Below are 72,089 nucleotides of genomic sequence, written 5' to 3' on the forward strand. Positions count from 1 at the left end.
CTTACACCATTATTTAATGCTCCCAATGACTTAAACCACTAAAACTTCTAATTTTCCCTCTTTAAAATGCCAGGAACTAGGAATCATGGGAAGATACCTAGAATAAAATCAAACATTTTCATAACATTGTTACAACATCTTATTCTAAAGTTTTATTTATTTAAATAAAGTGACCTAACTAATACTCCAAGTTTCCAACTGTTCCACCTTTTATTTCTTTTAAGTCATTCTGGCGACATCCTATATTCTATTTCCTCCTTTTAATCTATTTTTAAGGGCTGCAAAATTACACTAAAGTTTCATTTCATCTAAGACAATATATATAATTTCTGGGTTATTACATTGCAACAAGAAATGGGATCGTTATCTACCATAGATGCACCATTGAAGTATCCCAAAGCACGACGCGATGAGTCTCTTGTAGATTGCTACCATGGTACTCCTGTTTCAGATCCTTATAGATGGTACGTAATACTTTTATTCAATACGTATATGTAGCCCTTAACCTAAAGACTAGTTTTCGCTTTGTCGCGTGACATAAAATAAGTACTTAGTACTAGCCGTCTAGCCCTAGCTACTAGGTAATACACCACTTCAATCCGATTTTTTTTTTTTATAATAGTATATATTAATTCTTAATTTTGAAAGTTTATATATATTTAAAAATTCAATACATACATGTTTATATTTCTTGAATATTCATTTGTTGGTTTATTTTTTGCTTTAGTTGAATGGTATACGTTCGTTTAATTAATTGTTCGTTAGATTTTGATGTCGTGGCCAACCAACTAGGGTGTGGACTTGTGGTTCCGTAGTTGAAAAATGAAGTTATTATTAAGGTGATCAAGAATACTTAGCAAACTTTAATTTATCAAGACTCGATTGCTAGTTTGATGAGGGTCATTTTCAATTAGTCTATTGTACTTCGCATAAGATATGGTAGGGCCCTTCTCCTTAATGTATAAGATGGATAAATACGCTATACAAATTGAATAAAATATAAAACCAATTTTAAAGCTTCAATTATCAACTTGTAGGATTTTAATTGAGTTACTGGCGGATACAAACAATTAACTTTTCTTAGCCTAATACTCCCTCCGTTCTTAAATACTTCTCCATTTTTCATTTGCGGTATACTTGCTTCATTTCATTATTTGGAAAACTTTTACAATATTTAACTAATTTTTCTCACCTAGGTGGACCCAACATATATTCTCTCTCCTCCAATTCTTTCCACTACTTTTGTCTTTTACATTTTTTTATTCTTCCACCAACCCCATTATCTCCATATTTTATTACTTTCTCCAACTTCCCCTAAAACTTCGCACATGGAGAAATGAAGCAAGCATTTAAAAACGGAGGAAGTATATATCTAGGAGAATAATTGACTAATCATATACTCAACCAAAGTTAGTTGTGTATACCTTTAAGATAGTGAGAAAATAACTTCAATGTGGATACTTATTTGATTTATTATTTTTGTATGTCTTCGACAACTTTGTTTTTCACATAGTTAAAAACACAGTGATTTCTTTTGTGTGGTAAAAAGACCAAAAGTACAAAGTTGTGAATGAAAAAGCAGATATTAGTGTTTTGCAAACATATAATCTAGCTTTTCATTCGTTAACTATGAGTCTATGACTAATGTGCCTGGTTTTACAACTATAATAATCAAGGTTGGAAGATCCAGATTCAGAAGAAACTAAAGAATTTGTGAAGAGTCAAGTGGAACTCACAGAATCTCTGCTTAAAACATGTGAAACAAGGGAGAAGATTAAGGAAAGATTAAAGGAGGTTTTCGAGTTTGAGAGGTTTCAAGTGCCTTTCAAACGCGGTAACAAGTACTTTTACTTCCATAACAAAGGTCTTCAGCCCCAAGATGTGCTCTATGTTCAGGTTCAAGGACCAACATATTTTGATCCCGTTCAAAATTAATAGTCACGTATACTATTACTAATGATATATAAGCTTTCGTCTTTTCATGTGTACTAATTCTTAACTAATTGATAGGATAGTTTGGACGGTGAGCCAAGAGTGCTGCTTGATCCAAACGAGCTTAGTAAGGATGGAACCGTGTCTCTACATATTTGTGCAGTAAGCGAGAATGCTCAGTACTTGGCATATGGCCTAAGCACTAGTGGAAGTGATTGGATTACCATAAAGGTTATGATTGTCGCGGATCAAGCTACCCTGCCTGATACTATAAGATGGGTTAGTATTTATCTAGCTACATGTAACATGTTCAAGAATTATAAAATTTCATATATACGAATTAATTTCAAGTTACATTACTAAATCACAGAATTTTCTTACAAAAAATCTTATTACTATGTTTTTTATAATGTTATACTTGGCAGGTTAAGTTCAGTGGTCTTGCTTGGACTCATGATAATAAAGGATTTTTCTACAGTCGATATCCTGCCCCTAAGTAAGACATTTAGTTCAACATAAACAAGCATCAAATTCTGATGATGTTAAACTTGAATTGTCAATAATTTGCTCCAATAACCAATAGTCATTATTATGTACTTTTTCTGCAGAGGAGAGAGCACAGGTTGTGGCACTGAAACAAATATAAATCTGAATCACGAACTATATTATCATGTTCTTGGTACAGATCAGTCCGAAGATATTCTATGCTGGAAGGATCCTGAACATCCTCGATACAGATTTTACCCTCGTGTAACTGATGATGGAAAGGTAACAACAAATTACTACTTTTAATTGGGACTATGATAAAACTTTGTGTACCTATCAAAATGTTTTGTATAATGTTTGTTTGTAATATAGACATGTCTCCTAGAATTTATCTGTAATTATTACATATGTTTCGGGACTTTGTTTGTAAGCTAATAATCTAATGTGTTTTTGCAGTATCTTCTTCTGCAAATTGAGGAAAACTGTGAAGAAGTAAACAAACTCTACTATCTAAATCTTTCTTCCCTACTAAAGGATGGCCTAAGAAGTGCCCAAGACGCCAATGGCTTGCTTCCTTTTACAAGACTCGTTGATGACTTAGATGCACTTTATCACTATGTTGCTAATGATGATACCGTGTTCACCTTCAAAACAAATAAAAATGCTCCAAGATGCAAGCTAGTACGTGTTGATCTAAAAGAACCGGATGTTTGGATTGATGTCCTTCCAGAATCTGAAAAGGATGTACTTGTATCAACTGAGGTTGCTAATAAAAACCAACTTATTGTGTGTTATTTGAGAGATGTGAAGCATGTACTTGAGATCAGGGATCTTCAGACAGGGGCTTTCCTGCATCATTTACCTATAGACATTGGCACTGTTAGAATCAGTGCTAGGCGGAATGATAGTACCGTATTTGTATCATTTACTAGCTTCCTTACCTTCAATATAACATACCATTGCGACTTAGCAACAGAAGTTCCAGAAATGAAGATATTTCGAGAAATTTCTGTTCCCAATTTTGATCGCGCTGACTATAAGATTGATCAGGTAAGTAGAAGTACACCAACTAAATTATATACACACTATTGTGAAATTTGTTTGTTTTTCTTTTAGTTATATCACTTATATGCCTTGATGATAATGCGGTCAATCTGCTACTGAATTATCTGTCTGCAATCGTTTACTAGGTATTTGCACCCAGCAAGGATGGCACGAAGATACCAATGTTCATAGTGGCTAGAAAGGATGTAGTTTTAGATAAATCGAATCCTTGTTTATTATATGCCTATGGTGGATTTAATGTTAGTATAACACCGGGTTTTAGTGTCATCCGGACCATTCTTCTGAAACATTTAGGTGCCATCTTCTGCGTTGCAAACATTCGTGGTGGTGGGGAGTATGGTGAAGAGTGGCATAGAGAAGGCACCTTAGAAAGAAAACAGAACTGCTTCGATGACTTCACCTCTGCTGCAGAGTTTCTTGTCGCGAATGGTTATACACAGCCTTCAAAGTTGTGCATCGAAGGTAGAAGCAATGGCGGTCTCTTAATTGGAGCATGCATAAATCAGGTACTCACTCAGTCTTACCTAATAGTAGTCTGTCTATATCCTAAAATTTGATACATGAAGCTAAGACTAATAACCAATTTTTTTTTTCATTTTACATTTGGCAGAGGCCAGATTTGTTTGGTTGTGCTTTGGCTCATGTAGGTGTCATGGACATGCTTCGATTTCACAAATTTACTATTGGTTAGTTTTTAGTCCACCATTGTTAATTAGGAAGTCAATACACTTGAATTCCTTAAAATATGTTAATGCTGATCAATGTTCTGTGTTTATAGGTCATGCATGGACTGCAGATTTTGGTTGTTCAGATAAAGAGGAAGAGTTTAATTCGCTAATTAAGTAAGTTATCAACCACCTTAATTTTAGTAATGTAATTAACTAGCTAGAAGCCTAGAAATGGATTGATTAACCATCTTGATTTTAGTACTGTAGTAACTTGATTTATATTCAGTACGATGTTAACTTTTTATTGACATTTCTGGTTGAAACGAATTTGCCACAGATATTCACCACTTCATAATGTTAGAAGGCCATGGGAAAACTCTTCTGGCCGGTACATACAGTATCCAGCAACCATGCTACTGACTGCTGATCATGATGACCGTGTTGTCCCGTTGCACTCACTTAAGTTGTTAGCAGTAAGTATGCTTGCTTAGCTTGTATACAATTAAAACCTCTGCTTCATAGTATTACTCAATACTGGTCATTTTCTTCTTGTTTATGTTAGGTGATTTTTTTTTGTTAGCATGCAATTTCACATAGATCAGTATTTTAGAAATTTCAGCTTTTCCTAAACTGTGATTATTACTTTGAACTTCATATCCGTATTCATTCTCTTGTTGATAATGCAGACTATGCAATATACACTATGTACAAGCTTGATAAGAAGTCCACAGATTAATCCAATAGTAGGTCGGATTGAATGCAAGGCTGGTCATGGATGTGGACGTCCAATACATAAAGAGGTATGAAATCTCCTCTTAAAACCCATAAAACATTAACATTATACGTACTCGTGTTTTATGGATGTGGACTGATTCATATTCATTGCAGATTGATGAGGCTGCTGATCGGTATAGTTTTATGGCTAAGATGGTGGATGCTTCATGGAATGACTAGTATTATGGTCCTCAACATCATCATCAAATGCTAATATATGCTATCTTTATTTTTGTCCTAAGCTACTTGGGATCTCATATATATATATATATATATATATATATATATATGTGGAGGCGTGGAGCAAATTTAAACATGAATCATAGAATTTTGTACATAATTAATTAACATGTACCTCATTGCCAAAGAATATGAATGAAAAGTTGTTAACTAGTTACAAAATCTTTTAATATGTGGTACACTTTCATTGAAAGTTCTTATTTCAATTACTTATATCTCTAATAATTGTTAATATGTAAAAATATAAATTTTTGACTCAACATGATCCAAAGTTAAAGTAAAATTAGGGACGTATGTCAATGGGGCAAGTTAAATAGAATATCAGACCCACTCCATCGTCGTTAGATTAGGGATGAAATAGAGTTATTTTGTGTACACTTTATGTTATTTTGCGTAGTAGTGTACTTTATATTATATTGCTTTAATGTTATTTACGAGTACTTATTATGTTGAGAACATTTAAGCAAAATAACATAGAGTACACTACCATGATCCATTGTACTCAGAGTATATAATACTAATTGAGAGATACGTGTGGAAGTACTATCCTTCACCTCCGACTCACCCCATCGACATCCCTGATAAGAATCCCTCTTATCCATCGACAAGATGACACGAACACACCCAGAAAAATGGGTTGTTAAACTGGTATCCGTAGTACCTAACGAAACACTTTCCTTTCCAACGTAAAAATGTTGGCTAAGAGGCCCATATTCGGATATTCCAAATTTCAATTGTGCGGAAAATTCCTCCTCTTCCCTCGCTCCTCCTCCTACTTCACCTTTCCACTTCATCCATCTTCTTCTTCTTCAGTTTCTGTAACCAATCACAAATTCAACTCAAACCATTTCTCTTCTCTTCCTCGAAAACTCCAACCTACTCATTTTCTCTCTCCTCTCACCTCTTCATCCTCCTCAACCTTCTCTTCAATGGCGTCCGCTTTCCAGAAACCCTTGCATTATCCTCTTTCTCGCCGTGATGATTCCGTCGTCGACGATTACTTCGGCGTCAAAATCGCCGATCCTTATCGATGGTTAGCATTTCGATTTTTTAAAGCAATTCAATTTTTTCTTGATTTTGGTTGAGTTTTCAGTGAATTTTAGGTTTTTGTATTGGATGATTGTTGTTGATGATATTGTAATTTAAGTGATATTTGGATGATTTAGTGTTTGAATTTTGATTTGTGTTGGATGATTTAGGCTTGAAGATCCGGATTCTGAAGAGACGAAGGAGTTTGTTGAGAATCAAGTGAAGCTAACTGATTCTGTGCTTGGAGAATGTGAGACCAGAGATAAGCTTAAGGAGAAGATGACCGAGCTTTTCGATTATCCGCGGTTTTATCCGCCATTTAAGCGTTGTGATAAGTTTTTCTACTTCCATAACTCTGGCCTTCAACCGCAAAGTGTGCTTTATGTTCAGGTTTGTAGTGTAAGAGTTCAATATATTTTTCCTAGAGGTTTACATGTGATGATATATAATTCTGTTATATAGTGTAAGATGTGGTGTGCATCTTTACTGAATTGATGATCGAGTGTTGCTGTTGCTACTTCATTTGTGTGGCTTTATATCAAAATCGGATTAGTTAATTTGGTTATCCTCTAGGGAAACGATTTTGGTTTTGATATAATGACAGAAGGATTTGGAACATCAAGCATATTAGCGAGATTACCATTGCAAAGATGATGGTGGACGATGTGAGTAAGGATTCTTATAGATAGGCTGAAATAGATTGAGCTACATTCAAATGATGGGGTGAGTGTATAGCATAGTAAAAAGATGAAATCAGGAGTGGTTTCATAGTTAGGGTTAAATTCAGGAAGAAGTACAAATGTTTCTAGAATATTAATTGGAATGAACTGAAATGTGCTATTTATTTGGGGAGAGGAGAGGGAGAAACCTGTGTATTTATTACTCGATAAAATTTCTGAGAGCCAAGGTCTTTTGATAGGGACACGAGGACATATTTGTTATGATTTTTCAGCCCGTCAACTTGGTGTTAATAGAATAATGTTTGCTGAATTAGTACCAAGTTTTGTGAATGATATGCTATTTTAGTTGGTTGACCAATATCGAGCATTGTTAATTAAGGGAAGTATGCTATGATATGCTATTCTAGTCGGTTGACCAATACCTTGCATAGTTGACCAGTACTAGAACCTATTGATTGTAAAATAAATGTTGTGTACAAAGAACTTCCTTACAACAATTTTCTTATTTCAGCTACTTTAGGTAGCAACATAACGCAAGCTGTTGATTTTTATTCTGCCCTAAGCTGATTTGGTCTCTGCATTTTGGAAATGATTTTAACATAGATGTAATTGATAGTTTAGGTTGAATTATCGCTTGCTCATTAGTGCAGTGGTTCTGAGGTAAGTCTCTCTTCTATCTAGCTTGCTGATGTTACATAAATGTTTTATCGTTTCTACCAGGATAGTCTAGATGGAAAACCAGAGGTGCTGCTTGATCCTAATCAGCTTAGTGATGATGGAACAGTGGCTTTGAACACTTATTCTGTGAGTGAGGATGCCAAATATTTTGCATATGGTTTGAGTGCAAGTGGAAGTGATTGGGTAACAATCAAAGTAATGAGAATTGAAGATAAAAGGGTTGAACCTGACACTCTATCCTGGGTCAGTATATATCATATTTTTCTGATTTGTTGATGAGAATGTCTTTCTCTACAAGCAATCGTAATGCTTACTTAACTTGATTCTTATGTACTACAGGTTAAGTTTAGTGGTATTACTTGGACACATGACAATAAAGGATTCTTCTATAGTCGCTACCCACCGCCCAAGTAAGTTGTCATTCTTTTGAAAGTTTGGTATTGATTACATCTGACCCATACAAAATTCCTGTTTTTGTGTCTAGAGTATAGCGTCTGATGGTTATCAGTTAAAAACTTTTTTGTGTGTGTGTGTGTGTGTGTGTGTGTGTGTGTGTGTGTGTTAAATCATGTTAGTCTTGGCTGAAATAAAGTCGCAGTCATTACAAACTAATTCAATCGTGAAGTTCTTTTTAAGAATTCCGTTGATCCTGTTGTAAGATAATTTTAAGGGGCTTAGTTTTCCACACTTACATGTTAATTTTACTATACTAATTTGGGATGTTCAAAAAAAGTTGTTGAATTTCCTTTACAATTAAATTTTTCAAAATGCTCCTACCTAGTTTAAGTAATGGGCTATGTTACATTTATGCTTTATCAATCAATCAATATATATATTAAAACTCAATGGCAAGGATTGTAATCCTGCCATGTGTCGCTAATCTTGCCACCTGTCATAATGGTTTGACAAATCATATGACACATCTTATGATACTTGGTACAATGTAATAAAGCTGCATTTAAATGAGTTATTCATATTCATAAATTCTAAACTTTTAATTTTCAAATCATATAGGTATATTTTAACAACAATATGATTACAAATTAATTTCATTTATTAATATTACTCATTTACAATTCATATAGGTTATATGTATTTAAAATATATAGCTAAAAAATGCATAGTTTTTAAAGGTTTTTTCTTTTAACCACAAGATAGATTTACTTTGTTCTTAAAAAACTACATATATGTTTACTTTAATTGAAGGAATTTTTATGACAAAGGAAAAATAATCTAATACTAAGCATGAAATTTAGGTTGCTACATATTGAGTAATGAATTTTAATGTTTACTAATATTAGCAAAAATAAACAAGTGATTTTTTCTTATAAAACCACCAATATATTGTACTTTATTTTATTTTATTATTCTTTTTTATTTACAAACAATGACCCGGGGCATCGCCCGGGCCAAAAACTAGTTTCATCTTAAGTACCCATGTATCCTCAAAAACTTCAGCATTGGTAAGGTTGTTTGAACATTTGGCACTTTATTTTGGACCTAAATATATGGGAATTTTCTTTCTGGTTTTGCGAACACTCAAATTAACCTTTTGTTTTGTAGTAGAATATGTTTTTTTTAATTTATTTTTTATTTTTATTTTTATTTTTACTCACCTAGTGAGCTTAAAGTCTTTATTGATGACATAATTTCAATTTGCAATAATTGTATTTTCTTAAATCCTAAGGTCATAAAGAGTTTCAAAATCCCACATTGAAAATAACCCAAAGAGAAACATCCTATTTCTAGAATATTCCTAACCTCTTCCAATGGAGGGGTTCTACTCACTTGCTTTCGAGATTATTCCCACCTCTAATAGAACCATCTATACAAGAAGGATTTATATACTTCCATTCTAGCATGTACGCAATTGTTCTAGACATACACAAGAACACCTAAGGGCTTCAAAAGCACTAACTTTCATGTTGTCCACAAACTTGTATTTCAGGACCTTGTCTTGGAAATCCAGCATCACTATCGTATTCCTTGACCCAAAATGCGGTGGACCTCCAATTTTGAGTCCATTTGGAGCTCATTTGGCTCACTTAATGGTTTATTATTATGTTACCATTAAATGGGGGTTCAATGGGGATAGAAAGCTAAACCAATATAAAGCTTTTTAGGGGGAGTGCTGCTCCAGTTCTCCGAGCAGTTCATGGGAGTCCCCCTAGGCCATGATACTGCCCTCATGACCAACTACTTATTTGATGCCCCAAGTATTATGGGAGATGACCCGAAACATCTTGCTTCCTTACCCCCTGCAATTATCTTTATTAACCCTGTCACAATTTGCTGGTGCCTAAGCGTGCATATCTCTATCTCACTTTCCTTTGAACCCTTTCTCAACGTAACCCCTTCACGCCTCTCCATTCAGCTCATAGCCCACTTTGGTAAATTTTTTTGCATAAGAACTTCAAATTGACTGTCATGTGTGCAACACAGCCGCGCAGCATACCAATAAAAGCATTACGTTAATGTAATTGAAATTCCTTTGGTTCATTAGGAAAGATTGAAATTCTATTCTACAGTAAAATTTATAAACAACACTAACTGAACTGGAAAGAGAAAAAGAAAAGAGATTTCGGAAATATTGGGAAAAAAAACACTAGTATGATTCAGAGGAGATGATGTAATTGAGATAGGGTAAAGGAGAAATGATAAATGCTAACTTCTGGGTGTTTGGAGTTAGAGACTGAAAAATGAGGTGAAAGGGTTTGTCTTATTAGGTGGGAGGGATTGGTGATTGTTAGTTGCAAAAGGATGGTGATGGTGGTACAAGGGTATAGGAAATAAGATATCAAAAGGCGAGATTGCAAGAGTAAGAGAGTTGTGCGTGGTTGCTCTCCTAGTGGGAACGAGAGAATCAAAACAGGATGAGTCAAGAGAGTTCAAATGACCTTCTTCTAAGGGAATCCCTGTCTCTAGTCCTATTCCAATTTGTGGGCAGTATGTTAGATAAGGTTGACTAAAGTTTCTTTTATATGAAGCACTCTTTATCTAACGGTGTAAGCATTCAGGTCATTTTAGTAAAAATTTGTAACCTTCAGGAATAGCCCAGGCAGTCGCAAAACACAAGGTTAATTTGAACATTTTGCTGCATTCATGGATAAGGATTAGGTCTCCCATCTTTAATATATGTGCGTAACAGTTGGACACTACCTATGTTTGACAAAACTACCTTGGTAACATAGGTTATGTGGGAATGATCCAAATATTACAAAGGATCTTCTATCTAGTAATATCTTGGCATGTTTTTCATTAGGCTAGCTTGGACTATGCTTTTATTGTCTACCCAAAGCTTTCGAGATCGTTCCCACCTCTAAAGGAACCATCTATACAAGGAGGTTTTTACGTACTTTCATCCTAGCATGTACAAGATTGTTCTAGACATACACTAGAACACCTTAGGGCTTCCAAAGCACTAACTTCCATGTGGTCCACAAACTTGTTTTCAGGACCTTGTCTTGGAAATCCAACATCACCATCGTATTCCTCGACCCAATGTAAGCGGGACCTCCAACTTCGAGTCCAATTGGAGCTCTTTTGGCCCACTAAATGGCCCATTATTATGTTATCGTCAAATGGGGGGTTATAGAAAGCTAAACCAAAAAAAAGCTTTTTTAGGCGGAGTGCTGCTCCTGGTAGCTCATGGGAATCCCCTAGGCTGTGATACTGCCCTCATGACCAATGACCCAATTGACATCCCATGTATTATGGAAGATGACCCGTAACATCCTGCTTCCTTATCACCTTCAATTGTCATTGTTAACCCTGTCACAATTGGCTGCTGCCCAAGCGTGCATATCTATATTTCATTTTCCTTTGACACATTTTGCGCCCCTTCTCCTAGCTTGTAACCCCCTAGAACCACCACTTCCTCGCTCCTCAACGGCTCAACCTAACCCCTTCACACCTCTCCATTCAGCTCAATGCCCTCTCTGGTAAATTGTTTTGCATAACTTCAAATTTTTGACTGTCACGCTATCATGGGCACAGCCACGCAGCATAACGATAAAAACATTTTGTTAATGTAGCTCAAATTCCTTTGTTTGGTTAGGATATATTGGGATTCTATTCTACATAAAAATTTAAAAACAATATTGAAAGAACCGGAAAGAAAAAGAGGAAAAAGAAAAAAAGAAGAGAGAATTTGGAAATTAGAGGGAAAATAACACTAGTATTATTCAGAGAAGATGATGAGATTGAGTTAGGGTAAAGGAGAAATGATAAATGCTATTTTCTGGGTCTTTGGAGTTAGAGACTGAAAAATGAGGGGAAAGGGTTTGTCTTAGGTGGGATGGATTGGTTATTGCTAGTTGCAAGGATGGTGGTATGAGGGTTTAGAAAATAGAATAGTGAAAGGCGACATTGCAAGATTAAGAGAGTTGAGTGTGCCTGCTTTCCTAGTTGGAACGAGAGAGAATCAAAACAGGATATGGAGTCAAGGGGGTATGAAGAACCTTCTCCTAATGGAATCCCTGTCTATGATCCTATTCCAATTCGTGGGTAGTGCGTTAGATAAGATTGACTAAATTTTTTTTATATATGAAACACACTATTTAACGGCGTAATCATTCAGGTCATTGTAGCTAAAATTTGTGACCTTATGGATAGCCCAGGCGGTTGCAAGAATACATGGTCAATTTGAACATTGACACTCATGGATTAGGATTAGGTCCCTAGAAAATTCCCATCTTAATATTCTTGTAACATAGGTAACATAGGATATGTGGGAATGATCCTATTATTACAGAGGATGTTCTAGTAGTATTTTGGCATGCTCGTCATTAGGAGAGGTCGGACTATGCTACTGTTGTATTCCCAAAGTTGAAGCTGTATGTTATAATTTGTTTGTTCGTAAAGATTCTAAAGAGTGAAGATGGCCGTGATTTTCCGATGACCTTTTATGCTCATGTAGCTAGGAGCCTAGGAAATATCTGAAACTTGGATTTCTGGTGCAGTGAAGGAAAAACATCAGATGCTGGAACTGAAACAAATTCTAACCTTAACCAAGAGCTGTATTATCATGTTCTTGGCACTGATCAGTCCGAGGATGTTTTGTGTTGGAAAGACCCTGAAAACCCAAAACACTCATTTGGGGCCGAGGTGACAGATGATGGAAAGGTAATTGCTGTTCCGTGTCAACTTAACACTATCTTTATAATTTTTTTTAGTGCTGCAGTACGCTAAAAACTTGAAACGATAGGTATTTTCTCATTTGTATACCATTATTTCATTTTATTTTATTTTTTTGAAATCTCCAGCTTTTGACCATGATCCTTTTTTGTCTGTATATTTCAGTATCTTCTTTTATATACTTCAGAAAGCTGTGAAGTGGTGAATAAAGTGTACTACTTAGATTTGACAACACTCCCTAATGGGATTGAAGGTTTCCGTGGGGGAAAAGAGTTGCTTCCTTTCACAAAGCTCATTGATACATTCGATGCGGCTTATGACGCTGTTGCAAATGATGATACTGCGTTTATTTTTCGAACTAATAAGGATGCTCCAAGATATAAGTTAGTTCGTGTTGATTTGAAAGCCCCAGGAATATGGACTGATGTTATTCCGCAATCTGAGAAGGATGTGCTTGAATCAGCCTATGCTGTCAATGGAAATCATCTTCTTGTCTGCTACTTGAACGATGTGAAACATGTTCTTGAGGTTAGAGACCTTGAAACAGGCTCTCTGCTGCATCACTTACCCCTTGATATTGGGTCAGTTGATGATATCTCTGCAAGGAGAAAAGACAGTGTGGTGTTTTTTAGGTTTACAAGCTTCTTGTCTCCAGGCATAATTTACCAGTGTGACTTAAAATCCGATGTACCAGAATTGAAGATCTTTAGAGAAATTGTTGTCCCTAAATTTGATCGTGATGAGTTTCAGGTTGATCAGGTATATGCTTTTACTCCTAGCGTCTTTGCATAAATATCTTCATATCATGTGATGTGAAGTAATGTTTGCTATTATCTGTATCTTCTTTTGCTGCGCTTGCTTTGGCTCATGAGTCATGACTTTGATATTTAGACAATTAGACTTGTTTTGATGTGAACCTTTTAATATTGGTGTTTATTTACATGCTTTGTATGTTTTAATGACAATAAAGTATTTATACCTTGATGCTAAATTCTCGATTTATATATCTGTCTAAATTTATTGAAATATATGATCGAACTGGAATCATAGCTCGAAACATATTATATCAACACTTTTGAAATGACTCTAGTCAATGTAGTCATAAGGTCTCTAATATGTGTAATGCAATTGCAAATCTATTGCTGTTTGTTTTACTTTGTAAAACTTCCTCCATTTCTTTTTAGTTGACACATTTCTCTAGTCACGTTTGCCAATGCACAATTTTAAGCATTAATCTATAAAGATTGATAAGCAAAATTTATCAAAAGTTGATATTTTGAAACTACATATTAAGACGAGCCTGACAAGACTCGACATGACTATATTTTCCATTATGTATAAATGACAAGATACAATCAAAAGGGAGTAGGCGAGTGCTAAATTCAAAACGTGTCAACTATGTGTAAATCACAAAATATTATTGCTCTTTTGTACCGATTTGTCCTTGTTCTGTAAACAGATTTTTTTCAAATTGAACGTCATTTTATTAGACATACAGAATGTCTAATCTCTGTACGTAGTTTGTTAAATATTTTTGAAGTATACCTCAAATCTTACATGTTCAAATACATGAAATGCAAATGATTTTTTAGAATTAAATGCTCCATTATGTCATTGTTTCTGCCTGTTGAATGGTCTTATATCCTCTCTCAACACAAGCTTCTTGTTCCTGCCAGTCTTCCGCCCTCCCTCTTTTTGGGCGTGAGTCATTTGTCAAGGCGCACATGTTTCTATTTTGCCCTTTATTAGCTTCTTTCTCATCTGCTTCCAGGTTTTTGTTACCAGTAAAGATGACACTAAGATACCAATGTTCATAGTTTCAAGAAAGGGAATTGTTTTGGATGGTTCACACCCATGCTTATTATATGGTTATGGTGGATTTAACATAAGCATCACACCATCCTTTGGTGTCAGTCGCATTGTTCTCTTAAAAAATCTTGGTGCTATTTTTTGCATTGCTAATATCCGGGGTGGTGGTGAATATGGAGAAGAGTGGCACAAGGCAGGATCCCTTGCAAAGAAGCAGAACTGCTTTGATGATTTCATTTCTGCTGCTGAGTTTCTTGTTTCTAATGGTTATACCCAGCCAAAAAAGCTGTGTATAGAAGGTGGAAGTAATGGTGGGCTGCTTGTTGGTGCTTGTATTAATCAGGTATCTTTTTTTTGGGTATTATTATTATTCATACTTTTTCAACTTCTCCCATGTTGTTAACCCACTGTATTCTACTATAATAATTGTGAATGTAGAGACCTGACATCTTTGGCTGTGCTCTGGCTCATGTTGGTGTCATGGATATGCTCCGATTTCACAAATTTACCATTGGTGAGTGAATATTGCTGTACTCCATAATAAAAGTGGTTTTTTGTTACAATTGATACACTTTGCTGATACTTGAGCTATTTCCAGGTCATGCTTGGACATCAGATTATGGTTGCTCTGATAAAGAAGAGGAATTCCACTGGCTTATAAAGTAAGTAGTATCATGTCTTCTAGAGTGAATGTCGAGCGTATAGATATAGTGCTCTGGTATTGAAACTTTTCAAATATACATAATACAGAATTATTATTTAAATAAATTTTACATGAACTTTTAGGCTTTTCATGTGATACATTCACTGAAAAATATGTAAAGGTCTGTCTGACATGGCAAGCATGCAAGGTGATTCCGAGAGTAATACTGTATTAGGCATTGCTTTTATTGGCAGAGTACTTAATGTGAAGTATATTAATTCTTTTGGTGAGACTCAACGTCTTGGTATTTTGATTTCATTATGATAGATCTGCCATTTGTTAGTCCATGCAGTCTGTTGATAATAGAAGCAGATGAGTAAGATGACATTTGGACTTTTGGTGGTTCAGCCCATACATGTCATATTACAACTCAGATTCCATTCATCTATTTTTAGTTTCCTAAACTGAGGAGAGTGCATTCTTGCTTACAGGTACTCACCTCTACACAATGTTAGGAGACCATGGGAGCAATCATCTGATAAAACTGCACAGTACCCCTCTACCATGTTATTGACAGCTGACCATGATGATCGTGTGGTGCCTTTGCACTCGCTGAAGTTACTGGCTGTAAGTTCTCATGATCAATTACTTGCAACTATTATTACATGAATGTGAACATTAGTGCATTAACTCATTCACATTAACACACTGCAATGTCTGCATGCTTTTTCTTAAATATGGCCAAGTAAATGCACAACGCCTTTCCTTTCCTTGAAAGATTTTATTTTATGTACTTGCAGACAATGCAGCATGTTCTTTGCACAAGCTTGGAAGATAGCCCTCAAAAGAACCCAATCATTGGTAGAATTGAGTGCAAGGCTGGTCATGGAGCAGGACGCCCAACACAAAAAATGGTTGGTACCATATAGAATGTTTTTCATGTTAAAAATATTTGGGTAAGGCTTTATGGCTAACCTATGTTTTGCTACCGTTGTAGATTGATGAGGCAGCTGATCGTTATGGCTTTATGGCTAAGATGGTAAATGCATCGTGGATTGATTAAAGAGTTGCTACATAAAAATGGAGTAATTCCGGGTTGAATCTTTTACTTTTTGATTCGTCTATCATGAATAGGAGGAAGACCTCTATTCTTTTGTGATGAAACTTTTATCTCACTTTCTATAGTCATTCTTGGGGTCTTGGGTATAATTTTTATCCAGCAATTAGCGTCGTTTTGACTTGAGTTGAAATGTTGCTATGCAAGGTATTGATTGAAGTTGAATAGCTTTGGTAAATAAACACTTCAGCTTGAAGTCATAAAAGAAGGCAGTTTTTATATTTTGCAGAACTAAAGATCTGTCCAATTTGACTGACTTTATTTCAACTTATTGACGTTTATGGACTTCGGGACCAAGGTAAATCAAAACTTTGACTTTTTCCTACCGATTGCCCAGTCAACGAAAGAGCTATACAAGTGGCATTTTTTTTTTTTTAGAGAAAGAGAGGGATCGAAGAAGACACATGCAATTAATTTGAAGTAATTTGTTGTATTCTTTTGTTTCCAAGATTGCATCATCAATCAATTTAAAGGAAAAGAATAAGACATAAGATTTTGCATTTTGATAATATAATATGCAATTATGCATATGTGATCAAGGGCTCTCTGGAATCGATACATTTCATATGAACAACTGACCCTGAGATACGGTATGTAAATTGCGGAATCTGTTCTCCACTCCATATCCTTTATAACTATTTAAATAAAAAAAAAAAAAAAAAAAAAAAAAAAAAATTAAAAAAACAATAAAGAACTGCACCTTTAGTCACCCTAAACCCCAAAATTTTTCTGCCTCCTAAAATAGGTCTGACTGGTCACCATTGGTTGTGGAAATACTTAAGATAATGAGTTTGCTCCAACAATTGAATACCAAATCTTCATTTCTTCATTGGTCATTCAGTCATGAAACAGTCCATCTTCACATCCGTTACATCAAGCTGGAGAATCTCTGCTCTACAACCCAGAATCGAACCAAGGCTGCAGCAAAATAGAAATACACGTAACACAAATCTCAGTCATTGAGGCAAAGGTCTAACTCGAGAGAAAGAAAATGCATATGACTGTCGGTCTGCCAGGTTATCCAGTTTGGAAGTAAATAATACTCCATTGTATCACTATATAAAAGAAAGAAAGAAAAGAACGATTTGCTCCATTGTGTATAATTGATCCTATTCTTTGATGGCTTTGATCACAGTTTTCATTTGTCCCAATGGATAATCAATACTATATACTAAAAGACACACCAGCAATGACACGTGTCATTTCCTGGTGTGTCGATTATATTTTTAAATTTTGTTTAAAAAAAATCCATTTAAAAAACAAATACATAAATAAAAGATTTGATCCGTCCTAATATTTATTGCCAATTATAAACTTAAATATAAATCAAATTTCTTATTTACATAAATAAAAATATCTGCTGTATGCATGTATCCTTCCACAATCAAATGCATATTTTAAAAGATTTGCTTGACAAATAGGCTTTTTTATAATCCATCATAATATTCACATATGTAAATTTAAATTTAGTTATTAAAAATTTCCGTGCATGGCACGGGGTCTAACCTAGTAAATTAATAATAACTGGCCCAATGCTAACATGCCACTTTAGTCTATTCCAGGATCATTTCTCCCCATAACTTTTTTTTTCCAATTAATGCCACCACCACAACACCCCCCCCCCACCCCCACCCCCCGTGTCCTCATCATTTTTTTTTTTGGGTTTTTTGGTTGTAGATTCCCAAGACCAAGTAAGAAAATTTGGGTGCATGAAAAAAGGGTGGATGAAGTATAAGAAAAAGGTGAATAAAGTAAGGTGGAAAAAAGTGTTTTAACCAAAACTGGCATAAGTGGGTTACAAAAAATGATAAGAGGAAGAACAAAAATATGGAGAGTGGTACTAGGTATTAGGATTTCTTCTAATCTCGGCTCTACCAAGCAGAAAATTATTTTTAAACTGGGCTGAAAAGGAATCCGACAGTTGACATATTTATCCAACGAAAGACAAGAAAACTATACATAGATTAAATAAGTTAAAAAAAGAGAGAAGACAATCATCAGCATACCTTGGATAAGTGCGCCCAAGATCTCCATGGACAAATTCCTTGATGTATGTTCCAGCCTACAATTAAGACTTTGTATTACTGTTATCCAAATTATAGTTCAGAAGGCTGATAACCTTTTACTTGGACAGCAATTTTCAGACATATTTGTTTAGACTTGCACCATAGTCTAGCATGCTAAACCCATAAACAATCCAAAAGAAGAGACAAAACATGTGCTAAAGACTGGGAGGGGGGGGGGGGGGGGGGGGGTTGAATATTTTTATTTATTTATTTTTTAAACCAGGGTACCTAAACCCTTGCATCCCTGAAGACCCTGACAACAAACAAAGTTTGAAGTGTGCAAAAGTGATCCGCCAAAAATAAATAAATAAACAAAATAAAAAGAAAAGGATTTACCCTTTATGACTCCCAGATCAAAGAATAAAAAAATTGATAGTTCAAATAGGTCAATGAATAGCCATGAGAAGTACCTGTGTGCAGAGATGGAGGAGGAAATACTGGGTACTTCCGGACATCTTCTCAATATTTATCCTGTTATTAAAAAGATTAATATGAAAAGAGGAGAAGATATTCAGGATGAGAAAAACACCAAGAAACCAAGTTGAGTCAGGAGTTTACGAATGAATTATCTTTTCACGTTCTAGAGGACTTCGACGATGAAGTACCCTCACTGGGGTTCTCTGTGATAATTTCTATTCAATAAGAAAACGGAGAAATTATAATTAGTTGCACAGTTACCACCAAAGACCAATGACAATGTTCAGGCAAATTAAGAATGAATATAGCAATAACCAAGTCCCATAATAATGACCTACAGATAATAGGCATTTCCATCCACAACACCCATAAAAAAGTAAGCCACTTACATACTTCAGTACAAAAAGCAAGATGAAAAATACACTATATGCAATCTGCATCATAGATCAGTTATATGCATACGCAACAAGTCCCATATGAGGCAACCTCGTTATGCCTATGTGTCTTACTGATGCATGTGTTTGTGGTGTAGTTTAGTGTCATTGTGTGTTTTTTCCTCTATATATTAGCTTGTTGCGCACATGGGGAAGTGGGGATTCAAGCACCGCATGGGCAATCTGTGCTCGTCTTGTGATATGTGGTACCAAAGCCTTCTCAACATCTTTCAACATCGTTCAAATAGGGAAGTTCCATTCACCATCAAGGAGACCATCAAGGAGGTCCACCATTCTCAACTGTGACGCAGGGGAGTCGCCACTGTAGGGTTTTATAGGTACTACGCAGCGGAAATAACAAGAATCATATTCATGCAGTACCTAATCCAAGGATCTAATGCATAACACATAAAACACAAATAATTGTACCTTTGAAGCGTGATTCCACGTGCGATCGAGCAAGAACAAAGGGAGATAAAGAACCCCAAGCGTGATTCCTCTACTTGGTCCACGGGCACAGATTAAGACCTCCACTAATGCTAGTTAGTCGTGACTGAACGCTTCAATCAACCTTCAACGGAGAGGAGAGACATACTAACCAAGAACCACCACGATAACCACCACACGCGCCACCAAGGGGTGGCCGGCCGTACGGACGTGAGGGGAGGATGAGGGCCGCGAGTTGGAGAGAGGATTAGGGTTTTGGGATTGGTTGCATTGATGTCAAAATTCACAGTGTGTGAATTATGACTACTTCTTACAAACCCTAGGCATGGATCTTATTTATAGATCTCATCTCTAAATAAGAGCCCATGTCACAAGCCCAAAACCTAATTCCAATCTAACTATGCTAGCTCAATCCAATTCATGATTAGTTAATTGCTCATGAGGCCCATTAATGGGCCTCTTACTTGCTTAACCCAATACCCTTGTGTGTGACCAATATAGGATCCATTCTAAAGGGCTTTGGACCATTTGACTAGCCCAAAGATCATCTCTCATAGTCTAGCAACAGAGGATGACGCCCCAATAGAATGAACTTATTATCTCCATAATAGTGATCCTTGATACATCTAGTAATTGCACTTATCGAAGACATAATTCCTTCAGCCACGACCTGGCATGGGTATAAAAGGCTGTCAGAGTTGGGAGTGCTTGGCGGGACACTCAAAGCGGCGTATATGCTGCGTCGGCCATCGGAGTAGGCGAGCGAGCCTGATGGGGGAGCCCCTCGCGATGGGGCTAAGGGGTATGTTCATAAATAACACATGGACATAACCAATTCAAGGGGAACATGTTGAGCGATCAGGGAAAGGACGATTTGTAGAAACACGAAGAAGCGGCAACAAGTAGGGCTTTGAAGAGGAGTCTCATAGTGGTGCTAAGGAACGGCACCCAAATGTGCTAGCATCTGGCTAAATCGTTGGGCGAGTGTGTTGGATACAAGTCACTTGTGTTCACGAGAGCGGCCAAGTGACGTGTTGTGCACTGAAGCGCCACAAGGGTGTTTGTGACTAAGGTGGGGGAGCTTGTCACGTGCTAGCAATTTCCCCGATGCCCCGTCAGAGCAAGTCCCATATGAGGCAATCTCATGCCTAACATATGCATGTGTTTGTGGTAGGTTAGTGCCATTGCATGTTGTTTCCTCTATTTATTAGTTTTTTGTGCATATGGGGAAGTTTAGCCTGGATTGAGCAAGGGAAATAGGGGGATCTGAACTCATCCCGTGACAAGGCGCTTGCTAATAAAGTTTATAATAGATGAGCTAAGGCCATTTAAATGTGTGGAAACGTACATGTAGCTTTCTATCTAAGTGGCAGAAAAATAAGCCATCCAATCATTATCCAAAAGCGTACTTTTCAGGGGCAGCTACTTATCCAAAACAATTTTCCTGGATAACAGTGTGGATGATGGATTTAGAAGGAAGTGGAGGAAATGAGTGATAGTTGATCTATTTTCCCGAGTATGAATATGGGATGAGGAAGTGACAAAGGTTTTGAATTGGAAAGATTCGTTTGCCATACCCTTTTAATAAACTAAAATCCTTTCACTACTGGATGGGAAGGAGAATGCAAGCCCACTCATTCCCTTCCATCACCTCCCCTCCCCTCCATTATTGCTAACCAAAGACATTGTAATTGACATTCCAATAAATTAGTAGCTCACTTATACACAGAGAATATGACAATGATAAAAATATGAGGATTTTCATATCTATAGAATCCCCCCTTCTCTAAATACTGGAGCCTCTATCAAGGAAATGCAGTGGTGTTAAAGTGATGTATGTGTAAGTTAATAAAATTGTGAAGCAACTGTATATGATGTAACATCTCGTAAAACAACCAACTTTGTCAAAAAAATAAATAAATCTATGATAAGTGAGGTGATATTATATTCAACAGAAACTCACCAAATCTTTAAGTAAAGATAAAGTCATCAAGTCTTTATCCTCAAGTTGACGAGAAATCCACACTAGGGCTGTATATTGCTTCTGCATAAAAGAAATAGTATCGAAACATTTTTATAGAGTCAAGTTAAATAGGGAAATGACAAAGATTATAGAAAGTGATAGATAAAGCACAGAAAACTCGGGTACATGGGTGGGAGTCCCAACTTTAGGGGAAAAAATAGAGACAAAACTTGACAAAGATGTACTTATTATGTTGCATTAAATAGGGACATCCCAAACAGGAATATATTGCAATTTACTCCCTACATCTCAACATGTTCCTACTTTGATTTATTTTTGTAAGATAATCACTATCAAAGTGGAAGCAACAAAAGGAGATGAAGGGAGAATAAGGGACGGAAGGAGTAACAAAAATCTTATATTCAAAAATATATAATTGGTTTAACTGAGGATAACCTGCTTCTCTGCTTCACCTTCACGCATTAGGGTCCAAACTTGTTCATCAACAACTTTAAGGTTTTTCACCTTCACCTAAGTAACAAATGAGATATACTCAAAGGTCTCAAACAGAACCGAAAGAAGTCTATACCAAAATGATATAGAGGAACTGACAGCATTACAAGAAGCTTGGTTCTCTCTTACCAATTTTCCTTCCAAACTATTAATTTTCATTTCCATCTCTTTTAGTGACAATTCTGATGGCAACATTCGGGGATTTTGAATTTCAAGTAAGAAAGGACGTCCAGAGCCCAACATTCGGACCTGAAATTTGCAAGAGTAAATAAAAATAGTAATTCATAAAGTTACATCAAACACAAGAACTCACATGCTCAGTACATCAATGTCTTCTCTGCCAGCAGCATGAAACTTGTAATTATCGCCCCTGCACAACGGAAGAATGCTATTTCCCACAATCTCCTGGAAATTACAGCAAAAGGCTTTCATAAATCAGCTGTCAACTCTTCACGGGGTAAAAAAAAGTAAACATTTCATATAGCCAAATAGTGCCATCCAGGTAGTACCTCAACAGATGCTTCTCCCATTCTTTCATCATCAATAATCCATCGTGACTGACTCACATTTCTAGAGTACTGCAATACAATGTATAAAGCATGAATCCCACACCAAACTAAGGAAGTCAAGGTACATAACCTGCTTCTTCTACATAACTATGAACTCACAGATAGACTTTAAAGCCAATATTACATAATAAAATTGTAGTCAATGATTGGATGCCATAGCTTTCATGATTATATACTGGACACCATAATTTTATGTGGACATGAGAGCTGAAGCAAAAAGTAACCATGACATATTCCGCTAATGAAAAGGATCCAGTGAGAAAGGTGAGAAGCAATTAGATATATGAATAAATCTTATAAAGATGACAGATTCATCATATAAGTATTATAAAGAAATTACTGCAAATACATTGAGGCATTATTGAAACTACATCAAATCCATTACAAATACATCAAATACACTGAGGCGCGCCTGCACTGTATGTAATCCAATACCTAGATATTTAGAGTGACCTCACAGGATTCAGAAATTAGTAGTGGGCCTTATCCTTTTAGTCCATAAATCATAATTACCACCTACATAAGTGTATTAATTATCTCCTCAATGAACCTTGTCATATTTAGTAATTGCATTGAGGACACCAACTTGTCTGAGAAAAAGTGTGCAATATTCAAATATAACAAATAGCATTGAAAAGAATTAAGTTTAGTTCATTTGGAGGTCATGATGTCTTGCTAGAGACTAATTATGATATGTAGACTAATAAGATTAGGCCCACTGCTAATTAACCGGATCCTATGAGGTCACACAATCAGTGACCAATTGTAGCAAACACACCATGGGCTTAATGGATCAATAAAAGAGGAACAACATTAGAGGCTCTAATCTCCAAGCAAGAGGTTGAAGGTAGCATTGGAATCATGCATCAAAGATTGTATTCTAATCCACTCTATGTTTCATATAATTTATATGCATGTGATCCGTTTAGATGTTAAGAATATGATTCTAGAAACTCCACTAATCGCACCTAAAACCATAAGCAAGAAAAAACGGCCTTGGTGGATTGCGTAAAAAGTAATTTGTCAAGACAATAGCATTGATATTATCATATTCACACAAAAATTTCATTAGGCTAATGAGTGACATCTGATATGCGTAATTGGGTTATCTTGTAGCCTTAATATTAATTGTAGAGACATATGGTAATAAGACTAATTTTTCTCTAAAAATCTTAATGACTACACAGATTATCTAGCTGGTGAAGAATCCAATAAATGCTGTTTTCATTTGTTTTGGCTTAGGCTGTATTTTTTAAGCCTCAACTTAAGCAAGGCATTATGTATATGAAGAATAAAACCAAGAAACCAAAATGAAAAGATTCAGATGCTAAATTTTTAATGATACCAAAAGTTTGAGATATGCAAATTAGTATTATACCTTCAAGTATCTACCACCAATATAGATAGGTGAACTGGAGCAAAGAACCTCCAAGCTGCAAGCTGATATCTAAGGTTAGAAAGAAAACATGTTATTTTCCTAAATTCTGAAAATAAACTAGGGCATTGAAATAATTGTCTATAATACACATACACCAGATCTAAAAAGAAACAGGTCCACCCACGCACAAGTTTTCAAAGTCTCATGCACCCTCTAGAACAGTCATAATTTCTCCTCCTATAAAAATTTGGGTATGAGTTTATCTATTTCTAGGCACCACCAGAGACCGGAAACTCAGGTATATAAAAGAAATTGTAAGCATAACAGCTCAGACAGTAAGACAATGTTAACCTCAAAGGTAATGCATTTATGCCTGATGTCAACTTCAGTTTTTAAGTCCAATTAAAACTGGCAGCAATTTTGTAACAATGCTTTTCCTTCTGAATCTGCTACATTAATTGGATGTTGGTCATATGACAAAAGAAAATGAAAGGCTGAGCTCAAGTCATTTAGTGTGTTATGCCTCGAGTGAGACACATGCTACAACAAGCAGGAAAAGTAACATAAAACAAGTCCATACTGGAAGAGACTGAATACAAGCACTCTGACCATTTTTTGATTGAATACCAAGCAACATACACATATACCATCAAGTGTGAATACGAAAGAAAAACATTCACCTTCTCCGATGGCCTGAAGGGTTTTGCTTCTAGCAAATTGTTTGCACATTGCTTCAAACCAAAATCATTCTCAGCAGTTTCAGACCTTCCTGTTCCAACATATAGACTATTTCAATATTGAAGGCACAAGTGATCACGAAGTATTCCATGAAAACAATAGCAATGAGCCAATGACGATAAATATTTGGTTTACATGCAGCAAATGATGCCATTCAGCAAATATTAATGTGATCCTCAGTGTTCGATCTTCAAAGGCCTAGGCAAATACCACCACCACCAACAACAACAACAACAACAACACACACACACACACGCACACTCGCGCGCGCGCGCACTCACACACACGCACGCACGCACGCACACGCAAGCGCGTGCGCGCACACATAACCTCCAAGCTTCATTCTCACCTTGACAGCTCAAAAGGTAGCCACTTTTAGAGACATACACACACACACACACACACACACACACACACACACATGCACGCACGCACACGCACACGCAAGCGCGTGCGCGCACACATAACCTCCAAGCTTCATTCTCACCTTGACAGCTCAAAAGGTAGCCACTTTTAGAGACAACAACAAAATGCAAACAGATGTAGAGAAGAAATGAATAGAAAAGTATGAACTTGCCTGTTTTCCGCTTCTTGTTGCCTTGGTTATTTTCTTTTCCATTATCAGTCTTTAATGGCATTTCAGAAGATGTATAAGTCAACCGAACACGTAAAGAGCTTGAACCAGATTTGACACCCTGTGCAACCTCACAGCTTAAGCATGGGAACCTTGGTAGAGAAATATATATTTCTTTTGATGTTCTTTTATAAAACTAGCATTAAAATCAAATTAAAATTTTGGCTACAAAAATACAAACTTTTAAAGACATAACTAAGAACACAATGCTTCGAATTATATAAGGTCACCTAACAGAGGAGTCCTACTTACCAACAACGTTTCAAGAGGCTCTATTATAGATAGCTTCAGGGAATCCTTGACTGAAATGGCTTCAGACTGGAGCATTTCTTGAAACCATTCCTCAGAACTGTACTTCTGTTTCATAGATAGCCTACACATCAATAAAAACAACTAAATACACATAATCTGAAAGGTTTATGCATAAGATCGTAAATGAAAGTGAAGAGCCAGTTTCATTTAGAAACCATATAATGATGAAATGTCAACTAGAGCCAGTTAGACTGATAACCTAACAGCATTTTCGTTCTCCGCGATTACTGGTGGTATAGAGACTTCAAGAGAAAAGCTATCTGCTTGATGACCTTCCTTTTTCACCAGTTCATAGATTAATGCAGCAAAGTCATTGGCACAACCCCTGTTCACCAATGCTTGTTTCTCATCCACACAAACATACTGCAGAATCCCAAAACAAACACTGCAAATACCATCCTCATTGGCAGACTTTTTCAACACAGGGTCATCAGAGCTAGGCTGATGAGCAACGACTTCCGACAATATAGTAGAGATACGGGAATAGTGGGTGTAAATTGGTCCATATTTTCCAAATAATCGAAGGATACACTGAGGACAGACCTGCAAGTACCGCCATATATCACTAATTTATTATTGGCAAATACATGACATATTCAGATAAATAGGACATAGAAATTTGAAGGTTCAAAGAAATTATTAAAATTGGAAGAAAAAACACACTTACATAAAATCTTCTCCTCCTAAATACCAATGTGACAACAAAAACAATGCCAATCTATCACTAACCCAGAGCTACCTAATTCGCGGTAAGTTAATAATGTACACGGGAACTCAATTCGCTGACACATATTTAGCATAACCCTACACCAATCACTTCAATAATGCAATACTCTTGTATAATGTATACTAATGTCCAAACAAATTTCATCAAATCATAATTAAATAGACTATTTCTAAAATGAAATAATGTGAGAACATAAAATCAATTGCAGTACACTAATCACATCATCAGTGCAATACACTAATCATATCATCAATGCAATACTCATATACTTCGTATAATGTAAACTAATGTCCAAACAAATTTAATCACATTGAAGTTAAATATACTAATTCCAAAATACAATATTGCCAGAACATAAAATCAATTGCAATATGAAGTATTTTCTACAATCAATGTTTTTCTATATTCTCTTCGAAAATAAAGTTTTTTCACTTCAAAAAATTGACATAATTCATCAATTATTAGTGAAAGTTAACAATTGAGATGATTGCAATAATACAGCTAAATCATATCAAGGAATTCATATTAAAGAGTATGAAAAATTCGTACTCGGAGGGTTAGGAGATAATTCACTGCCGCCGGTGGTAGCGAGCGCAAAACGTCGTCGAGCAGGCGGAGCTCCTCGTCAGCGTTGTTGACCGCCATTGATGGAGAAGAGAAAAACGGAGGAGAGAGAAAATCTGTTGAATTGCAATGGCGGCAGGAGGTACCACTCGAACCAGGGAAACACCCGCCCAATTGGCACAAGGAGGAGGAAGTCGGGTGAATTTTTTTTTATTTTTTTATTTTTTTTATTTTGAGGCAATAATGTTTTGTTTTTCTTGTCTGATTTGATCTGAATTTTTCTACAATCTGATTTGAATTGTATGATGTCTAGGTGGGCCCTACAAGACGGTTCTTTTTAATAGTTACCGTTAGGGGTTGAGCGTAGCAGAGTACCTGTAAAAATATCGGTACCCGGAACTGGAACCTGTTGCAACAGGTTCCTGAAAATAGGAACCGGAACCTATTGTAACAGGTTCCTAAGAATTGGGAATCGGAACCTGCCCTGTCTTTCAAAGTAAGCTTAATAGTTACTTGATAAATTGTGACAATTCTATATTTTAAAAAATGGATGTTCACAATAAAAGCTTACAACTTTAGTAAACTACTTCAAATATAACAAACCAACACTAATTGTCTAGAATATTTAATACCATATAGGTTCCGGTTTCATGTACCCTATAGGGAACATGTACTAACAAGGTACCCTACAGGTTCTAGGTCCGAAATTTTATTACTCGGAACCGGAACCTGTTGCAACAGGTTCCTAATTTTATTACCCGGAACTGAAACCTGATCAACAGGTTCCGGTTTGGAACCTGCGGTTCCGAACAGGTTTCAGTTCTAGATCAGGGTATCCTGAATTTTTGCTCACCCCTAGTTACCGTTAGATGGTAGTGGTCTTCAAACAAATTTTCAAATAGTGGTAGTTGTTTTACAAAAAAAAAATTAAAAAAAAAAAAACTTAAATAGTAGTTGTTTACAAAAAGTGCAACGAACATGGTAAAACATTCTCCAATGAATTAATCGTGAATTATGCTTTCGTGATATTTAATTATTGACTTTACACTTCTCTTTCTCATAATTGGCTCCTACATTGCAAATTGGGGATTAGGTTTATGCATAATGTCTTCAATTTGAATATAGAAAGCAGATCCCTAAGCAAAATTCCTCAAAAAAAAAAAAAAAAAGCATACACGAATAACAAAGAATTAGTCCCAAAATGATTTGGGGTTGGCTAACTTGAATTGTCATAAGAAACTGTACGATATAAAGAAAGAGACATACACTGTTTTTCTTAAGTGCCTCACCGGGGACTTTGACACTATTCTGTACACATAATTTGATCATTGTTTGTGATAAGAATAAATAAAGCTTGAAGATATTATTAGTCGAAGTTTTGCATCGACATGCGTGTCATATGTCATTGTAGGACACTTATAGAGGGAGTAACAAGATAATTAAAAAGCATGTATGCAGTATGCCAATCTAAAAACAACTTTAGAATTTAAATAAGCATATAATAAGTCTTCTTAAATGTTAATGAAGTATAGTTACAATCATAATATGACATCACATTAATAAAAACTTAGTAAGACAAATTTGATAACATTCTTTAGTGTCTTCTTGGAATATGTCTAATAACGAGTCATATTACGAGTCATCATAATTATAAACTCATTCATATTTATGAAACCATCACCATCGGTATCGGCTGCTTTTACCATGTTCTTGCAATCTGCGAGCGTACATCTTTCTCCTAGCCTCTTCAGCATTTCATGCACCTCCTCTGCACTTATCTTCCCATCTTCATCCAAATCAAACACTCGAAACGCATTCCTTATGTCCATAGTCCTAACACCACCTCCATCTTTGTGCAACGCCATGAACTCTTTGAAGTCAATGTACCCATCTTTGTTCGAGTCAGCTACTTGAAATATCTTACCGACTTCTCTCACCACACTTTCATCCTTCCCCATGGCTCGGAGTATAGCCTTGTACTCTTCTTGCGATATCTTCCCATCTTTATTTTTGTCAAATCTATCAAACACCTGACGCATTTCATCCGTGCTTGGCAGAAAAACTGGTAAGATGTTAGAATACTGCTTGTTGCTGAAGGAAAACAAATGCTTCGAGTTCTTTGAGAACTTGCTTTTGCCATACTGAAAATCGAGGAATTTCACAGAAGACATGATTGTAAACTAAGAAGGATGGAAGATAGAATCAGACTAACGATGTCCTTTATAATACAAACTTTCAAGAAGTATGGCGATAAAAATATTCTGATGCTAAAATCTGTAGACAGGAATAATACATAAACATTCATGCACCTAAATTATGTATATATAGGAATATAAGATGCTATTCCATGCTTCTATATTCCTTAAAAAGTTGAAAGCTACCGGGGAATAGAGAACATCAAATGGGGTGGACAAGAGATAGTTGAAGAAACAGGAATCGTCAACCCAGAAAAAGATGGAGCAATGAAGCAAAGAATATAATCATAAAAATTTTCCAGTTATGCCATTCCCACATGCTTCTTCTAGGGTGTTCCTTTACAACTAGATATAAAAAATACAAAAATTAAATTAAATATATAAATCAGAAGATTCTACTTGATCAACAATCAAGCAAAAATATCCTCTTAACAATCAATCAATCGGGAAAAAAAAAATACTAAATAAATTAATAAATTATGTTCCCATAGAACCAATATTACTTATACATGTACATATTAGGTTAAGTACAACATAATTGAATTACAGGTTTTGATGACAAAAACAACAGAAAGAACACCATTTATTATTGTTACACTAAACAAAAGCTTAACAGCCAAGTTCAACCGAACCTTTATTACCTTATAGTAGCACAACCTCTGTAAAGCAATCAATAAAGACAATACAGTGATACTGTGTGAAATATAGTTGATGATTCACAGATGCGAAGGTAAATGATTAAGATCAACATGACCTGAAAGCACCACTTTGTTTCTCTCCTTCACATTTACCTGATATATAACCCTGCTCATTCAAGTAAACAATCAGAAAACTTGACCCAAAAACACCAGTTATATATCACTTAAAGTTAAGTTGCAATCATACCTCAAACTTTCAAGCCACATTTCTGTGATCAAAGTTTCACCAGGGAAGACATGCAGAAGAAACCGACCTGATAAACTCTTGACCATGTCTGAGTTCCCTTTGCAAATGCATTTAATAATAGCTCTGATTGCATAACCAAGACTGCAGAGTCCATGCAATATGGGACGTGGAAACCTGTGCAATATAGACAATGTACATATCAGACACAGAATACATAACGGAGAAATTTACGTCAGCAGCAAGTTGAACACCCCTCCTCCAACATGCACACGAGCACACACACACAATACTTTTGGGGGAAATATGAGAAGATAAGGTAAGAACAAGGCGTATGTAGGGTACATCAAAACTATATACTTCCTCAGCTTCATTTTAGTTGACAGCTTGACACATTTTATTTATTTACTGTAGATATGTTTGCCAATGCATAATATCAAGAATTAACATCTTCAATTATTAATAAGCAAAAATTTTCAAAATAATAGATATTTAGAAAATAGATTTTGAGACTAATCTAACTAGACCCACATGACTGTTTTTTTTGTTTTTGTAAACAATAAATTGCAAAAAAATAAAGGTAAAGTAACTTCCGTGAATAGTGCCCAACGTCAAAACGTGTCAGCTGAAAAGAAATGGAGGAAGTAGATTATAACTTAATAAGGTTTTTAAAACGAAAGGAATTCTTGAGCCTTAAAGATTAGATGAGTGGAGCCAGCAGACCAATGCACCTAGTGTAATTAGATAATTGCAAGAGATGAATCTTTAGAAATTGTCTAACAAATACAAACATTCAAATTGAATAAGTACTCACTATTTCACTTCCATGGCATGAGATGACAAGCTTATCTAGAAGGCCAGGGATATATAATGGTGTATGAGCTCAAAAAACAGACGTGAAGCACATTCCGAATACATATAGAGCGTGCAAGCAATCACTATGAAATAGATATCACTCAGAATAATTTTCTTTTTTACAACATCCACCACCTGAAGATGATTTATTTAGCTGTAAAAGTAACTTCCACTGAGTGTGAATATGTCGACATAACATTCACAAACGAGGCAGTACAACATACAAAACAAACATCCATCTTACCCCTTCCTCACTTAAACGATTTAGGGATAGACATGGATGACATGTCACATATACAAATGAAATTATCATCAAGAAAACCATACCCTGCCGTCTCTGCAACCATAGGATCAGAATGCAATGGATTATAATCTCCAGAGAGTCTGTATAGCAATGCCTGCATAACAGCATAATTAGCAATTGTTGTTAATTTATTCAAATTCTATAGAGATTGCATGATCTTAAGTAAGATAAACACCACGAGTTACATGTACCTATCAGGCAAAGATGTCTAAGTGTTTAACATTTTATGTGATGGCTTCAGAATATATAAGTGAAACAGGACATGATCAATAAGTCATGTGATTTATAAAGAATCAACTAGAATAACAGACCTGAGATGGTCTAGTAACATCCTCAAATGATGCAAATGGTTGACTTTTGGGGATCTTAATGGCTGGAAGCTGGGTCCCTGAATAATTTGTGAAAGTATAGGGTGGAGAAGACCTTGAAAAACCACCAGCACCTCTAAAATAGATTGTGCTCCTGAAAAGTAGAAATTTTAAACCTAGTCATTCATGTAAAAGATTGACATGTACTCCCTCCGTTTTTTATTTAAGTGCCCTAGTTTGACTTTGGCACTATTCACATGCAACGCTTTGACCAATGTTTGTACATTGTACGTAGAATATAATATAATCAATGAGTACTTGTTACTTTGTTAGAATCGTCTCAACACATAGTTCCCAAATTTCAACTATTTATAATTTATACTTATGGATAGTTAAAGATATCATTAGTCAAAGTCGTGCATTGGCAAGTGTGCCGGTCAAACTGGGGCACGCAAAAAAAAAAAAAAAAAGAAAAGAAAGAAAAGAGAGGGAGTACCATTAAATAAAGCACTAACCTGTTCATGCAAAGTGGTTCCTTAGAATCTTCATCATAGCTTGTCATTTCTATTTCCAGGATAGCTGCTTTACCTACAAAAAAAAAAAAAAAAGTGTTGCTCAATAAAGCAGCTTATCTAAGTGAGTCATTTCAGCAGTAAGTTTTGAGAAAATCATCTTCTGCAAGCTGCTCTTTTTTTTCCTTCACCCGAAATTGCTATTTAAATTAATCTCAATTGCATTATACTACTCTTTTGTAGAATTAACACTGATCTGAAATTATGTATATTTGCATCAAAATCACCAAAACAAGATCTACATTCATAGATTAACAGGTATCCGTATCTAACTAAGTCAAATTCTTCAATGAAACAAACTTCTTTCTACTTTACATTTATATACTTCTTACTTGAATGCACATTGTCACATAACTACTACAAACTTTTATTGAAATTAATCAATAAACAATCACATTTCCATTCTATTATACCCAATCTCTCCTAAATTAATTAATTAATGAGAAAATGATAAAAATAATTATATATATAAGTATTTCAGACCTCTCTCTCTCTCTACCGAAAATCAGCTTTTTCAAATAAGAAATCCAGTTTTAATTAGGGTCTCTCTCTCTCTCTTTTTTTTTTTCTTTTTTTTTTTTTTTTTTTGAAATTACACCTTATTTCTGAAGATATATAAATACAATTTTGAAAATTAAATCCCAAGATTTAGACTAAAAACACTTAACTTAAAATACAATTTCTCTTGATTTGCAAACCAAAATCAACTAAAGCTCTAGATGCCACTTTGTAACTGTAAATTTCTAGAAATAACGTTCACGAAGGATTTCAAACCTTTATCATGCAACCCAGCAACTCTTGTTGTATTTCGTATCTGCATACAAAATAATAGTGAAATTAGCAGCTGCTGCTACTAAACATTCTGAGAACTACAGAAAGATGTGAATCCTGAGTTCCAAGGACTTGATTTACTGGAGGCGAAATGGTGGGGAAAAGTCAATGCAACAAGATACAGTCCCTAGAAATTTTATTACATAATACAAATGCATTACAAGGATCAACAAGTTTCCTCGGCCTCAGTTGAGAAACAGGAATTAAATAAATGATGTGATCAACAAGATGATATCTTTGAGAGTTATACAGACTAGTTTTGGATGGCACTTCTGATGGGCATCCTCAATAAGCTTCGGGGATCAGGTGGCATAGAGTAGTAATTATTTGTAGGCTCTAGCATTTGTATGGGTGAGGGAGAGAAAAATGAGAGGACTTAACTACATTGTCCAAAAATAAGTATATAGGACACCAAGTGTAAGCAGTATAATCATTTAATACAGCTAAAGAAACCTTAAACAACATAAAATGTCGCCTAAAGAGTATTTTTATAGCTTGGCATGCTATTCTGAACAGGTTACATAACAATTCAGTAAAATGTCTCTACTGATGGGCAGTGTGTGTTATGTGATGGGGCTGCAGAGTCTACTGTACATCTATATTTGCTTGTCCTTACTCTGCTAGGGTGAACATTGTTTAAAGCTGTTAGAGTGCTAGGCCAGTTCTGAGGTTTCAAAAGGAGTTGCAAATCTTGCAATGGGCTGCAAAGGCTTGCAGACAAAAGCAACTTAAATCAGAAGCCAAAAGGCTTGTTCTTTGAAGGATCAATTAGCTTGGCAGATCAGAAGGAATTTACTGGAGCTCTAGTTGACAATGGCATTTTTTTTTAGAAATGAAATGTTCAAGGTTTCTAGTAGAAGTTCAGCTGAAATGATGCAGTTGCTTCTGTTGTGAGCTTAGGTTCCTGCACACGAAGGGTCTGTCTTTCAACTCTTCCAAGAAGGTGGGGGGTAGGTGACAGTGATACTGACGCAAATTTTGGAAACTAAGCCAAATTGCATGATGTGTTTTGGTGTTAGTACTACCTCTCATTGGTAAGTAATAAAGCATATTTGGCCAAAATAAAAATAAAAATAAAAATAAATAAATAAAAAAACCTTACACAACTGTTCGATGGAAGTGGCCTGTAAATTTCTATGTATTGTTGTCCATGCAGGAGAAGTCGTGGATCATACCTGAAATGGATCATAAGATAAGAAAACTTAATTAGGCTATTGTCATAATTAAATTTTGAATTGGTGAAATCTATACTCCTTCTGTTTCTATTTAATAAGGCATTTAAATCAAATAAAATAAATATATGATTAGAAGTCATTTTAAAATGCTATCATAACATTTGGCGCCATCTTATTACATCAATGTAAAAAATAGATTTATTGTATGATTGCCACAGATTTTTAATATGCTTAAAAGCTGTCAACATACCTATATCATGAACATTTGCTTTAACTTATTGTCAACAATTTACCTATCCTAGTTGTATCATGCACATACCTAATATATATATTCCGTATATGAATTAAACTTTAATTATTGTTACGAGATTAGATATACATTGTTAATAAAAGACTTTATGTGTTTTTTTTTTCTTTGCCAATTAAAAAAAGTTGTTGAAACTTAAAATTATAAAGCTTGACATAACACTAATTTGTAGTCCTTTTAGGGTTCCGACGTAAATGTATTGTTATTAAACCTCACATGCATGGTCATTAATGGCATTATAATATAAAGATTTTATGACATAATAAGAAAAAGGTACTAAAAGTCTAAAAACTGCTGTCACACAACCATTTAAACATACAAAGGGACGTGGTTTTCAAAATATTATCTCTATGACTCCCTCTGTGTTTTTTTAAGTGTTATAGTTTGACCGGCTCATAGTTTTAGGCAATTTAATTGACTTAAATAAAGTAAGAGGTAAGTAGAGTAGTTAAAGTATTAAAAAAATAAATTGTTTAAGAAAGATAGTGAAATAAACAGTTTATTGAAAAGTAATGAATGTGAGAGGAAAGATATAATAATAAAAAAAAAAAATAGTCGTGGGTTTGGGTGGGGACCATGAGAGGAGAGATATAATATTTTTAATGTTGATTTTTGCCAAAAAGGAAAGTGTAACACTTATTAAAACAAGGCCAGATTTGGTAATTGTAACACTTATTAAAACACAGATGGAGTATGGAAGCCAAGGGCTGAACAAATGGTGTCCACATGAAAGGTAAATGTTGTCTCTCATTATTTCACAAAATATTTCCATCTTACATTACCAATTTCCCTTTAAAAAGTAAGTGTCAATTAATCCCGCGCACAAAGACAGAGATATGCAATCAATAAAACAAAGTCATGCTAATATGAGAATTTAAAAGATTACCAATTACATAACACCACAAATGCTAAAGGCCCTTTTCATGCATGCAATAGAAACGAAAGGAGTATAACTCACCAATGGATCACAAATTGACCAGCAACACTCCAATAACAAACATACACTTCCTCTGTTCCAAATTGGTTAACAAGTAATCCCTTTTGGGAAGTTTTTTTAATCAACACATTTCTATTTTGGTAGTTTTTTAAAGGTTAAATGTCAATTTTATCTTACTACTCCTTCTCTATCCTCTGCACTGACCTAGTCTCTCTCCTCTCCTCCCTCGTACAAGCCACCACCATGGGATTTTTCTCCCTATATCTACCAACATCCAAATTTCTCTATCCTCCATCCAACCACTACTATGATTTTTCTCCCTATATCTACCAACATCCAAATTTCTCTATCCTCCATCCAACCACTACTATTGTCGGTGTTCTTTCTCCTCCCTCCAACAACTAGTGCTAGCTCTCTTTGTTGTTCTCGTTGCCGACTTCTATCTCCACCACCATTGCCAAATTCTTTACTCCCTCACCGTCGCACCCTCAACTCCTAGTCTTTCCTCCCTTTCTTCCACTCTTTCTCTAACCTAATTATATAAGTTTCCCATCTTCAGTTCCTCTTTTCAATTTTATAGATCTCTTCCTAAATATTCTTTCTTGTTGGCATGAATTCCAATGATGGAGAAGCAATAATGGCGAGTTGCAACGAGTGCCGTGTTTGGAATAGAAGACAAGGGCTTTGATGTTTTAACTAAATTGAATAGAGGATTATGGTTGATGTTTCAGCAAGAGGCAATGTGAGACAGTGGTGTGGGCCTGATGGCCTTAATGGTTGAAGGCAGTTGACGCCTTGACAGGTGTGGACCGGTAATAGTAATGGAGACAATAAGGACAGCGAGAAGATATGGTTGAGTTTAGGAAGGTGAGGGTTGTGCCATGGTGATGACTGCGTGACCGGTAATTTGTTGAAGAAGGAGAAGGGTAGGAGGGTTAGAGCTTAGAGGCAAGGGTGGGTAATTATGTTAGGGTATTTTTGTACTTTACTTCACACTCTCACCCTTCTTAATCAATATTCAATAATAAAACAGACACTACAAATGTCACATATCACTTTCTGGTACTATTTGTTCCCTCCAAAATCCCCTCCCCTCTTTTTTTTTTTTTTATTATTATAAATTTTTTAGATACATATTTCCTCCAATATAAAGCATGCAAAAGAATCACATATTAGAATTAATTCTTTCCTAAATAGGAATTAAACAAATTAATCAATTATAAATATATTTTTAGAATCAATAATATTTTAAAAGTCAAATTAGGGGTAATATCAAATCATTTTAAGATATTCTCCATGAACACTCCTTTAAAATTGGAAAACTCAAAAGAAAAATGGAAAAATATGAATCATATATATCTTAGCTAAGCTTAAGTGCAGTCACTTTATAAACGTAGTTCTCCGTACGATGATTTGTACAGCATAAATAAAATAATATATTTGGAGCATTTATTTGATTTTTTTTCAATATTTTCCATTAATAAATTTCAAAATATTCTTATTTAAATTTTTAAAATTTCTAATTGTTTATGCATTATGGAGTATTTACTTATATTTTCCACTACCACCAAGTATATAAATTGCACAATAATTTATGTTCCAGTGTAATTTTTAGCTTCTCACTTTTTAATCATATTTGTTTTATTATAAAATGGAAATTTGGTTTTTTAAAATTGTGGTTTTTTTTTTTAATATAAAATGTTTTATTTGGTTTCTTGACCAATTTTACGCAAAGAACATAAAAATGAAGGGAGTATAACAACATAACTTAACATTATTACAAACATTTAATCTCTATATGTAATCATGTAAGACAATTTGATTAATACAAAATATATTTATATTTTTTATCACCAATATATTATTTTCTGATTATCATACTTCGGGGTTTTTAAAATTAAATCAGGGTTATTATTCCTTTGTGTGTAATGCATAATTTTACAATACTTACATAGCAATTGGTTAATAAAAAGAAAAAAAATAATACTAAGGTATCAACTTATCATCGAATTTTTTAAACACTTAGATGGTCTAATATGTATTATTAATATACTCATTTTAGCCATTTGTCTAATTGACACTTACATTATATTCAGTGATTTATCTTATTATCTATTGCAAAATACGAACAAAATAAATATATTATAGTTGTTTTTTATCTATGTTATTTTTATAACAAAAAAAAAAAAAAAAAAAAAAAAACTGTAATCAAATGTCGTGAAATTATCGTGCATGGCACGGATTCTAATCTAGTTTGTGTACCTAAATGAGGTGTGTCAATTAATAAGAAACAGAGCTGGTTACGAGGTATAATTAAAAGACATATTAGGTAAATAAAAAGGAACAAAACACTCACTCCATTCCTGGAATATTGAAAAGATTAGGATCAGAATTTAAGGAAAATATAGCTGCAAATGTAGGCAAGACCTGCACGATTGTCAATAAAGAAATTCAATGTTACTGCATGTGTTTCTATTTATCTGCTGCAATTTAATAGTTACTGAAAATATGATGTAGATTAACCAAAGAAACAAGTCATATCAATGAAAACAAGATTTTTATCCTCATTCACTATACCACTCCCGAAAAAATAAATAAATAATAAAATAAAATCTGAACATATATAACCAAAAATATTGAGGAAAAAGTTACTCATTGGAAGCCAACAGAACACTGTTACTGAAGTGGAACAATCACTAGCACAAGAAACAAGCTTCTTGTAGGAGCTCATTTTGCTTGCAGGATTGAATTTTTCACATTATAGTACTCCTTCAATCCTACTTTAGTTTGTCTTGAAAAGCTTGATGTAAAAAGATACTGATACAGAAATAACTAAAGAAGGTTGTATTTATAATTTAAGAAACTAAAACAAAGAAAGTGGAACACTTGTTTTTAGAATAGCCAAAACCAACATATTTCAATTTACTTTCTTCATACGTCCTAGCATTAACAGAAATCTTTGCAACCACAAGGTATCAATGCAATTTGAAATCACATCATCAAAAAGCCCCAAAAAGGTGAGAGCCTTGTGCATTAGGTTGTTGAGTCTGTATCTTCACTCTCCAAAGAGAAAATGATACTCTTTAGGCAAAATCCTGTCTTGTGAAAAACCACTCCATATTATTCAGATTTGCCTTGACAGTTGACAGTTTGTTATACAGCAAAAAGTTCTGATTTATAGCCATATAGGCTGTATAAACTACTGCCTAAGCAAGCATATTATTGGAAAAAAATTCTAGGAAGTTCAACTATAATCTTATATCATTGAATAAAAATGAAATACATGACAATAAACATTTAGCAACAACTAGCGAAATAAATCGAACAAAAGTCATGCAGGGAAAAGGAATTATCAGTACCTTGATGAATTGTTGACCATCACCATGGTAAACATACTTCAATTCATTGGCATCAACTGCGTTAGTCCCACATGCTCCAACACCAAGTGCATATAAAGCTGCATCTCTGTATTCAAAGAAACATTCCAACTACTGTGAAATGGAAACCAGAAGACATATTCAATGTACTCAAAGCATATGCCACTCTTATACAAAGATGGAGAATAATAATCTTATTTATCTGGATAGAAAATAAGTACTACTAATTAATTAGTTACAAGGGAAAATAAACCCATTTTTATAAGACCTGCTCAGCTGAAAGAAAGGCTAATGCAAACATGCAATAGACTAACTTTAGGAGGGGCAATTTGGGAAGTCTAGTATTAATAGGTTAATAGTCTTAAGCCTTAGTATAAAAACAGGGAGAGAAGAAAGGAAAAATTAGGCTGAAATTGGCATTGGGAAACCTAGAGGGTTATGGCCTCAAGCCATTATTTGAGAGTTATAGTCTACAGCTATTAACTTTATAATTTTGCAACTTCTTTTGCCATTATCAATCAAACATCAAGCTTTTATGTTTATTCATTTGTCTTGTTAAATCAGAAATACTAAATTAGAAAATCAGCCTATAACAAAACATCTCAAGAGCAATCATGCCAAATACAGCTTTAAACTAAGCCATAAAATATAATATGATGCGATAGTTGAATCTTTACCGCCCAGCTGCATAGAAAACTACCTGGTTGAGCGGTTCCCTGTCCGCTCCCTTTCCAACTCTATAGAAATAACACTACAAAGAAACACCACTCATTCCCACAAAGACTACCATATAAAATGTCTGTCTTGAAAATTCCAGTCATCCATTCACAACAACCAATGGTTTGCCGAAGGCAAGAGCAGAGCTATAAAGGGACCTTCAGGGCCCAGGATCAGCCTTTAAGAAGCATTCAATCCACTAAACAAGCTCAACCCAACCTAAAAAGAAAAGGAAAGGAAAGGAATACAGGGGCTGTGTTGTGTCATGTGTGTAGTCTCACCAAAAGGACCGATGATTAGTACTTGGCCCGAAATTGACTTCTTGGGATTTTGGGAATTAAATAAGTTAAATGACAAATTTTAACAAACCAATTCCCAAGAATCCAATCCTCTATCATCGCATAAGAAAATATGGGAAAAAAAAATAAAAAAACAAACAAACCTAGTGATACTAGGGCACCTTATTTTTGAAGTTTTAGTTATTTTGCTTTTCTTTCTTGCAAAACAAAAGGTACAGAGTCTACAGACCTCAAGCAATTGATTTTAGAGTTTACAATTTTATTATTGGGTCTTTACCTCATACTATAAACTCAGGGACTTAACTTTAATATACTTGTGCAGTTTTAATATTTTATAACCAAAGTAAATTAATAATATTATAAAAAAACTTTTAGTGATTAGAAGGATTTGAATTAGCCCACAGTAGGATAAAGTTCTAGCTTCGTCCCTGGCCATAGGAGTTCCCCCTCCTCCAGAAAGAATGTCGTCCCCTTTGTATCTTACAGAGTAAAAATTATCTAATGCACCTGCAAATGCTCCATACGATACCATGAACAAATCCAATTGACAACCATGATGACACCAATGTACAATATCAAAGCAATAAAGCTTCCGGACTCCTCACCGCCAAAACAAAGAGTACACATTAGGATAAAGACACTCGTTGGGTTTCTATCAGCAGTGTTTACTGTTGATTTTATCCAAACACACAGCCTGGATAAATACCTAGTAAATATCTGAATCAAATAATCATATGTTTGACAAAACCTCAGTCCAAGATCTTCTTATACATAACAATCTACTATAAGATAAGTTATAGATGGAATGAGGATATGAGTTTCAATAGCCTTTCCTCTGTGAGCTAGGTGATCAATCATATCAGGTTGATAGAGGGAGTCAAAGACAGAGTCGATGAAAACGTGCTATAGTATTACCACCCAAAACACTGCCTTAGAACTTAGAAACTTAGAATCCAGGGAACATTGCCTTCCCGATATGAAAAGACAAAAGAAAAGGTGTAGTTAAAGACAAGTGAGCTAGGTAATAACGAAAAGTAAAGAGGTAAATAATTAAGTAAAGAAGTGGAAAATGGCTGCTTCAGTCCTTTTTCATCTCATTCCTCGTCTAGTAGTCTTTATTATCTCTTAATAGCCCTGCCCATAATTCAAATTTTGATCTTACCCCAGCCCCAAACCCTCCAACTTTATAGGTTTCCAAGATTAGAGAAAGAGGCACTTGCAGCTTCATCAACCTTATCAAATGTATACCTGCTACCGGTTACATGGTGCCAAAAGGATGCAGGATCAAGAGGAAACAGACAAAACCATTTTCCTACCAAGAAAATGTCTTAGATACAGATTCTTGAGACATAAGCCACCCTTCCCCCTAAGTTTGACAAGCAAGATGGTTCTCCTACAGTCCTAACTCTCAGGTCCACCACCCATACCATCTCTCATAACTTATGTTACTAATTTCTTGGACACTACTAGCTTAGGACATAAATTCAGGTGCAAACATCAAACTATTACAGTTAGAGCTAGCAAACGTGTTGTGTGACTTGTGTCGGACCATTCTTGTGTTCGTGTTCGAAGTTAAATGGGTTGGAGGACCTTAACACTAACCCGATCTGTTTAATAAATGTGTCGTGTCACATTGACCCGTTTAACTAACCGTGTCAAAACCCTTGACATTAACCCGCTTATTTTGTGTTCGGTTCGTGTCATGTTGTCATATTACAAGTAAAAAATGTTAGCCCCATTGTAGATATTCATGACAAAATCCATAAATTATTGATTAACTTTCTTAAGCATGTTGATTCGTGTTAGTTTCATAATAAAATTCTCAACACTAAGCTGACCTGTTTAATAAAACGTGTTGTTTTGTGTTGATCCATTTAACTAAACGTGTTGTAAAACCTTGACACTAACTTAATTTTTCCCTTGTCTGGTTCGTGTCGTGTTTTACCAGCTCTAATCAGAATGTAGATAAGAAATTATCTGAAAAGAGGCAATCCATCAAACCAATTAAATCTCCTTGTTTTGTACTCTCCACTCATTAATGTTTGTCCAATTTGACTTCTTCACAGAATTCTGCCCATATCTTAAATTGGGTATAGTTAAAAATTATGAAATGGGACTTTCCTTCCACACATATTTATTAGTTTATTACCTAATACAATTACCATCATTTCTTATAACCAAACGTGTGTGTAGAAGTTTGATTTTGGATACTAGGAGACTATCATAGAAGGCAAGAACTTTCAACAGTAGTTAGGAAAGCTTACTCCCTTCCATAACTGATTTACTTCACACTAGAAAGAATTAACTTGGGAAGGAAGTGTGTTAACTCTGTTGATAATAAGTTTTTTTTATCATAAAATTATTAGTTTTGGGTCTACAATTCTGGTAAAGGAAAATTTCTCAAAATATGAAAGAAATTTGACAGAATTGAGGAACAAAGAGAAAATAGGGGCATAAAAGTTAAAAGTACCTCTCAGAATACTGATATTTCGTCTGCAAGCAGCATCAGCATCATTAGTTACATGCATCATCAATTCAGAACAAAGTGACAAGTCAGACAACATAAGATAACTAAATACTAGATGATTGAGTTGTTACATTCACCTAACAAATGGATGATTTACATGAGTTAGTATAAGTCACATAAGATAGACATCAACTACGTAATCTATGGAAGTCAAAAGTCATGTTAAAAACACGTTGTAGATTATAAAAAGTAAAAGATATGTTGATACACCATGTTGTGCACATGTAAGTCGTCTCACATTGAACTATTGAAGATGATGAGAAATTATGACCACTTCACAAGCTTAAAGAGCTACTCTTTCCATTTCCAATTGGCTTTGGAATATAACCTCTTTTGGGCTTGTAGGTGGTCTAAACTCCCCTTATCTTTAAGTAGTCCAGACTTAATTTCAATATTTTCTCAAATTCAACATGGTATCATAGCCCATGTGGGCATCTAGATCTAAATCATGGCACTGGATAAGGATTGGACTCTGTCCAACAAAGAGGACTATAGTTGATTACTCGATTATCTTTCTAGTGTGCTCCAAATACTAAGTGCCCTCACATGTGAGGAAAAGTATATAAAATTCCATGTTGTGCAGTGTGCATATGCTAGTTGTCCAACATCAAAGACGAAAAAATTATATAAGCTTGAGGAACTACTACTCCCATTCTTAATTGGTTTTAGGATTGGACCTTCTCTAGGTTTATAGGTGGTTTGGACTACTAAGTCTTCCTTATATATTCATTCTTTTTTTTATTTTTTTTTTACTTTTTGGCAAAAATCTATCAAACAAGATGATATCCGATAGTGGTGATTTGGGAATATAGACACTGTGGATAAAGTAAATGTAATCCAACAATGCTCTACTTACCAACAACATGAGAAGAAAATAGCCTATCTTTTCCTTTTTTTTCACTTAGATATTTGAACACAAGAACTAATAGGTAGGTGTATTTTACGTTGGTCCTATACTGTTAGCCCCTATTACTTTTTCACTGTCTCCAAGAAACCCATTTGACTGTTAATATCTTAAACTACTCCCTCTTATCCTTTTTGTTCTTCCCTTTCCCGATTAGAAAATTCCAAAAAGTTCTTACTATTTACTCTCCAATCTTTTTGTTCTTCTCGTTTGGAATCGAGGAGCAAATTAGAAACGTGAATACTATGAGTGAGAAACAATTAAAGTAATAAAGTTTTTTTTTTTTTTTTAGGAAAGTAATAGAGATTCTTACTTTACATTAAATAGTCCAAACAAAAGAAAAATGAAAAAAATAAAGGACAAGGTAATTAATGTGGTGTTTGGAAAGAGTGAATGATGATTAAAAATTAAAATCATGCATGGGAAAATTCAATTATTGTAAAACTGTATAAAAATTGTACATAAAAGAAAAAAAGTAATAAAGTTTGGCACATTCACCAAATAGATAGAAGAAAAATCCTAGAGTCTTTTTTTACCTTATATGGAAAGATTTCAAAAAGGAAGAAGTTTCTTAACTTTCCTAAACAAAAAGAACAAGGATAGAGGGAGTAAAATTTTCCCAAATATGGTAGAAAAAATTCCCTCTCATTTTCCTATAGTAGATGTGCCAAATTTAATACTTTTTTCCCTTTTCATAAAGTTTTTTTTTATATAATTTTTTACTAATTGAATTTTCCCATGCATGATTCTAACTTTTAATCTACATACTATCTTCACAAACACCACATTGGTTACTTTGTCCTTTTCCATTTTTTTTTTTAAAAAAAAAGTCTGACTATTTTATATACTAGTCCCTCCGCACCTTTCTATAATTCCCACTTGGACTTGCACGTTTTTCAATACAACACTTTTACCATAAATATCGTTAATTGCTTATTACTAAAAAATTTAACAATTGAATATTAATAATCTATTAATCGAGACGAATCAAATAAGACCCAAAATGACTTGTTATGTCTTATATATTAAGAGTAATTTAGAACATTCTCTCACATTATGAATAGTGTCAAGATTCCAAATGGGAACTATAAAAAGGAGTGGAGGGAGTACCTTTTATTTGCGACATTTTCCACGAATGGATAATACAAATATTTACAACAAATGTTTCCTTTCTTTTTTTACTAGTCATTCTTTCTATTTCTCTCCTATCACTTGTAACTTTATTTTTTCACTCTCCATTTACCACTCAAACAAATTTTACCTAGATGGTCGTGAATGTCACATCATTGCAAATACATTAAAACGAAGGTAGTAAAAATTACAATCCCAATTTTCCACTCATCAAGATTTACTTTTCTTAATTTACTTCCCGATTTCAAATTCAAAAAAAAATACAAAAGGATTATGTGCATGTTAGATTCTTAGTAATATTTTTAAAAGTTTAGATATTATGAAACTACATGATACGACGAATCTAACAATTTTCATCAAAGTAATTTAAGATTACTCTCAAAAAGCAAATGGAGCAAACATTGAAGGGGCAAGGCGGAGTATAACATAACTTGATTGATACTTCCTCTGTTTCTTACTTTCTTTATACTTGCACCACACACTTTATAACGGTATTTAAAAAAAGTGAATCTCGCATGATATAATACACTTAAAATGGGTTTGAGAGATTGTTAGGAGTATAATCAAGTGTGCCATGTGCTTTAAATAAAGGTATAGTACAATTTTCACCACAAAAACCTTCTTTTTATGGTGTGTTGCAACTACTCCCTCCGTCCCCGAAAAAACGACCCATTTGGGTTGATTGCGCGGGTATTAAGAAAGTTAAATAAAAAGAAGTAAAAATATATTAAAAATATAAATTTACATGGGGTTTTTAAAAAAATAGAAAGAGAAAGTAATAAAAATTATATGAAAAATCAAATTTTTATATTGGGAAGCTAATTGTGCCCAAATATTGTTGTAAATTGGTGAGTGTTTTAATGCAAATGGATCATTCTTTTTGGGACTAAAATTAGGCCAAATGGGTTGTTCTTTTGGGGACGGAGGTAGTGTTATGATATTTTTATTTTAGGGAAGTGTTGCAGCTATAAAGAAATGGATGAAGTATATGTAATATGTTTAGCATTATATTATTGTTGCACCATTCCTCACAAGTCACAACTCTCTCTTTCTCTCTCCTCTATAATATTCAACCTCCATCTCCTTCATCCAACATCAATCTTAGGAGATAATACCAAAATTCTTTGACTTTTCTTCTACCAACAATATCATTGGGTTTAACAATTCCAGAATTAAATTTGAAACATAATTCGCCAAACGCAAGAATTAGATTTGAAATTCATCAATTAAAATTCCACAATTAAATTACAATAAATTCCCAAACGACGCAACCTTACGTTACTTGAATAACCAAAATCAAATTCATCGTATAAACAATAAAATTAATCAACATTCCAACACATCAACAAACAACAACGATTGATTGCAACAAAATTATTAACTTAAGAGTGGAATTAAGGATGAAATTACCTCAGGAAATTTGTGCGCAAGGACGAGCTCAGGATTGATCATTATATTAATACTTCGAAAACTAATTGAATGTTAGAAATCAGTGTAAATTGATTGAAAATTGATCTTAAAATTAAGAAATAATACAAGTAACTGATTGAATAATAAAAATTTGAAACGTAAATGTAACTTACCCAAATCAATTACGTTGAAACAGAAGTCTCTTCTCTACCTAATGACTTAATGAGAAATGAGTGAAGTGAAAGCAGATTATATGGCGAATGCCCAAAAGTCACACCCCTGACCCACACTGCTGAAGCGGTCCTAAATCAATAAATGGACATAATTTATTAATTATATTTTTTTGGGCACTTGATTCATAATTGAATTAGGCTATTAAGATTTGATGGTAGGGAACTAGGGATGTCGGATCGTGCACCGTAACCGCGACTGCAACCGCAACCGTTTAAGTGAAAGCGGATATGAATATAACTTTGGTGGATAGATATTTGATGGTACTATATACTCTTAGTGATGTCAGTAGGACGGGTTAAATAGGAGACTCGCCCCGTCCCCGTCCCAATGATCTCGATTTGGCGGGTGGTAGGGCGAGAATGTGGATAAAAATTATACCCGCCATGGGTGCTGGGGCGGGGTGAATATAGGTTGTACCCACCCCATCCCCCCTCCACCCACCCGCCTCGCTTCATACCCGCCCCATCCCCACCCCATACTCATCTATATACTACCTCTGTTACAAATTATTTGTAACGACTAGATATTTTCACTCTTTCCCTTCAAAAAAAAGATATTTTCACTCTTTACTTTATGTCAAATCATTGCAAATAATATGTAACAGAAGTAGTATTTTCTTAAAATAAAATTGTATACTTTAATGTTATTTTATATCTATAAAAAAAAATTATGTAAATAAAAGTACTTCTCCATTTTTAAATACTTGCTCCATTTTTTCATGCGCGGACTTTTAGCAGAAATTGGACTTATTGGAGAAAGTAATAAAATAGGGAGGTAGTGGGGTGGGTGGGAGAATAAAAAATTGTATAAAGCAAAAATAGTGGAGAGAATTAGAAAAAAAGAGAATATGAAATTAATAAAATATGATTTATGTTGGGTCCACTAGGTGAGAGAAATTAATTAAATATTGTAAAATCTTTCCAAAGAAGAAAATGAAGCAAGTATTTAAAAACGACTGGAAAAGGAAAGTGGAGCAACTATTTAAAAACGGATGGGGTAGTAAATATGATACATTAGAATATACTTATATTCTTAAAAATATTAAATATGTAATATAAACAATGAATTTTTTTTTTATTTTATTGTAATCTATATTATGTAGTGTCGTTGTATTTTAGAGGTGGGGATTAAGTAGGTCTTGGGCGGGGATTAGGTGGGGGTGGAGGTCTGAGTGGGGATGGGGCGGGGATGGTTTTAGAATTGAACCCAGCGGGGCGAGGATTAAGTGGGGGTGGATATCTGAGTGGGATGGGGCGGGGATGATTTTAGAATTGGACCCGGCAGGGCGGAGATGGGGATGAGTTTTGGACCCGCCGTGGGTAAGGAGACGAAAATGGGGATGGAGACGAAAATGGGGATGAGAATGTAAGGCGGGGATGGGGATGGTAATATATACTATCTTCTTTTTTAATTACTTGCTCCATTTCTTCATGCGAGGAGTCTTAGGAGAAATATAAAATATGAAGGTAGTGGGTTTGGTAAAAGAATAAAAAAATTGTAAAAAAAACAAAAGTCGTTAAAACAATTAGTGGAGAGGGAAATTGAAAATTGAAATTAATAAAATATGATTTTTGTTGGTCCACTAGTTGAAATAAATGAAATTAGGGTCTGTTCACTTCAGCTTAATTTCAGTTCAGTTCAGCTCCAATCAATTCAATTCAGTTCAGTTTAGCTCCTAATTTCCTTCTCTAATAAAATATTCATTTCAGCTCAGCTTAGTTCAGTTCAACTCCAATCAGTTCAGTTCAATCCAGCTAAGCTCAGTTCAGTAAATGTGAACACGCCCTAAATATTGTAAAAACTTTCCAAATAAGTAAATGGAGCAAGTAATTAACAATGGCCGAAATGAAAAGTGAAGCAAGTAATTAAAAACGGAGGGAGTACGAAGTATAGTAAGTCTTCCTCAAAACTTGTCACGGACTCACAAAGGCCATGTTTGGTAATTGGCTTTTTGATGGCTTTTTGGTTAGCTTTTGGCTTTTGGGTTTTTTAGGTGGTCAAACAGCCAAAAAATGTGTTTGGTAATTGGCTGTTTAGTTAGCAAAAAAGCTGGCTTTTAAGCCAAAATGAAAAAGCTGCTTTGAGTAGCTTTTTTGTTGGCTTTTGGCTTGTTGGCCCACAATTATCTAATAAACAGCCAACAACCAACAATTAATTTACCAAACACTTTTATAAACAGCCAGCTTAAACAGCCAATTTTAAAAGCCATTATAAACAGCCAAACATTCCAGCTGGTCAAACAAGCCAAGTGAACCAGCCAACAACCAACCGCCAACAGCCATTTGCCAAACAAGGCCAAAGTCTTACCTGAAAACATGTACACTAGTGACTACTGATTGTGGTGGATCTAACCTACCATGCATCCACCCACACTAGCACGTGCTCCATATTTTATGATTCATATCCGTCCATTCGATCCCTACAAATTCTTAAATGGACCTGGTTCACACTAATTTATTGTGGACCACTAACATTAGTGAAACTATGGTTGTTTTTATTAATAAAAAAAAAGGTTACTATAATTAAAAAAAAGGTCATTATGTTGAAATAAAGTCATTTTGGTAATATATAGACCTAAGTGGTTAGTTTTTTTAATGAAATACTTTATATACTAGTCAATATGAATAATAAAGGCCACTATGTTAAAATTAGGGTAATAGTGTTGTATTTTAAGTTCACAATATTATTAAACGTCGTATTAGTTTTAAAAAAAGGTTACTATGTTAAAAATAAGATAACTATGTTAAAAATAAGGGTCACTATATTCAATAAATGTCAATTGCGTGTGTATATAAACCTCGGGCCCACAATAATATTATTGTGGACCAGGTCCACGCAAGTCTTTCTGATCGATCCCTATTGAATCTGCATCAATTTTAATTCATATTATTAAATATAGTTGTACATTATATAGATAATCTTTCACAAATGTAGTCTACGAGGAAGTCCCATTTAATCAATTTGATAAACAAAATTTGTTTATCAAATGGCAAAATGGTAAATAAAACAACATAATTGTCCAGTCATCATGACATTTTCGTAAATATATAAACAACAGTGGGACCCTTATTTAATAAAAAGTTGTTGATTAATTTACAATTTTGTCATTTGATAAACAAATTTTGTTTATCATATTGATAAACTTGTATTCAACTTAATATAAATATAAATATAGATATTTAACTTTTTTTTCTAGTTAGGATAGCACTATCCACTAATAGTTTCCTCCAGTTTTCTCCAAAAAAATTTTGTTTGCAGCGCACTCATCAATCTATATTCTTAGGATAGCAATGGGACGAGTCGAATGCGGAGCATGGTGCCTCCACACTTATCCCCGCCCCACCACCCATGGCGGTGCAATATAATATTCACATCCATACTCGTCTAATCGGGTACAAGTTAATATTCATCCCTGCCCCACCACCCATTTAGATATCCATACCTAGCTACCTCAAACCCACCCCAAACCCGCTACCGTTATGCCATATTATATCACAATAATATATGAAGAATTATCATTTCTAACATATCTCTTTTGTCATTTACTTACTTAGTGGAATTCATACGGTGTTAATGTCAACAATTTATATGGAGTATATTTTTATAGTATTTAGATTTTAGACTTTTTTTGAGTTTATTTCAACCTTTACAAAAATTAATATCAGGCGGATATGAGACGGGTGATGGGGGATGGCGGGGATGGGGCGGGTTTACTCTAAATCCATAACCCACGCTGCCCACAACCGGTGGCGGGTGCACTTATTATACCCATCCCCACTCCATCACCCACCAAACGTCCCTCCATCCCCACCCAATTGAGGCGGGGATGGGGCGAGTCTCCCATATGACCTGACCCACCGCCATCCCTGATATTCCAACAACAAATAAAATCTTAAAAAGGCTTTATATTTCTTAGATTTATAAACGCAAGTCTCAAGTTTATCATATCAATAATTCAAAGTCTTCATGTTAAGGAATTTTAGCTTTATCTAAAATGGGAAATTAGGGACTTTTATTTGGAGGTTTAGGGTTTGTTTTAATCAATTAGGTGTTTAAGGTTCTTAAATTAATTTAGAGCCTTAGAATTATAATAGATGTTTGATCTATAATAGTATTTAGGTATAATAAATTTAAGATTTGAGGGATCGAATTATTGCTTATCAATTAGGGACCAAATTAGGTTTTATTAATCGTTCGAATAAGAGTTCATACATTTAGGTGATTTGGTTTCTAAATTTGGGATTAGGGTTTATAAATTTGGAAAAATAAGGTTTAGTTATTCAAATCAATCAATCAATCAATAACTTAATACTAAAAGCGAAACCAATAATGACACATGTCACTTACTGGTTAAAAATTTTGTCTCCATTCTTTATCTTTCCTTATGAAAAATATCTATTGCCTCTAATATTTACTTTCCATTTTAGCGATTATATTTTTGCCATACGCACTCAAACGAAATATTTTTGAATGTATATATTTTACAGTAAATCTTTTATATATATATAATTATTAAATTAATGTTGTATATTGTACTATATAAATTATTAAAATCCGTGCATTGCACGGGACTTTAACTAGTTAGGGTATAATAATGGATTATTTCGGATGGAAATTGATAATTAGTAGTGCTACCCTAACTTATTCAGTTTCTAGGATAGGGTCTTACAAATAAATAATATTAAAATGTAGTTGTTTATAAAAGTGGTATTCTAATAGGTACTCATAATTTTTAACAAAATTTCCAAAATAAAATACAAAAAGAAAAACCAAAGTTCAAATAAATTAGTTCAAATAAGAAAAAAATTATGAATCACAAAGCTGAATTTCACACAACTTAATTAATGCAATGATTATTCGCAATAATTTTACGATGAAGGTCTAAGTAAAATCATGTCCAATCACATTTCACATGCTCTTTACACAATATTGGGTTAGTTAGAAGGAACATAAAAGTTAAGTATAAAGAATAAAATAAAAAAAAAATAGCTTTATTTTAATGTCAAGCCAAGTGGAATTTGTTATATACACCCAGGTCCACCTTACATTTAGTTAGTTGACGTATAACCATCGGAAAATTAATACTACCTCCGGTTCGATTTAGTCGCAACAAAGGACACATTTACGCAAACCTAGGCAAAATTTTTAAGGGACTTAAAGCATGTGTTGAGGTAGTAATTAAGGGAATAAAGTAAGGGGAAAGCATGTGGCCCCAAAGATTAATAAAGGGGAATAAGTGGGAATTTCCCTCCCTTTTTTGCTGGCTGAGTCACGTGGGACTCTGCTGTGTAAGTGGGAGGGGTATTTCCCTCCTTATTTTACTGCCAAAATGAGGAGGGAGTTCTCCCAAATTTTTAAAAATCTGTTCCCTCTCTTTTTTTCACATGAAATTCAAATTTTAAGGCAAATAACCCCAAACCATCACATTTCAACAATTTTAAACCATGTCCCCCTCATAAATAGAGGACATCCCCAAAAATTCAAACATTGTTACCAAGTTGTAGGGGAGATTAGAGAGGGGGGGTTGGGGGGTTCAAGGGGTAATTAATATTGTTTACAAAACAGAGAACCTACAAATTACATCATCACTACAATTAGTTCATAGTTAGCCTAAATACACAGTGCTATAATTAAGGCAAAAGTAGCAACTGAGTTCAGTCATTCCAGGCTCCGTGGAAGACCATCCAAAAAGTTCTGGGCTCCATTTCATCACCTTCATACTACCTGAAAAAAAAAAAGAAAAGGGACTCATGGTAGAGTTCTTTGAAGAACTCTTTTTTGATGAACATCAACTGTATTATGAGGAGCAAACATGGGAATCATTTCACCATTTTTCAGAAGAATATCATGACATATCTCAATCTGAAGACAACAACAACAACAACTCCCAAGAAGAAGCTGGGTATGAAGGTGATGATGATGCTGAAGCAAATGGTGAAGGTCAAGTGTATGGCAGACAAAGCAGGGAAATGACAGTGCAAGAGAAACGGCAACTTGTAGATGAGATCATGCTTAACATGGAGGGGGACTCAGTGCCAAGAGGATTTCTATCCAAATTGGCAAGGAAACATCAAGTGCATAGATCAACAACTACAAGGTGGTTTCAGGTAATTAAGCAACACATACTTGAGGGTCATGCAATAGATGTTAGGACAAAAAAATTAGGTACTGTTGGTAGAAAACTAACAGAATACACTGATGAGTTCCTAACTTCTGTCCCACTGTATAAGAGACAAACTGAGAGAGGGTATGCTACTGCCTTGCATATCTCTAAGGCTGCTTTGCACAGGTTAAGGCAAAGGGGTAGATTAAGAACACACACAAGCACAAACAAACCTGCACTGACTGACAATCACAAAATAGCAAGGCTTAAGTGGGTACTAAGTCATATTCATCCAATTCCATCACTAGGGGACCCAACCTTTGTTGACATGCAACAAAGGATACACATAGATGAGAAATGGTTTTTTATAAACCCTGAAACAAGAACTTTCTATCTACTTCCATCTGAAGAAAATCCATACAGAGCACAACAGTCTAGAAGGTTCAAGGTCAAAGCCATGTTTATGGGCATGATTGGCAAACCCTTGTATGATGAAAACAAACAGCTACTACATGATGGAAAGTATGGTCTATTTCCATTTGTCAAATATGAGGCAGCAAAAAAAAAGAGCAAAAACAGAGATAAGGGGACAATAGAGGCTAAGGCAGTCCAGAGCATAAACAAAGAAGCAATCAGGGACATGCTACTAAACCATGTCATTCCAACTTTACATGAGCAGTGGCCCTCACAACTACCAAATAACATCAAAATACAGTGGGACAATGCAAGACCTCATCAAGTACCACAAGATGCAGAATTTATAGCAGCCACACAAGCATATGGATTTAACATTCAGTTTGTTTTTCAACCAGCTCAATCACTAGACATGAATGTTCTAGACTTAAGACTCTTCAATGTCATTCAATCAATTCAGTATCAATCATTTCCACAGAATGTGGATGACCTTATTAAGGAAGTGGACATTGCATTTCAACAGTTTGAACCAGAAGTGAACAAGTACAGTTGGCTAACACTGCAATCATGCATGATTGAAGTACTTAAAAGAAGAGGGGGCAACAATTACATCACACCACACATGAAAAAAAGAAGTCTAGACAGGCAAAGTATACTCCCAGATCTGTTAGAGGTGGACAAGGGACTCATTGCAGAGGTTGTCACATACCTAGACTCAATCACTATCCCAGTTAATGGTGAAGATGAAGGGCATATGGAAGTTGATGCAGATTGAAGGGAAAAGGAAGTCTTTTGTTTCTTTTGCTTAAGGCATTGACTGCCACACATAACCAATTCATAGATAAACATTTCATTTTTCTTTTGTTTCTTATTGGTTAGGTGTATTTTGTCAAATTGTCAAAGGTATTAATCTTAGGCAGTCATGCATTCAATGTAAGCAAGTCTGATGTAAAGATGGCATTTTTTGTGAACATGAATGGTTAAAAAAACTTTACATACTTTCTACAATCCATCAGTAAGGGTATGTTCTCTTTCAAGGCATCAATGAGTTATGGTACCTCAATAGCATCCTCAAACAGAGGTTCCCAGAGCATCCATGTTCCTCAAATAAATAACTATCTGATGAGTCCCTTCATCATATGGATACACACATACACTAATGATGCAACAATGGAGGGGGGGACTCATAGCATCAATGATTAGGGGATTCAAGGCATCAATTTTTAGGGGACTCAAGACATCAGTACATCACAACATTCCTACCAACAATACCCATACATCACAAAGGACACAACACAACCACAATCAAGGGACTCATTGATATATTTGGACAAATAGTAAAGCACCCACAACTCAGTAATCACAACCAACAACAAGATCCCCAAATTTTCACAACAAAATCAACACAACTGCCAACAACAGTACAATATCAAGCCATTAAATAATCAACATCATCATTGTTCATAAAACACGACAATATTCCAAAGATTAGGGTTTTCAGAAGTTACCATGCCCAAATAAATTGGGGGAAGGGACTACATAGGGTAGTAGATCTGACGGTAAGCCGCCAGAACATCATCAGGATCCATACCATCAGGAAGCCCAGAACGCACGCGCTTCCTCCCTGCGCTTGGCCCAGCAGAAGAACCACCCATCATAGGATGGTCCTCAGGTGGCTGAAGAACCTCTCCAGCCGTGAGCTCAGGGGGCACCACCGAAGACCCAGTCTCCGAGAAAGCATCAGAAGGAGAAGCAGCAGGTATAACACCCACCGCAGCAGCAGATCCACCAGTTTGGGTGGTTTCCGGCACCAGATCTGGTGTCGGATCTGGAGTGGGAGTGGGAGTGGGAGGAGCGCGTTTTTTGGAGCCAGAAGGCTTCTTGGTCTCCTCTTCAGAGTCGCTAGATATGTATTCAACTAGCTTAGCACCTCGAATCCTACGACGCGCCATCATAGATGCACGCCTCACAGGCTTCATATCCCTAGAACCACGACGAGGAACAAACCTAGTGACTCCAGGAGGCGGTGGTGTTGGGGATCTAGTAGATCCAGAAGAAAGGGACTCGTAACATTTAGGATCTGGTTGTTTAGGTAGAGGGGAATCCATTTTCAGAGAGAAGAAACAAGGAGAACACGAACAAACTGAGAGAAAGAGAGGGAAGAACGGAGAAATTTGAGCAACAGTGAAGAGGCGTAGAGGAGAGAGAAAGAGAGAGAGTGAGATTTATAGTGTTAGGGTTTGGGGGGGTGTTCAATTTCTGGGAAAGAAACCCAGAATTGAATGCTCCCAACCATCTTCAATGGGCATTGAATGCAGATTCAATGAAGGTGGTTGGGAGAGGAATCAATTTAAAGGGAAAAAGGGGAAAATTTGGTGGGAGTGATTAGTTTAGATAATTAGAACATTAACATAAATTATAAAATTAGGAGTGTTAATAAGTTTGTTTTAAAATAAAAGTAAGGGCAAAAAAGACATTTTGTAGGGAAAAAGTTACCAAATAAGGAAAAAAAATTTTGTTGCGAGTAAATTGAACCACCCCAAAAAGGAATTTGTTGCGAGTAAATCGAACCAGAGGTAGTAGCACATACCATGAGACTTACCTTCTAAAATCACAATCCACAAACAAACTCATTGTCCTAAATGCAGCCCCGTTTCTGAGATTTCGGTGGCCTATGGGCAAACTTATAATTTGGGGCCCTAATTAAAAAGTATTGTTAAAAATTTTTAATTTTAAGGGTATGCAAAAAAAAAAAAAATTTGAATATATTTACAAGCTTACAACAGAAATAATGCTGAGTAATTTAATTTTTGAATTTTCATATAAATTTTATATATAAAAAAAAAAATCATATTTTTCCAACTCAATCAACATCCACCTTAATAGTATATAGTTATATACATCAAAAGACATAACTTAAATTAAGAAAAAAAAATGGAAAATTTGTTAGAAACAACCTTTTAAAGTGTTCACTTTATTTAAAACAACCTTTTAAATATTTTTTTACAAATTCAGACCACATTATAATTTTTTTTTATCAAAGACAACCTAATGCTAATTTTCGGCGTTGACTCTATTTTTCCGATGTTGACAACGAGTGTATGAGACATGTGACCTCATATATTGCTAATTACACCCCTTTCCCTCCAATTCACTCGTACTAAATCCCCTCCTCTCTCAAAGTAATTTGTCACTTTGAAGGGTTTTAATAGGAGTTAATTGGAGGGGAAAGGGGTATAATTAGCAATATATGAAGTCACGTGCCTCACACACTCGTGGTCAACATCGGAAAAATAGAGTCAACGCCGAAAACTAGCATTAGGTTGTCTTTGGTAAAAAAATTTTATAATGTGGTCTGAAGTTGCAAAAAAAAAATTAAAAGGTTGTTTTTAATAAAATAGACACTTTAAAAGGTTGTTTTTGACAAATTTTTCAAAAAAAATTTCAAAAATTACTCAAGATAACGTTGCTTTTATTTTAAGCCAATATAATATTCAAAATATTTTACATGCAACTAAACTTAATAGTAGCAACCCTTTCAAAAAAAAAAAAAAAAAAAAAAATTAATAGTAGCAAAACCCTCCAAAATTCTTTGCAAAACCTAGCTTATAAAAAATCACAGACTCAGAGTATAACAAAATTTATTAAATACTAAAAAACATAAAAATTCACAAAATATTAAACCTTTTAAGCAATCATCAACATTCTTCATCTCTTTAAACCTTAGCCACCAATGTTTAATTATACTTCTATAGAGAACCATTGTCGTTCTCTTTTCCTCTTTATAATTTTTTTTTTCTTCTGAGAATTGACCCTAGTCAAATTAAGGGATTAATTATAGGTATTAAATAGGGAGAGTAACTGTTTTGGGAAATATAGGTATTAATTAGGGAGAGTAAGTGTTTTGGGAAAGATAAATCTTTTCTCCATTATTTCATTATGCTTGACTGCTTGAATAAATAAAGGGATATCAAACATTGATTATGGGCTTTGTTTTTTTTTTTTTTTTTAAATTAAACCAAACTATGTTTAACAAATTTGGGCTTCCCATTCTGGGGCCCCGGGCGGCTGCCCTGCCCCAGATACGGGGCTGCCTTAATGTCATTAACTTTACCACTTAATTCTCACTATGATTAAGATTGTTGTTAGCTAGCTAGAGTTACAATTACTTGCTCCACTGTGGTTTGAAATTTGATTTTACATTCACAACTTTGAGATTGGCAATTGGCATCGACAGCTAAATATGAAATTCCAATTTCAGGTACAATATTGTTCAATCCACCTGCCTAAAACATACCATTCATCAAAAGAGATTAGAAGATCTCTTGAAAGAGCAAAAACAAATAGAGACATCTGATGAACAATATTATTAACTTTAAAAGAATGCGACCTTGAGAGGAGGTCGTATCAACACAATTGTACGTACTAATAATACAGGCCTCGTCGTGGGACTAACTAGTGCTAATTTAGCACCTGAAAGAATCTAATGCAAATCAAAGCAAGAGCTTTGCTTATCTATTTGCTCCATCTCAACAAAACTATATATGAAATAAGTTACCAAACTCACTTAACTAGCTAGCTTAACTGCTTAAGCAATAGGCCTTGTGTGCCTGCCTGCTGCTCTTCCACAGGTACGAGCATTCTTGGGAATTGGGTACTCATCCCTTAGGGATGTTGATGGTGTATAGACACGGAGGTAGAATTGTTGTCCCAAGTACTGTCGCGCCCAAAATTCTGACCTTAAGTTCCACATACCCACATTGTCCAATGCCAAATAGATTGCAGTCCATGACTTAGGGTACACCTACATTAATAGTCACATATAAGATTTATTAGATTAGTCATTCAAGTACACTATATTCAGAGAGAAAAAATATTGGAATTCATGTTATTTATTTCATACTTGTGTGGTACAACGGAAAGGTGCATCACGAAGATTGTACTGGTTTCTGCTGGCTGGTGACCAGGTACCGCCATCCAATCTGTTTCCCAAAAACTCATTGTCAAATATTGAAATCAATGTTTAGAGTACTAGACAAGTAGACATACATATAGTGCTAGAAATCTTAATTGTTGCAAGTAGTTACGTGACTTACCCAACAACGAAAAAGCTGTAACCATCTAAATGCCAGCTCTGAACAACATCCTCAGTGTTCTCAAAAACAATCTCGATGAAGGATCGATAGTCAGCACCCATGACAGAGGTGGCAAGGTAGATCCCTGAGCCAGTGGGGTTGGAGGGGATGCTCCCCACAGTGAAAACTCCTCCAATCTTAAAGTAATCGGCGAGCTTAAGTGGAGTGTCAGCAGGGATGAATGACACACTGTTAACAGCATACCTCTGCTTACCATTCACTTGGCCTGCAGAGTTCTGCAACCTAATAGTCCTGGTAGTGTTGATCATACCATAGTGGTAAGACCCTTGTGGGTTGGGCCTTGGTCCACTTGCAGTAAGATTGGTCCGGACAGAACGAGCTTGATTTAGGGACCAGTCAATCTGGATCGTGGGACCTCCAGGGATTGGACCTTGGACTGAGCCTCCAGAGTTGGAATAACGAAGGAAGCCGGTTGTTGTAAGCACAGGATTGGTGAAACGGGATGAAGCTACAATGTAGTAGTCCCTGGGGGGCTGATCAGCAGTGATGAGCACCGAGTAGGACTGTCCCACGTGGACATCAAGTGAGGAGAAGGAGGTTTGGAGGGTGTGGGTTCCTTCGACTTCCACAAGCTTCATCTTGTGGCCTTGAATACGGAAGTTGAGTGAGTTCTGCAGGCCGACATTGGAGATTCTGAGTCTGTATGTCTTTCCTGTAAAAAGCAAAAGATGATCCTTTTTATTCGAGGCATGGATTTAAGCATACAATATGCAGATAAACAGCTTTATGATGTCTTTACCTTGTTCAACATTGATTGTGGCACCACTACCGCGCCCATTGATTAGGATTCCATCTGGGTTAGGCAGCTTGTGTCCATTGTCAAGGGTCTTCTGCAAATCCTGTAAAAGCACCAAACAAATTATTCATCAGCCCCTATGTATTTTATGTATCCCTATTATCTAGCAGTAGCCGAAGTTCATAACATATAGAGATACAATCTTTCAAAGGCACAAGTGAAATCTACATATCCATAAACTTTGTACACAAAACTGATCAGATTAAGGAGAAATGAGACTTACGGTGTGGTTAGACTTGTACCAGTCTCCGATAAGAACTGTGTAGTCACCAGCAGGGTCAGGGAATGGAACAGGAATCCTCGGTCTGCTAAGGATCCTAATACCTCCAAAAGCACCAGCAGCCTTATGGAATCCAAGGGAAGGGAAGTAGTAGAAGCTACCAATTTGATCCTTGACTTGGAGGATGTAAGTGAAATTCTTGCCTGGAGGAATTGGGCAAGTTGTTCCATATACACCGTCTTCGAAGGAATTCCTCCTGTTCTGAATTCCATTCCTGCCAAACCCACCAGAACAAAATACTGTTAATCTACAACTAACATTACACATATACTTATATATCTTAAAGATTGATGATTAGATTTAGATACAAGATATGCAGGACCATTGTTAATAAATTTCATGTGTTTTGATTATCAAGCTGTATAAATAACACAATCAAATATTATCTTCAACTCAATTATCATCACTGTATCTCAGATTCAGCTCCATGATCTGTATGTCACTGATTAGCAACTTGGGAATTTTTTCCAGTAATTGAGGTAGTCGTAACAGCTTATACTAGGCTTAGACATACTTTTTCAGTCTGGTCTGATGCATTACGAAAACAGGACCGACTTTTTTGGCCGGTCTGGTCTGATGCATTGGGAAAACAGGACCTTCTTTTTTGGCCACGGCCAGGCCCGACCCATGATCAGCTCTATACTATATCACATCTCATACATTTTGATAATGAAGCTTTGGAAACACAAATTAAACATTTATTCAATTCCTTTTGTATCACTTAGTTTCAACCCCACAACATAAATTTCAGAAAAATGCAAACAGTGATCAAACAATAATTGAATTTGCACCAACAGAATTTCAACATTATAGGAATGGTTGTGTAGGTAGTACATTATTTCAGTGGGTCCCATTTTTACCGGTTTACTATACAACATTAAAGTATGGACCCTCATGTCATAACAAGCCAAATTGGATCATCCTAGATTAAATGAACGCCTTACAATGGGTAAAATGTGCATGATTAACCAACCACCCAAGACTTCACTTCATTCATGTTTAGCTAATTTTAAATCCCAATATCTTATCTTAACTCATAATTACACTGTCATTAAGTAATAATTATTAGTAATAATATAATACAATGTAGCAACTATAGCTTGTCAGACTTCACATCTGTACTATAATACTCAATTTTCACTTAAAAGTCAAAATAACAGGTTTTTTTACTAGATTTGGTAGATCTAAAAATGTGCTTCATAATCACATTGTAAGACTTTTGTTACTTAAATAGCGTGTTCTAGTTACTAGTTACGGGGTACCATTAGAGTGTACTTTTCCAAGCTAAAAACCTACTCCGTACTTACTTTATTACGCCGATGATTTTGCCAAGACAATATTCACTACAATCAACGCTGTTTTAGTTCAAAATTGCCTTGACGTCAATAAATATTGTCTTTGAAAACTTATGACTTCGATCATTGCATTATCTAGTAATCATATTCTTAATTAATACTCCATAGTTGATCTAATCAAAGAGGTTAGTGTCATACACTAGTCACATCAAGAAAACTAAATAAAAAAAAGGACCGAGTATATGGGAATAATAGTAAAAGATAAGATAAATATACTTTTATACTTTATAAAAGAGAAAGAAAAGGAAAGAATTTAGTTAATGAAGAATCTTAGTGATAATTACAGCATAACTAATAAAAATGGAGCATCCGTTGTAGTAAAAAGGCTCACAAGAAAACAGAACATCCGATCCGAATACGACCCGGATCCTTAACTTAGATCTAAGACAAAAATTCACATTAGTTTATTTATTTATTTATTTATTTTTAATAAAAAATTAGGAATACTAAAATACGATCCAAAATTCACGTGTTAACAACCAGACATTAAAGTTAGTGACATCCAATTAAAAAATTTCTCATAAAGTAATCTTTTTAGCAGTATTCTTGAATTGTAGATCACTCACTTACTAAAAATAAAGGAACAATAATGCCGCACAATTAAATAAGCATTAACAGACACTAAATATAGCTGAGCATTATTAACAATACGGATCAACGCGTGATTTTGTGAAAAAAAAACCCGATATTAGTAATCGGACTTACCATGAAAGAAGGAATGGAACATCAAGACTATTGAAAACATTGATAATTAGATTATCATTAGTTACTGAATGAATATCTGGTCCTGGAAACTGCCCATTAATCAAAATACCCTGAAAAGACAAAAAAAACCCAAGATTCAAAATTTAAATCTTTGAAAAACCCAACAAAAAAACTAGAAAATTAAGGAAGAAAAATGAACCTGTTGACGAACACCAAGAGGGTAAATATCACCATAAGTGATATTCCAGTCGAAAAATCTGTAAGGATCTTCAGCAATAACAATGGTGTATAACAGAGCAGCAATGCTCAAATTCAAAAACAAACGCATTGCTTTATTTATTTTATTTTTGTAAAAAAAAATGGTTTTTTTTTTAAAAAAAAAATTTAGGAATGAATTTTGAAATAAAATGGGTGTTTATTTTTGATGGGGTTAAGTTTATAAGTAGAAAGAGTAAAGAGAGAGAGAGGTGGGGTTTGAGAAATGCGGTACAGAGAGGAGAGAGAGAATGGGAGGGAAAAGAAGGGATTTAAGATTTTTAAGATGATTATTATTTTAATTAAAATAATTAATCAAGTGGGAAAATAAATTAGAGATTAAAAGAAAAAAAAAAAAAAGGAAAATGGCGTGTCGGTGAAGGTGGGTATATTGGGAAGTGGGGCCATAGAACAAAAACAAAAGCGTGTTTGAAATGGGTTTGGGCTCACATGCCGGTGTCTGCAAGAAATTGGTAGTGAGCTTCCAGGACTAGTCTACTCTTCAAATATTACCACTTGCCACTTACTACACCATGGGCGAGTGAGCGGCGATGATATCTATTATATATCCGAATGTATCATTATAGGTGATCATATAGTCATTTTGTTGATTAGAAATCTTTGAATTAAGTAGATTAATTATAAAAAGAATTGACACATTTTATAGATTAAGTCAGTCCAGTTTCGCAGGTTATTGCTTGAGGGTAGAGGGGGGGAGGTAAAGAAATTCCCCTACTCCAAAGCAAATGCAGTTGATGGGACTCAAACTTTAAGCTCAAATCACAAGGTGAGTTTTCCAAGAACTTCACCAAGCTAAGCTTTGCTTGGTGGTTGTATAGAGCTGATTCGATGTGTCACTTAATATGGAGTACATTTTGGTTTCCTTTTATACAAGTATACAAGTTTATCAGATCAGGAAATTAAACCAAATTCCTTTTTACCATTTTTTTTTTAAAATGGTAAGATAAAAGAACATTAGGATGCCCTCCTCACGAAGGGTATTTCTAATGTGTCAGTCGAAAGAATAGAATACAAACTAAAATTATTACAAACATTAATATCCATATTATTAGAAACTAAATGCCCCACATTTGCAATCCAATATGCGTGATTTGCCTCTCGATAGATATGTTGGAGGTTTTGAAACCGAGTGAGAAGAGAATAAATGTCTTTGATAACATGCTCGATTTGCCAAGAGATTGTCCATTTATAGTGTTGATGACTAGCAAATTATTACCCTTGATTTGAATATCCTGAATGCAACATTGAAGAGCTAGTTGTACTCTTTAGCTTTATGAAGAGCTATAGCTTCAGCTATGAAAGCTAGTTCCTTTTTACCAAATGAGAGCACATTATTTCAAGTGAAAATCGTTACATAAGATGCAATTGATAGAGAGTATTTGAGAATCTTGTTAGTTAAGTAATAACCTTGTCCTTACATTTCATTATCAAGCAACCACCATTGTTTATTGTGGTAATATCTACGAAGTATTATCTTTGTTGGATACATCATTGATCTATTGGCATCTTTGATATTATTGCATCTTGTATAGTTAAGCCTTTTCACTTTCTTTTATCTAATCTTTCTTATAGCTTTATCATGGCATCATAACCTTGATTTGTTGTGTAAACTGAGGACATTGTGGGATATCATGACCTTTCTCTCAAGAAAAACCAAGTTTCTAACTATAACAAACTTGAAATGTTTATCTAGGGGGTAGTTATCACCCAACCTGTTAGAGTTATATTTGTAAATTTATGCCCTTTAATTAACTTACCATATATATCTATAATACAATTCATGTAAGTGTAGTAATAGACATGTTGAGATGGATATTCATTTTGTTCACGAGGAGATAGTGTTAGGATACGACGCAGGGGCGGATCTAGGGGGGTTCAAGGGGGTTCATTGAACCCACAGATTTTTTTGAAAAAAATTACAAGTTTTAATTTTATTTTTTTATTAAAAAAAAAAGGTTTAAAAGAAATTTTTGTGAGGATAATAATCACATGGGTAAGTTTGGTGCATTGGTAATGCTCTAAATAATATAGCAGCGCGCCCCTTTAATTTCTTAGGTCTTAGGTTTGACTCTGCTGGCCTCAACTTCAGAGTTCTTCTAAAATTGTGAGTCCTCTTAATCTCTTATTCCTCTACTCCCATTAATTCTTAATTTTGGTTTGCTTGTTTTATTTTTAAAATTGGTTTATGGTTTTGATATATTGTTGAATTATTGAATTATTGAGAAATTGAATTGTAGAAACTTAGAAGTTAGAATTATAAATTTTTAATTGTTCTGTTAATTGAAATTTGATAATTAGAAGAAGTTAGAATTATAAATTTTTACTTGTTCTGTTAATTGTATATTGAAATTTTTACTTATCTTGAGAGAGACTTATTTGCAAGAGTTAGTGATGATGATGTATTCCCGCTTTCAAAGTATGAAGACTCGAAGAATGCTTTTGTAGTTTTTTTTTATTTGTTTTTTTCTATTGTGTAATCCATCCATTTGTAATAAAAATTTGAATTTATGTATTGAATTTTTAATCAATATATGATCATCGTTTTTTTTTTTTAAGATTTCGAACCCACAGTTTGGAATTCCTGGATACGCCACTGACACGACGTTTGGGTGTTACATATGCCTTAACGTCGATATGCAGGGATTTTCATTAAGGCCTCCCTCATGAATTACGATTCTGCTTGGTCTTCAGTGTACCCTAATCTCATTTGAATGTATGGGCGTGAAAGAAATATGTGTAAACTAATATTCTCAAATTAAGGTATTAACAAGTATGCAAATGGATTAAATATTCTCATAGTAATTTTTACTCCACAATAATATGCTCACTAAATTTTATTTACTTGAAACTCTTTTGATTTCATGCTGGCTAATGCATTATTTTAACTATAAACTATTGACATCTTTAATTATTACTCCCTTTGTCTCTAAATGATAGTCCCTTATGGGCAAATTTTAGTCCCAAATTGTTCACCCCATTTGTTTTTTCCAACAACCATTAAAATTAATTTTTTTTACCGAAATTTCTTCCAATTTGCAACAATATTTGTGCAAATTTAACTTTCCCATGTAAATTTTGTTTTTCCATGTGCTTTTATTACTTATTCTCTCTACTTTTTTGCATACCCAATGTCAATTTACTTTTTCAATATACTTTTATTATTCTTATTTGTGTTTATTAATTCCCGTGAAAAATAAACATAACTAAGGAACTACCAAAAGGGGATGGAGGGAGTAATATATATGTACAAGTTATAAAAAAAATTTGATGTAATAAAAGTATAAATTGAAATGAATTTAATAAGATCCTACATGATTATATGCATTATGTTAGCACAAATTATCAAAGCTAATCACGTCAAGTGAAATGCATGTATGAATGTTAAATATTGGGGAAAATAGTTGTCTGTATTTTTCCATTGTATTTTCCCATTCATAATAATTGATCACATTACATTATTTATAGACAATCGGAATACCTAATATTCCTATATATCTTAACTTCCTAAAACTATCACAATATCTCACACATATATCTTTTCACATATTCTCTAGGATATTATCACAATATAATATCACAATACATCTTTAATCTCATATGATATTATTCTCATAATATCAAATCAATATACACATTCTTATCTCAATAATGAATAATAAATAAGTCTAAGGGCCTATTCACATTTACTTAATTTAGGTCAGTTCAATTCAGCTCTAATCAGTTCAGTTCAGTTCAGTTAAGCTCTAATCAGTTCAGTTCAGCTCCTAATTTTCCTCTCTCATAAAATATTCATTTCAGCTTAATTCAGTTCAGTTCAGTTCAGCTTCAATTAGTTCAGTTCAATTCAATTCAACTCCAATTAGTTCAGATCAGTTCAGTTCCGTTCAGTAAATGTGAACCTATCCTATCAGACCTAAGACAAACTCAGGCACCTTTTTCGACCCAAGACACACTCAGGTTCCTTTCTCGACCTAAGACACACTCAGGTTCCTTTTTCCCACTTGCAACCCAAGACACACTCGGGGTGACTGACTACCACTCGAAATTTAGAGAATTCAAACTCATACACTCAAATGTGAATTTAAGAGAATCCACAATCTCACCCCAAAATACAAAAACACTCAAAACCCTTTTTCCCATTACAAGATCTCATTGAATATCCCTAAATACATATCTATGAATAAAGAGATAAAACTAATATGTTGTACACTCGAGACCTGTCTGGAACTCACTGGACGTACTGTAACCAAAACCTGATAGGAACTTTGACCAGGAGAACTGACTCAGCTTCGTGGTGAAGGATAAAACCATTAAGCACGACCACTACACTTTGTCAGCCTCAACTTTGAATGAATACATATGAGCATATTTATAGTACACTCGAATTATTCATTTCATCTTGAAAAAGATAGATTTTCTGAAAAGATAAGTTTAAAAGATATTTTCTAAAAACAAGTTTTCCGAAAATATATCTTTTTGTTAAGAATAAAATCTGTCAATAATAATAAGATAAACTTAACATAAAATCAGATTTTATTTCAATCTTATCTTTTAGTTTAAAAATACTTTTTAAACAAAATTTATCTTTTTCCAAAAGGGATTTATTAGAAGATAAATATCTTTATTCAGTAAAACCAAATCCCTAAAAGATAAGCACGTATTAGATAAATATATATCATTAAAACCGACTTTTAACGACGTGCATACTTAAGTTCCTATTAGGTTCCTGAACTCTGACAGTCTCTAAGTTCCTGACAAGTCAGTCACTCTGATTTCATTGACTGTTTGGAGTTCACCTTGGTTCTATATAGACTTGTTCCAAACCGACTTTTATGTCCGACATACTTACATGAATCCTAGAGCAATATACTTCTATTTCTCTGTCTTCATGTTGCTTCTCTGAAACTCTGATCTTGTTCTGGAATCCTGTAGTCTTGATATAATCTGGATCTTAGGGTTTGCCCCAGCATTACACCGGAACCAAGTCGTTACAACCCGTTGCGAAGTTCCTGTTAAGAAACTTCTGGAAGTTCCATTTCTGGAACTCTTCTTCTAACTTTACTTGTATCCTCATGGATCTTCTAAAGTTACTCTGTTTCAGTTCCTACTTTAGCCCTCAACGCTTACTGAACCTGCAAACATCACAACACTAGAAAATCCTTATTAAATGGAAGTTTGCTCAATTCTTAACATCATCATCAAAACCTCATAAGGGTCAACAAGTTGTCCCTTTTTAATGATGACAAACTGAGCAAACTTCTGAGGATAACAAAATAACTTAGAAGGGTTCATTTATAAAAACAGTAAAGAAAACTAAACTAAATTAAAAGACTCCTACACATACATGACCTATATATGTATAGGATACTTACCTTATGAAGCTAACATATGCAAACACATGTTTACATAGTTACCTTCATGGTTCCTTAGCCATCATCATGCTTATCAACCATAACACTTATCGTTGTTCTTGTCTCTCTATTGCTTATCCTATATTGTTCAAGTTCCTTACATATATACCTGTCATTACTCAGGTTCCTTGTATCCTGTTCCAAGCATAACTTGCTCTTTCTATGCACAACTTAACATACACGTTAGATAGATAATCATCATTAATTTATAATCATCAAAACCTAATTGCTCAACACATGTGAATATTGAAAAGAAAAAAGATCTTGGAAAAGTGGAATGTATGTGGTGCTAAAAGGTAGAGATGGGGATATGGGATGGAGTTGTATGCGTCTTGTTGTGTGGTGTGGGGAGGTGTTGCATACTTGCATGTGCTCAATCTTTTAAATGTCAAGTTTTTATTACCCTTACGGCCCTATGTCACCTAAATTTTACTATTCCCTCCATCCTTGAAAGAATGATCCTAATGGCCTTAAACCTTTAATCTAGTCCCAAAATGATCATCTATCCATTTGCATTAAAAACTCTCCAATTTGCAACAATATTTTGTGAAGTTAGCTTTCCTATGTAAATTTTGCTTTTACATATACTTTTATTAATTACTTTCTCTCTCAACCTTTTTGCAAACCCCATGTAAATTTCACCTGTGAAATCAGCCTAAAAAGGTCGTTCTTTTGAAGACGGAGGAAGTAGTAGATTAAATGATAGGGATCGACATGATGTTACTGATGATGAGACAATATTTATATATCGTCCCAAATTTAAGTATATGTAAGGCAAAAAATATATAGAAAGTTTAGAAACCTAGGACAGGTTAATGTTTAGAGCGAGTTATTTTCTTAGGTGCTAAAAAATGTCTAGTTTTTTCATAAATAATCATTAAGAAAAACCACTAATTTACGTCATATATATACGAATATACGATCAATATAATCACTTTTGATACCATCAATTTCTTTTTCATCAAACTCCATAAATAATACGAAGAAGTAACAATTCTCATGCATCACAATCTTTAAAGAAAGTAGGATTTAGTTATTTATTTTTTATAATTGGTTGAGAGATATACTTAGTATATACTTGTATGAGATACGTACGGAGGAAGTATTAACAGTAACACCAGCTATATAATTGATTCCCCACTCCACTATCATAGAGACTAGACCTGTAAACGTACGTACTCGAAAGAATGAAGAAATTTCCAAGTATCAAAAAGTCGCACCAGCCACGTACATATACTACAGCAATTATAGTATGTAAATCTCTTGATTTATAAACAAAATACTCCATGGTTCCATGACGCCTATTCTTTTATTTCCAAGGATTACACGGCTTAGGCCCTGTTCTCTTATGTTGAAATTCAGTTCTGTTCTGTTCAGTTCAGCTCAGCTTCTAATTTCCTTCTCTTATAAAATATTCATTTCAGTTCAGTTCAGTTCAGCTCACTTCAGTTCAGTTCAGTCAATGAGAACAGGCCCTTACTTTATTTATAATGTGTAGTTTTCGATAATTCGATAGTTTCATTTTGGTCATCTAACAAGCAATTAGCTATGTTAATCTATTTGATTAATTATTTAAATACATGCTTTAATTTATGTTATTCAATAAATAAATGACGCATGAATAATTGAGATGAATGGGTGTATTAGTGTATATATAACTCTATGAAATTGATTCTCTTAAAGCTCACAAATCATGCAAAACAAAATACGTAAAGGTACTTAACAAGATACTTATTAGACATGTAAATATATACTCGGGGGGGTTTTTTTTTTCTACTTTGTATCGTATATATCTAGCTAATCCATTGTTATTTCGTTAAAAAAGCAACGAGATTCATGGTAATTTGTACGTACATCATCTTATATTAAATTCATTTGTACGTACATCTTATATTAAATTCATCAATTCATACTTAAAGTATACATTCAAGTATTACAAGTATTCTCACTTCTCAGGATATGGAAGAGTAATAACAACACTATTTGGTACTACAAATAAATTTTAATGGCTACGAATTAGACTCCACCTAAATCTTATCTTCACTATATATAGTATGGGGCCATAGTAACTTGAGGGTAAAGTCAATGTCATCAAAGCTAAGTAAACTATTTTTTTGAGTTGCGGTGATCAGAAGATTCAGGAAAAATCATAAGTGGTCTGGTCCCATATCACACACCATTATCTTTAGATTGTTAGAATTGTTAATAAGAGACATTAATTAGTCTTTCTATTTTACAAATTTTATCCAAATGTGTCAACGAAAGTATTAGAAGTCTTTAAATTGCTTGAAATTGACTTAATTGTCGACCAATCTTTTCCAGTAGAATGTTAGTGACTGCTATATATAGACTCTATTTTAGTTACATCATTCGCCCCATCGATCATGCATGTGTGCATGCAACCATGATACATGTGTGTAAATTTAAACTAATCAATTTAAGTCTATAACCCATCTACGTTCGTAGAGTATAAAACCTATTTTGGGTTACATTGTTTCAACCATCAACTTAAACTTTTTGTTGAGTTGGAATTCTGACATAGTATAAAAGCCAACGTAACTTAATTAGAGGTTACGAGTTCAAATCTTGTATGATTTAGATACATTAAAATCCATTTAATCACGAGACAAATAAAAAGAAACAAAGTAAATACAATATGAAATTCTTACTTAAATCATAGCAATCGAGTATTTAGAGATTGTAAGATTCAAATATTTAAATCACGATTCAAGCAACCATGATTTTAGTCATTCCACTATTATCTTTCCATTTAATAATACTCCTAATCTTTAAGTTTATTCCAAAAGTTCTCCTAAACATATATTGGTACATCTACTATAAAACTACCGTAAAATATCCCTAAAATACACCGATCAACCCTTAGAATACATCATTATCACCCGAGTTTTTTAAGATTGTAGAATCTTAAAATTCATTCAATCACGAGACAAATAAAAAGAAACAAATTAGATACAATATGAAATTCCTACTTAAAATCAACAACAATCGAGTATTCAGAGATTGTAAGATTCAAATACCATGATATCACCCTTATCTTTCCACACAATAATACTCCTTATCCATCTTTAAGGTTATTCGAAAAATCTCCTACATTGCTACATCTACTGTAAAACTACTGCAATATGTTCCTTAAGATGCCCAAAAATGCACCAATCAACCCATTTTCCTCGCCCCAACAGAATGCGAATAATGTGGCACCGTATGTAAGGGAATAAATGCATCACATGGTTACCCATTTCTTAACCTATGTCTTTATTTTTCAAGGGTTTTTGTACTTAATTTGCAAATTGCAATTGCAACCATAAGTTTATTGCATGAATGATGCATAAATAAACAGATGCTATCTTTAAAGAATAACAATTAAATTGTACAGTACGTGGCCACCTTGGGTTGAGGTCCATGAATTTACATAAGTCAAAAAGGTCAATTAAATTAAATTTTGTCGGTATGTGTGTTTGAAACACCTAAACCCCATGATTTGTTTAGTGTTTACTAACCCCGCAAGCCAAGCAATTTCATTGCATTTGTACTTTATATTACTCATACTCTAGACGTAACTTGTTTCTCTTCTTCTGATTAAAGTTTGGTATAAGATTATGTTCTCTAGTTTCTACACTTGATTAAGGTATTTTAGTTTGACTTGTTTAAGATATGATCTGATTTGGTCTTTCTGTTTCCTAACTTGACTAAGGGCCTGTTCTCATTGACTGAACTCAGCTGAACTGAACTCAGCTGAACTGAACTGAAATGAATATTTTATAAGAGAAGGAAATTAGGAGCTGAACTGAGCTGAGCTGAGCTGAACTGAGCTGAACTCAGCTGAATTGAACTGAATTGAACTAAATTGAGCAGAACTGAACTGAACTCAGCTGAACTGAATTTCAACGGCCCTAAGTATTGGCTCGTATTTGTACGTTGAATTTCGTAAATACATTCTTAAAAAAAAATATCAAATGAGGTCTTTAATTCGTTCTGATGTTTATATTTCAAATGTCTAATATTCATACTTTTAAAAAATTTGACAACGAATACAAATAATTGATTTTAAAACTATGAATTATTTGGTATGTTAGAGTCTATCTTCTTCTCTTCAATTTCATTTACATTCTTCAAAAAATAATTAATTAATTTTCTAATTGTGTGAAAGAGCATTTTTCTAAATAGATGAATTCTTTAGAAAAAATAAAGTATACAAAACTACAAATCAGCTAATTTTTTTTGGTATTTTCATAGAAATCAAATAGAAAATGATGAGATATTAGAAAAACGAGTTAATACAAGTTGGAGGGACTAACGTTTCCCAAAAGTTGCACAAAAGGGACTCAAGTTTGGCAAGTTGCAGATAGAGTACTCACCACATAAGTGACCTTCTACAACAGGTTAACCAAACAAAAAAAAAAAGGAAATTAAAATTCTGACATTAATAAAGTAGGGGACTAACGTTTGGCATTGTTCAAGAAACCTAGCATTTAAATATTATAGCTGGTACAACTCCAAAAAAAATCCATATATACTCATCTCCATAGCCATCTTCTCCAAAAATATTATACCTTGCAGCTATTGATTAAAAAAAAAAAAATTCAGAAGAAATAATTACAAAAATTATAGGAAATTAGTTCATGTCTTGTCCTTAATTCATGTACAACTAAACATGCTTAATTCATCCATTCTGCCACAATAAGCACTCTCTTAATAAGCATATCATAGCAATTGATTAACTCTAGTATAAGTGCATAATAATAACACAGCAAATTAATTAAAAGGAGTGGCTTCATTCATACATATACATTTAATTTGTTCCATCACAAAATGGCTATACAATCAAGCCAAGCCATCCATTTCAACCTAAGCATTGTCATGGTAGTGACAAATCCCAAAAGATTATAATGATTTGTCACTTTAACAACAAAAACCTACTTAACCATGACAATGCACTCCTACAATTCACATCTTTAAACATAAAAAAAAAATAAGAACAAGCTTAAATCTAGCAGCTCCTAACCCCAAAAACCATCTAGCTGCACATACCCCCCACCCAACCTAACAACAACAGCCTACACATCCTCCTTGAAGAGCAGAGGGAAGCCATCAAAATAGACTGTCATGTCATTGTTGATCCAGGCATGAAAGTCACGGCCATCATTGTAGATGAGGTCGTTGAGGATCCACTCGTTGACAGAGGCCCTAGGACCAAAAAAGGGCTCGAGTCGGGCAAGGTGGCGGGTCTTCCACCACAAACGCCATCTCCTGCAGACCTTCTTCACTTTATCCCGACTACCCCAGTCCAGCTTGGAGAAGACATGGACCACAAGCAAATCGGGGTTGCTGAAAATTGGGTGGGCATCGGAAAGAGCGTCCATACCTAGGTAAATTAATGGAATTAGACAAGGTAATTTCCATGGGAAATCCTACTCTGTTTTAGTAAGCCAAAACCCTAGAAATAATTCTCAAGAAATTCTACCCAACTAACAACACAATTCAATTTTGATAATCACCCACAACAACAGAATTACGCAAACAAAATACAAGATCATGATAATTGAAACAAGAAAAATCACTTTCAAACGAAATTCGCCCAAAAAAAAAAC

At 34.5% G+C, this 72,089-nt stretch overlaps 6 protein-coding genes and 1 pseudogene across 6 annotated transcripts; 3 read left to right on the plus strand and 4 right to left on the minus strand.

The window, feature by feature from the left end:
• The first annotated feature begins 213 nt into the window (after positions 1-213).
• Positions 214-5,293, plus strand: LOC145614110 (uncharacterized). The gene is made up of 12 exons (XM_081669108.1): positions 214-464; positions 1,677-1,896; positions 2,011-2,211; positions 2,358-2,428; positions 2,541-2,700; positions 2,875-3,468; positions 3,609-3,989; positions 4,094-4,169; positions 4,262-4,325; positions 4,489-4,624; positions 4,838-4,951; positions 5,040-5,293. Exons 1-12 carry the CDS (start codon positions 355-357, stop codon positions 5,103-5,105), a joined length of 2,193 nt encoding a protein of 730 aa, XP_081525234.1. The 5' UTR covers positions 214-354; the 3' UTR covers positions 5,106-5,293.
• A 563-nt stretch (positions 5,294-5,856) lies between these two features.
• LOC145614764 (uncharacterized) lies at positions 5,857-16,478 on the plus strand. The gene is made up of 12 exons (XM_081669829.1): positions 5,857-6,198; positions 6,365-6,584; positions 7,595-7,795; positions 7,892-7,962; positions 12,514-12,676; positions 12,854-13,447; positions 14,460-14,840; positions 14,936-15,011; positions 15,096-15,159; positions 15,632-15,767; positions 15,941-16,054; positions 16,138-16,478. The coding sequence occupies exons 1-12, from the start codon at positions 5,858-5,860 to the stop codon at positions 16,201-16,203; spliced, it is 2,427 nt and encodes an 808-aa protein (XP_081525955.1). The 5' UTR covers position 5,857; the 3' UTR covers positions 16,204-16,478.
• Positions 16,479-16,611: 133 nt separating this feature from the next.
• On the minus strand, positions 16,612-27,209 carry LOC145614765 (uncharacterized). Its single transcript, XM_081669830.1, has 15 exons — positions 27,005-27,209; positions 25,928-26,271; positions 25,669-25,789; positions 25,360-25,477; positions 24,725-24,813; positions 24,045-24,113; positions 22,607-22,675; positions 22,422-22,502; positions 22,227-22,346; positions 22,041-22,115; positions 21,585-21,665; positions 18,882-18,955; positions 18,734-18,794; positions 18,264-18,319; positions 16,612-17,175 (listed from the first exon to the last, which is right to left on the minus strand). The coding sequence occupies exons 1-15, from the start codon at positions 27,098-27,100 to the stop codon at positions 17,091-17,093; spliced, it is 1,539 nt and encodes a 512-aa protein (XP_081525956.1). The 5' UTR covers positions 27,101-27,209; the 3' UTR covers positions 16,612-17,090.
• Positions 27,210-28,504: 1,295 nt separating this feature from the next.
• On the minus strand, positions 28,505-29,292 carry LOC145615075 (calmodulin-like protein 30 pseudogene; annotated as a pseudogene).
• Positions 29,293-29,672: 380 nt separating this feature from the next.
• Positions 29,673-46,185, minus strand: LOC145614516 (enoyl-CoA hydratase 2, peroxisomal-like). The gene is made up of 12 exons (XM_081669571.1): positions 45,924-46,185; positions 45,751-45,811; positions 42,249-42,271; positions 38,745-38,850; positions 37,742-37,812; positions 34,069-34,141; positions 32,910-32,949; positions 32,079-32,151; positions 31,567-31,717; positions 31,279-31,349; positions 30,100-30,273; positions 29,673-30,018 (listed from the first exon to the last, which is right to left on the minus strand). The coding sequence occupies exons 2-12, from the start codon at positions 45,790-45,792 to the stop codon at positions 29,931-29,933; spliced, it is 912 nt and encodes a 303-aa protein (XP_081525697.1). The 5' UTR covers positions 45,793-45,811; positions 45,924-46,185; the 3' UTR covers positions 29,673-29,930.
• Positions 46,186-51,734: 5,549 nt separating this feature from the next.
• On the plus strand, positions 51,735-53,276 carry LOC145614038 (uncharacterized). Its single transcript, XM_081669045.1, has one exon. The coding sequence runs from the start codon at positions 51,735-51,737 to the stop codon at positions 53,274-53,276; it is 1,542 nt and encodes a 513-aa protein (XP_081525171.1).
• Positions 53,277-56,855: 3,579 nt separating this feature from the next.
• LOC145615544 (L-ascorbate oxidase homolog) lies at positions 56,856-61,292 on the minus strand. The gene is made up of 7 exons (XM_081670614.1): positions 60,993-61,292; positions 60,794-60,903; positions 58,677-58,947; positions 58,397-58,496; positions 57,598-58,309; positions 57,405-57,483; positions 56,856-57,305 (listed from the first exon to the last, which is right to left on the minus strand). Exons 1-7 carry the CDS (start codon positions 61,119-61,121, stop codon positions 57,090-57,092), a joined length of 1,617 nt encoding a protein of 538 aa, XP_081526740.1. The 5' UTR covers positions 61,122-61,292; the 3' UTR covers positions 56,856-57,089.
• Between the last annotated feature and the right edge of the window lie 10,797 nt (positions 61,293-72,089).

This window comes from Chenopodium album, chromosome 25, assembly GCF_948465745.1.
Source record: "Chenopodium album chromosome 25, dcCheAlbu1.1, whole genome shotgun sequence".
Taxonomy (NCBI): domain Eukaryota; kingdom Viridiplantae; phylum Streptophyta; class Magnoliopsida; order Caryophyllales; family Amaranthaceae; genus Chenopodium; species Chenopodium album.

Bases quoted from the DNA above. Each gene is read 5' to 3' on its own strand.
- LOC145614110 (XM_081669108.1), top strand. From the start codon at position 355: ATGGGATCGTTATCTACCATAGATGCACCATTGAAGTATCCCAAAGCA. The intron at 3,990-4,093 runs GTACTCACTCAG...TACATTTGGCAG, and splicing joins TTGGAGCATGCATAAATCAG to AGGCCAGATTTGTTTGGTTG. The intron at 4,326-4,488 runs GTAAGTTATCAA...AATTTGCCACAG, and splicing joins GAGTTTAATTCGCTAATTAA to ATATTCACCACTTCATAATG.
- LOC145614764 (XM_081669829.1), top strand. From the start codon at position 5,858: ATGTTGGCTAAGAGGCCCATATTCGGATATTCCAAATTTCAATTGTGC. The intron at 15,012-15,095 runs GTGAGTGAATAT...AGCTATTTCCAG, and splicing joins ATTTCACAAATTTACCATTG to GTCATGCTTGGACATCAGAT. The intron at 15,160-15,631 runs GTAAGTAGTATC...TCTTGCTTACAG, and splicing joins GAATTCCACTGGCTTATAAA to GTACTCACCTCTACACAATG.
- LOC145614765 (XM_081669830.1), bottom strand. From the start codon at position 27,100: ATGGCGGTCAACAACGCTGACGAGGAGCTCCGCCTGCTCGACGACGTT. The intron at 26,272-27,004 runs GTACGAATTTTT...CGGTACTTGCAG, and splicing joins ATTATCTCCTAACCCTCCGA to GTCTGTCCTCAGTGTATCCT. The intron at 24,814-25,359 runs GCAAGTTCATAC...ATGTTGGAACAG, and splicing joins CAACAAGAAGCGGAAAACAG to GAAGGTCTGAAACTGCTGAG.
- LOC145614516 (XM_081669571.1), bottom strand. From the start codon at position 45,792: ATGATCAATCCTGAGCTCGTCCTTGCGCACAAATTTCCTGAG. The intron at 42,272-45,750 runs GTAATTTCATCC...TGCTGCTTGCAG, and splicing joins TTGCGCACAAATTTCCTGAG to ACGAAATATCAGTATTCTGA. The intron at 31,350-31,566 runs GTCTGTTATTCT...GCTGTTATGCAG, and splicing joins ATGTTACTAGACCATCTCAG to GCATTGCTATACAGACTCTC.
- LOC145614038 (XM_081669045.1), top strand. From the start codon at position 51,735: ATGGTAGAGTTCTTTGAAGAACTCTTTTTTGATGAACATCAACTGTAT.
- LOC145615544 (XM_081670614.1), bottom strand. From the start codon at position 61,121: ATGCGTTTGTTTTTGAATTTGAGCATTGCTGCTCTGTTATACACCATT. The intron at 60,904-60,992 runs GTTCATTTTTCT...TTGTCTTTTCAG, and splicing joins CTCTTGGTGTTCGTCAACAG to GGTATTTTGATTAATGGGCA. The intron at 57,484-57,597 runs GTAAGTCACGTA...TTTGGGAAACAG, and splicing joins TACAGCTTTTTCGTTGTTGG to ATTGGATGGCGGTACCTGGT.